The sequence below is a fragment of the Zea mays genome, chromosome 3, assembly GCF_902167145.1.
Source record: "Zea mays cultivar B73 chromosome 3, Zm-B73-REFERENCE-NAM-5.0, whole genome shotgun sequence".
Classification (NCBI taxonomy): domain Eukaryota; kingdom Viridiplantae; phylum Streptophyta; class Magnoliopsida; order Poales; family Poaceae; genus Zea; species Zea mays.
Window position 1 is genome coordinate 108,337,571 of NC_050098.1, and position 72,089 is coordinate 108,409,659.

Sequence of the window (72,089 nt, forward strand, 5' to 3'; positions counted from 1 at the left end):
AGACTAGCAAAAATGATTTTAATAAACTAAAATTTGCAAGGGATGCCTACACGGTTGGTAGACACCCCTCAATTAAGGATGGGCTTGGCTTCAAGAGGGAAGTCAAGAACTTGATAAGTCATAAGGCTCCCATCTCCATCAAGGAGAAAGGGAAGGCCCCTATGGCAAATAGTATTCAAAAGAACCATGCTTTCTTATACCATGATAGGAGATATTCTAGGAATGTTCATCATGATAGAAGTTGCAATGATATTGTTTCACATGCTTATGATTCAAATACAATGTTTGCTTCAAGTTCTTCTATGATGTATGATAGAAGTTTGGCTAGGAAAAATGTCATTCATCATGTGCCTAGGAGAAATGCTCATGTACCTAGGAAAACAAGTAATGAACCTTCTACAATTTATCATGCTTTAAATGCTTCCTTTGCTATTTGTAGAAAGGATAAGAAGGTGGTTGCTAGAAAATTAGGGGCAAAATGCAAGGGAGATAAAACTTGCATTTGGGTCCCTAAGGCTATTTGTACTAACCTTGTAGGACCCAACATGAGTTGGGTACATAAGACCCAAGCCTAAATTTTCCTTGCAGGTTTATGCATCCGGGGGCTCAAGCTGGATTATCCACAGGGGATGCACAAACCACATGACGGGGGAAAAGAGGATGTTCTCTTCCTACGTCAAGAACAAGGATCCCCAAGATTCAATCATATTCGGTGATGGGAACCAAGGCAAGGTGAAAGGATTAGGAAAAATTGCTGTTTCATCCGAGCACTCTATTTCTAATGTGTTCTTAGTTGAGTCGCTTGGATATAACTTGTTGTCTGTGAGTCAACTTTGTAATATGGGATATAACTGTTTATTCACAAATGTTGATGTGTCTGTATTTAGAAGAAGTGATGGTTCATTAGCTTTTAAGGGTGTACTAGACGGCAAACTTTATTTAGTTGATTTTGCAAAAGAGGAGGCCGGTCTAGATGCATGCTTAATTGCTAAGACTAGCATGGGCTGGCTGTGGCATCGCCGTTTAGCACATGTGGGGATGAAGAACCTTCACAAGCTTCTAAAGGGAGAACACGTGATAGGTCTAACTAATGTAACTTTCGAAAAAGATAGACCTTGTGCAGCTTGTCAAGCAGGTAAACAGGTGGGAAGCTCTCATCATGCCAAAAATGTGATGACAACATCAAGACCCCTGGAGTTACTTCATATGGACCTCTTCAGACCCGTCGCCTATCTAAGTATAGGAGGAAGTAAGTATGGTCTTGTTATAGTTGATGATTTTTCCCGCTTCACTTGGGTATTCTTTTTGCAGGATAAATCTGAAACCCAAGGGACCCTCAAGCGCTTCCTAAGGAGAGCTCAAAATGAGTTTGAGCTCAAGGTGAAGAAGATAAGGAGCGACAACGGGTCCGAATTCAAGAACCTTCAAGTGGAGGAGTATCTTGAGGAGGAAGGAATCAAGCACGAGTTCTCCGCTCCCTACACACCACAACAAAATGGTGTTGTAGAGAGGAAGAACAGGACACTACTAGACATGGCGAGGACGATGCTTGGTGAATTCAAGACGCCCGAACGGTTTTGGACGGAAGCCGTGAGCACGGCTTGCCACGCCATAAACCGGGTCTACCTTCATCGCCTCCTCAAGAAGACTTCATATGAGCTTCTAACCGGTAACAAACCCAATGTGTCTTACTTTCGTGTATTTGGGAGCAAATGTTACATTCTAGTGAAGAAAGGTAGGAATTCTAAGTTTGCTCCCAAAGATGTAGAAGGGTTTTTGTTAGGTTATGACTCAAATACAAAGGCGTATAGGGTCTTCAACAAATCATCGGGTTTTGTTGAAGTCTCTAGCGACGTTGTATTTGATGAGACTAATGGCTCTCCAAGAGAGCAAGTTGTTGATCTTGATGATGTATATGAAGAAGACGTTCCAACGGCCGCAATGCACACCATGGCGATTGGAGATGTGCGGCCACAGGAACAAACGGAGCAAGATCAACCTTCTTCCTCAACAATGGTGCATCCCCCAACTCAAGACGATGAACAGGTCCATCAAGAGGAGGCGTGTGATCAAGGGGGAGCACAAGATGATCTTGTAATGGAGGAAGAAGCACAACCGGCACCTCCAACCCAAGTTCGAGCGACGATTCAAAGGGATCATCCCGTCGACCAGATTTTGGGTGATATTAGCAAGGGAGTAACTACTCGCTCTAGATTGGTTAATTTTTGTGAGCATTACTCTTTTGTCTCTTCTATTGAGCCTTTCAGGGTAGAAGAGGTCTTGCTAGATCCGGACTGGGTATTGGCCATGCAGGAAGAGCTCAACAACTTCAAGAGAAATGAAGTTTGGACACTGGTGCCTCGTCCCAAGCAAAATGTTGTGGGAACCAAGTGGGTGTTCCGCAATAAACAAGATGAGCACGGGGTGGTGACAAGGAACAAGGCACGACTTGTGGCAAAAGGTTATGCCCAAGTCGCAGGTTTGGACTTTGAGGAGACTTTTGCTCCTGTGGCTAGGCTAGACTCAATTCGCATATTGTTAGCCTATGCTACTCACCATTCTTTCAGGTTGTTCCAAATGGATGTGAAGAGCGCTTTCCTCAACGGGCCAATCAAGGAGGAGGTGTACATGGAGCAACCCCCTAGCTTCGAGGATGAACGGTACCCCGACCACGTGTGTAAGCTCTCTAAGGCGCTCTATGGACTTGAGCAAGCTCCAAGAGCATGGTATGAATGCCTTAGAGACTTTTTAATTGCTAATGCTTTTAAGGTTGGGAAAGCCGATCCAACTCTGTTTACTAAGACTTGTGATGGTGTTCTTTTTGTGTGCCAAATTTATGTCGATGACATAATATTTGGTTCTACTAACCAAAAGTCTTGTGAAGAGTTTAGCAGGGTGATGACTCAAAAGTTTGAGATGTCGATGATGGGCGAGTTAAGCTATTTCCTTGGGTTCCAAGTAAAGCAACTCAAGGATGGCACCTTCATCTCCCAAACGAAGTACACGCAAGACTTGATCAAGCGGTTTGGGATGAAGGACGCCAAGCCCGCAAAGACTCCAATGGGAACCGACGGACACACCGACCTCAACAAAGGAGGTAAGTCCGTTGATCAAAAGGCATACCGGTCTATGATAGGATCTTTACTTTATTTATGTGCTAGTAGACCGGATATTATGCTTAGTGTATGCATGTGTGCTAGATTTCAATCCGATCCAAGGGAGTGTCACTTGGTGGCTGTGAAGCGAATTCTTAGATATTTAGTCGCTACGCCTTGCTTCGGGATCTGGTATCCAAAGGGGTCTACATTTGACTTAATTGGATATTCAGACTCCGACTATGCTGGATGTAAGGTCGATAGGAAGAGTACATCGAGGACGTGCCAATTCTTAGGAAGGTCCCTGGTGTCGTGGAGCTCTAAGAAACAAACTTCCGTTGCCCTATCCACCGCTGAAGCCGAGTATGTTGCCGCAGGACAGTGTTGCACGCAACTACTTTGGATGAGGCAAACCCTCCGGGACTTTGGCTACAATCTGAGCAAAGTTCCACTCCTATGTGATAATGAGAGTGTTATCCGCATGGCGGATAATCCTGTTGAACACAGCCACACAAAGCACATAGACATTCGGCATCACTTTTTGAGAAACCACCAGCAAAAGGGAGATATCGAAGTGTTTTATGTTAGCACCGAGAACCAGCTAGCCGATATCTTTACCAAGCCTCTAGATGAGTCGACCTTTTGCAAGCTGTGTAGTGAGCTAAATGGCTTAGATTCGCGGAACCTGGATTGATTTATAGCATACATGTGTTTTATGCCTTGATCATGTTCCTTAATGTATTTTGTTGTTTATTGATGATGCTCAAGTTGTGTAAGCACTCCCCGGACCTCACAAGTCCATTTGCAAGTGATGCACATATTTAGGGGGAGATGTGCTACAACTTGACCCTTTGAGACTAACTGTGTGCTTGAGTTTGCTTAATTTAGTCTCAAAGGAGGTTTGAAAGGGAAAAGGTGGACTTGGACCATGCAAGACTTCCACTGCACTCCGATGAAAGAGTAACTGATTCCAAGTTCATCTCTGTACTCTTATTGCCTTTTTTACTCTGAGTTGAAGATTTTGGTGAGGCAATGGGGTTAATAGGCCAAAATTGATCCCGTTTTGGTGCTTGATGCCAAAGGGGGAGAAAATAAGGCCAAAGCAAGAAATGGATCAGCTACCACTTGAGAATTTTGAAAAAGTAGAGTTAGAGTTTTTGGCTGTCAAAATACTCTTGTTTGTCTCTTATTGTCAAAAGTTGGTCTCTTGTGGGGAGAATATTTGATTATGGGAGATAGGGGGAGTTTTTGAAATCTTTGAATCAATTTGTCTTTGAACAACTCTCTTTATGCCTCAACAAGTGTGTTTGACTTAGAGATAGGGAATTGAGTTTGATTTGCAAAAACAAAACCAAGTGGTGGCAAAGGATGATCCAAATATGCCAAATTTGAGACAAAACAAATTTGTGTTTTCATTTGCATTGATGTTGCACTTCTTTTAGTTGCTTTATGTTGTGTTGGCATAAATCACCAAAAAGGGGGAGATTGAAAGGGAAATATGCCCTTGGGCTATTTTTAAGTATTTTGGTGATTAAGTGTCCAACACAAGTGCTTAAGTGATAAACTATGACAAATTGTGGATAAGATGCAAATCAATACAAAGGTATGATTCTAGACTTAGTACATTGGTTTTTGTACTAACATGTTTGTCTAAGTGCTAGAATCAGAGAAAATTCAATTGGAAAAGCTTGGCTCGAAGCAGCCTAAAGTCTGCTTAGTCTGGGTGCACCGGACAGTGTCCGGTGCGCCAGGCTGGCATCTGCGAACTAGCTGCTCTCGGGACTTCGACGTCGGTGTACGGCTATAATTCACCGGACTGTCCGGTGAGCCAACAGTCGGTCGGACCAACGGTCGGACGTGTAATCCGCGCGCGACGCGTGGTAGAGCCAACGGTCAGAAGGGGGCACCGAACTGTCATGTGTGCACCGAACAGTGTCCGGTGCGCCAACGGCTCTGAACCGCCAACGGTCGGCTTCGCCAAAGAAGGAAAGAAATTCACACCGGACAGTGTCCGGTGGTGCACCGGACTATCCGGTGCGCCAGGCGACAGAAGGCAAGAATTGCCTTCCTGGAATGCTCTCAACGGCTCCTAGCTGCCTTGGAGCTATAAAAGGGACCCCTAGGCGCATGGAGGAGTACACCAAGCATTCTTTGAGCATTGTTGATCACTCACACTTCATTCTTGCGCACTTGTTCGACATTCTTAGTGATTTGAGCTCCGTTCTAGTGAGAACCTCGAGATATTGTCTTGAGCTCAAGTATTGGTCTTGTGTGTGCGTATTTGTTGTGGATTTGAGTGTGTTGCTTCCCTCCCTTACTCTAGTGCTTCATTGTGATTCTTATTGTAAGCGCGAGAAACTCCAAGTTGTGGAGATTCCTCGCGAACGGGAAAGAGTAAAGTAAAGAAGAACACCGTGGTATTCAAGTTGATCATTGGATCACTTGAGAGGAGTTGAGTGCAACTCTCGTCCGTTGGGACGCCACAACGTGGAGTAGGCAAGTTTTGTACTTGGCCGAACCACGGGATAAATCCTCGTGTCTCTTGTGCTTGTCCTTATTGTGTCTGTTGTGCTTCACAAGAGCTCTCCTCTCTACTCACTTGATTTCATTGTTCTAACTCCTAATCAAGTTTGTGGTGTTAAGTTTTAAGTTTTATAGGATCACCTATTCACCCCCCCTCTAGGTGCTCTCAGTTTTTGAGTGATTTCTTTCATGGCTTGGAGTAAGAAATACAGTTTATTGCAAAAAAACATCTTCAGAATGAAGATATCGAATACCTTGTGTAACCAAGCGCTCAGCCTCAAGCCAATACTGTTGGAAGTGAATTAGATGGATCTGACCCTGATGATGCTGACGAAGACAGAGAAGAAGTCGACGATGATGATGAGGGGACCAAATATTAGCCTTCATCCTTGCACAGAACCAAGCGGAAGAGAGATGATCCCTCGCCAGACCCAACTACCAATCAAGAATTACAAGGATCCCCTTCGCTGTGTTGGTCGCTGACCGGGCCAGATCCAACCCCACGCATCTAGAGGCGAAACCGTAGAGGGAATAAGCGAGAGACAGGCATGGCGAGGCATACCTGGGACGGTCTGGACACGGACAGCTCGTGGTGGCCCCTGCGGAGGCCGCTAGCAAGACTGAGGAAGAGTAGGCAGATGTGAAGGAGGAGGCGTCACGGTGCGCGACGGAGGCGCTCATGTCCTGCGCGACGAGAACGGTGGTGGTGGTGATGGAGAACCACACCTGCCCCAGGCCCACATCAACGACCTCATGGACCGTGAGTCCAACAACCTCAATGCCTCCGACCCCAACTCCCTAGAGATCTCTAGTGTCGTGGCCATGGCACTCGTGGCACGCACATTAACCCGGTGGGAGGAGAGTCGTGGCTAAGCACACGGGTTACTGCCAGAGGGAGCGCGCTGGCGGATTGAGCGAGGCCACCAGCTTCCATGTGATGCCCTGCTCATCCGGTGGAGGCGGCTACGAGCGGAGAGGTTAGGGATTAGGGCAGGGTCAAGGGAGGCGACGAGGGAGAGGGGAGGAAGTCGGGTAGGTGCGTAGCGACTTGCGAGCGAGCGTTGCGTGGAGGGGAGACCTACGGAAAGTATATTTTGCATGATTTTGGCACATAAATAGAGATATAATAAATATTTTAATAAGTGCAAATAGTGACAACGAGATAAAATATTGCTGTTCAATTCCTTGCTTTACATGTTTTTTTGCGTAATTTAGCATACCAACTAATATGCTTTAGTTAAAAATAAAAAGCACAGTTGCAAAATTGCTTAAGTACCAAAATTAATCTACAGATACGGTTTGCAACATATGTAAACATTATAGACATTCTAGTTACTCTACGCATATGATTGCAACACATGGTAAATGTTGATATGATCGTATTTACCCTACGCATACGGTTTGCAACACATGTTAAACGTTGCCAGTATCATTGTAATTCAACGGATGTAGGTTGCAACGCATAACAAGCGTTGGACCTAATCACTTCCAACACATATAACTATACTGTTGGGGGCCTTCGTCCTCCGAAGGTCCTCAAAAACATGATTTGACAATGTTTTCCAAGTGAATTATATGTACAGGTATTTTCGGATTCAGAATTATGGATATGGAGCACGACCAGGACGAAGGCTGAGCCAAACGAAGGTCGGGGGTAGCCGAAGCTGTACGCAGGGAAGCTTCGGCGCGATGGCGCAAGGGGGAACCGACCTTAAGATGAAAAGACTTCGGGGTCCTCAATAGATTTCCATAAACCGTTAACAAATGTAATGGACATGGATGTAATTTTACGTGGGCTGCGTCCCGCGTCTATAAATAGATGAACAGTACTCCCGTACGGTTCACGCGGACTTGTCATTCTGCTTTTGGCGTCACGCTCGTACTTTCCACCTTCTCTCAGGATCGAAGGTACATTTGTAATTTGGGATCATTTCTGTTTTTCCATGTTAATAAAATAGAAATGATTCTTTGGTGATGCTTATATCATATTTCATGCTTTATGTGAGTCCTTCGTCATTATTTGTTATGTTTACGAAGGTATATTTCTCATGACCTTCGTCCGAGACTCATTATTTCCCAAAGGGATATAATGCTTCGAAGGACGAAGGACCCTAACACTTAACACTTTTTATGTTGCCTTGTTCTTAACTCTTAGAATTTGAGAACAAGTCCCCAACATTGGCGCCCACCTCCGGTGAACTCACTTCCACTTCGAGTCTTCGTGAACACCTTCGGAAGCTATAGACCTCCGCTATGGCGCCGAAGAAAGCTTCAGCGGCTGGGGCTGCAGCACTACAACCGCTGGACCACAACCAGGAGACCGTCTCTCTTCGGGAGGCCAGAAGCCAGAAGAGAAAAGCTGTTAGCCCGACGCTTGAGGAAGAAGAGCTGGACCAAGAAATCAGAGAGATGGAGATGCTACATCAACAAGTACAGAGGAAGAAGGAGAAGATGGCCCGCCTAGCTGAGTTGCAAAGGCAAATTGACGAAGCTTCTGAGGAAGTTCGCCATCTCACTCACGATGAGCAGAACAGAAGGCCTCATCAGAAAGACCTTCATCAGGAGGGCTTCGTCAACGAAGACGACTGGTATGATAATTTCCATCAGGGAAATTTTGTTTTTGATGATGCTTCTCCCCTATCTGCTGAGCTGCAGGCTACTCCTTGGCCTCCATCCTATAAGCCACCCCAGCTCCCCATGTTTGACGGCCACTCCGACCCGAAGCAATTCTTGATGAGCTACGAAGCAACAGTGTCTTCGTACGGGGGCAACGCTGCAGTCATGGCGAAGTCTTTCGTCATGGCCGTCAGGAATGTTGCTCAGACCTGGTATTCCTCCCTTCGGCCAGGAACAATCACTTCATGGCAGAAGCTGAAGGATATGTTACTGACCAGCTTTCAAGGATTTCAAACGAAGCCGGTTACAGCTCAAGCCCTCTTCCAGTGTATTCAGGATCACGAAGAATACCTTCAGGCTTATGTCCGAAGGTTCTTACGATTGAGGGCGCAGGCACCAACGGTGCCCAATGAAATCGTTGTCGAAGCCATGATCAAGGGGCTTCGTCCTGGACCTGCAGCTCAATACTTTGCTCGGAAGCCTCCTCAGACCTTGGAGAAATTGCTCCAAAAGATGGATGAGTACATTCGTGCCGACAATGACTTTCGCCAAAGAAGGGAGGAGGCCTTCAGATTTTCTGAGATGACCAGGGGCTTCGGAGGAAGATATTACCCGAGACATGTCCGTTCCATTCACAGCACTCAGAATGATGATAAGGGGAGTCAGCAAAACAGGCCGCAGTGCTCCTCACAGGCTTCGGGGCAACAACAAACTTCCTTTCGGCCACCAGCTCCAAGAGGCAGAGGCGCCAGGGGCTTCGGCGGAAGATTCGGAGATCAGCCAAGGAGACTGTTTTGCCTATTCTGTGGAGAGGGCAAGGGCCACACCACTAGGACGTGCCATGTTACAATACAGAAGCAAAAGGAACTAGCCGAAGCTGCATCTCAACAAGCTCAGTCGAAGCAGGTTTTGCATACTGCTTCATTTCATCCGCCTTATGTCCCACAATACATAGACAACCACCCTGCGGCTTCTGTAGCTTCGGCAAGTCAACCTCAAGCTTCCTGGCAGCAGCCTCCACCTCCGCCTCCATTGCAGCAAGGTCAACAGCCAGAAGGGAGTCAATACGCTCCACAGCAGAGGGACTTCAGAGAACAGTCCGAAGCTCGCACTGTCAACAGCACTGTGCCAGAGTCGAAGCACATTTATTGACATATCCTACCTTCGATAGCAGTCTTTTCTATTCAGTTTTATTTTATGTCAAGCAAAAAACATTGTTAGTTTCCATGTAATAATTTCGTTGTTTCCACGAGAAAAATTTATTTGATTCACAGGCCTAAGTTGCCGAAGCCTAAAATTTCTTCCGTTACCAAGAAGGATCTTCGGACTAAAAATCCTTCGGAGTAGCAAAAAGTCGTTCTAAGGAACGCAGAGTAAGTTTATAAAGTCACAAAAAGTCGTTCCAAAGGGAGCGCAGCGTAAGTTTTCTGCTCAGAAGTCGTTCCTAAAGGAATGCAGAGCCTACAGCGAAAAGTCAACGCTGATACCGTCTAAGTAAAAGACGAAGAAGCTCCTAAGGGAGGCTTACAGCGAAAAGTCAACGCTGATACCGTCTAAGTAAAAGACGAAGAAGCTCCTAAGGGAGGCTTACAGCGAAAAGTCAACGCTGATGCCGTCTAAGTAAAAGACGAAGAAGCTCCAAAGACGTTCCTAAGGGAATGCAGAGCATACGAATATATTTTATGTGTATCTTCGGAACAAATGTCACATGCATAACATAACATCATCACATCATTTTGCATAGCATAAGCATCATACATCATATCGCATTTGGTAAGAGAAGGGGGCACTCTAAACATTCGAAGGGATGCTTTGAAAAAGTAACATTGAAATTGTATAGCTTCGGAATACAGTTTCGGGGAATATTTTCACGAAGCATGGGCGAGCTTTATCAGATCAATATCAAAATTGCATAGCTTCGGAAAATAGCTTCGGAAAATGTTTTCACGAGGCATCGATGTCATTCATCAGAACAATTTTGACGAAGGCTATCTTCTTCACGACGCATGAAAAGAAGGGAAGGTGTTTTTTCGCCGAAGGCTCAAAAGTGGTATGTATTTAAAGTTTCATGCATCGTAAAGAATTCAATAATGAAAAGAGACTTGTATATTACATTCAAATTTACAAAGTATTGCATAGATTACACTTTAAATGTTTTTTCCAAATAGCACCTAATCTTCCCTCAATACTGCTTCGGCGGCTTTATTCAGAAGTTGGTCAACGACCTTGTCCATGATAGTTTCGGCCATCTGATTAATTTCTTCATCCCCTTTTGTGTGGGGAGATCGTCCAACAGCTTCTGAGCGTAGAGAACACTTCTTCAGTACTTTTGCAAATCGCGAGCAAAGTTTAAAATGAAAATTACAGCGCAACAAGAACGACTAGTTGGTACCTAACTGTCCTTCGGGCTCCCTACTCTTTTCGGCAGTCTCTGCCACTTTCCTAGCTTCGTGGATGCCTTTTTCGCTCCTTTCGATAATTTCTTGTGCCATTCCTCGGCCGCCGTCGTTCCAGATATCAGTAAAAAATTTGCCAGCAACCACGCTTGCTTCGGCCGAGGGGTCCTTGATATCTTCGGAGCATAAGGTAGCTTCGGACTGAGCTACAAGTTTTACGTGCCCGCAACCCTTCTTCTCTAACACAGAAGTAATTCCTCTAGCGCCTGAAAAAGCGCATATGTCGCCGCGGCTGTTTAGAATTTCTTCGAAGGCCTCTGCTTCGTGGCTAATCCATTCCAGCGGACCTTCGGGATTGCCTCGAGAAAAATTCTCTTCGCTGGAGAAGGCGCCGACGCTAGCAAAGCTGTTTTTAATTTTATTCACGCATTCTATAGATTTAACATAGCATTTCCTCTGCGATGTGCGAAGCTCCTTAACTCTTGATTCCAATTTGTTGACCATAAAATCACTAAGTTCACGATTCGTTTCCTCAAGCGCGCGCTCCTCTTTCGCTCTAGCCAGTTGTTTCCGAAGATCTTCAATCTCGCGTTTTTGAGCTTCGGATTGGGCCTTTGAAGCGGCCTCGTCTTTTTTCACTTTATCCACCAATGTAAGCAGAATTTTATCTTTTTCCAAAGCTTCATTTCTCAGCTTGATAACTTCGGAGCGTAAATGATTAAACGCAATTTCATAACTTTCATCTTCGGCGCTCTTCTGCGCTCTTAGCGCGTTGCTTAGGATCAGGCCCTATACGAAAAAGAATTCAAATAAGGAAAAAGGAATGATGTGCGTAAAAATAATGGGGGGGTTTTTTCAAGCGTTTAATTCCGGTACCTTCAAGCTGTTGTACGCAAGGCTGTCTGCGAGATCCTCTTTCGTCATGGCGCTTAGTCCAACTTCGAGCTTCGGGAAGCCTATGCCCCTGGCCATTTCTCGACAGACAGATAGTTCCTTATTATCCGGTAGGCAGTATAAAAAATCATCTTCATTTGTCCCATTGAGTATTACTGCCCCCTTCGGATATTTCAGCTCCTTTGCATAATGGTTGGCCTCATAAGCTTCTTCCTCAGATAGTTTTTTCCCCGAAGCATGTCGTATGATGTAATCATGCATGCCGGCAGGTGCTTCGGGGATGACGGTGCCCGTTTCTTCAACTAATACTGGTTCCGGAATTTTTACTGCTTCGGCTTCAAAAGGTTGTTCTTTGAAGGGCTCTGAAGGCCCAGCTTCAGCTTCAGCTTGTTGAGCCGAAGCTTCAGTAGAACCTTCAGCAACATCAACACTCTTATTTGAAATTGTACTTGAAGACTTAATCGTCTCCAAGACGTCTAGTACATTTACCATTCTTTTCCTTTTTGGGGTCACTAATGGCCCCTTTTGGTGTTTTGCTGTCCCAACGATTGCTGTAGGACTCAAAACTTCTAATGTTTTGGGGCCCTCAGTTGCTTCTCTTACTTCATCAATTTTTTCTGTGAGCGGCGCTTCGGTTTTCTCTTTTGTTTCTGACAACAAAATGTTTGATTGTTCTGATTCAATCTTTGGTGGCACTTCGGCCGTTTCTGCGATCTCTGGCAACAAGGCTGACTTGATTAGTTTTTCAGCTTCGGTGGCTGAAGAAGTTTTCCCGGTAAACTCCGGCACCGAAGCTGGTTCAATATGGCGTGGTCGATGTGTGAAGACCTTCAACCTTTTTCCTTTTGGTTCTGGCTCGCTAGGAGCGGTTTCAGCTTCTTCTTTTTCAGAGGTTATATTTTTCCTTTTTTGCCTTCGGATGGGATAACAATAATCAGGGTAGAAGAACCCGATTGCATCAAACACTCGGTTCAGTCTCTTCTTCTTTCGGCCTCCGAAGGCTGCTGATAGTGCAGTATTTTCAGCCTTCGAGTATGCCCCAAGTAATTCATCACTTAATGTTTCAATGCTTTTCAGCCAGTCATCATCAGGTTCAATAAATTTATCTGCATATTTGAATGTGTATTTTAATCTGACTAGTCCGCCTTCGTCGGACTCTTTGATGGTTTCTTTCGGCATTTCCCACTTTTCTGCAAGTGGCCATACCCTGAAGGCAATGTGCTCCTGGACCAAGTCCCTTGTCCCAATGAAGGAGCAGACTGCGCCGAAGGCTCTTTGGCATTCTTCGGCTGCCTCATCCATTTCAACCTTCGGCCTTCGAAGTCCGAAGCGTTGCCAAATTGGGTACATAATGATACTTTTGACATTATTTTGCGCTGTTAGATCATTTTTCACATAAAACCATTCAGACATCCAGGCTCCGGGCCACCTCTTCCGAAAGGTTGGCACAGGGTAGCTTGACCCGGAGCGGGCGCCGAAGCTGTAGCACCCAAAGTTGTTGTGGTATTGCTCCTTTCCCCAGGGCTTCGTCTCGTACAATAACTCGTGTATGTTGCAGAAGCTTTTAGCGTTTGGTTCCAAACCTTGGCTTCTCGCAGCCCAGACAAAAATCCCCATTCTTATAATAGCTTCGGGAGTGAGTTGATGAAGGTAGATTTGGAATGTTTTCAGTACCTCAACAACAAAATTGCTCAGGGGGAATCGAAGCCCAGCCTTGAGGAGGCTTCGGAAGATCACAACTTCATCTTCTTCAGGTGTGGGAGAAGTCTTTTCCCCGGCATCAGCTCTCACAATAGATATGTCTCGGAAGTATCGCCCCCTCATATTATCAATGTGACTCTGCTTGATGGTTGTTTTCCCAAAAACTGAGTGACTTGGTCGCCACGGTCGATCTTCGGCCTCTTCCCCATCACTTTCCACATCATAGCTGTCGCTATCATCAGTATCTTCGGACAAACCTTCGAGAATCTCCTTCGTGATTTTCTCTGTATTAGTCTCTGCCATCGCTATCAGGAACCCCAGATTCTTCTCCTCCTCGAGACTCAGCTTCGTCTCAGCAGGGATCTTCTTGTCTTCAGACATCTTCGGAAACACTAAAAATTTGTTCCCGAGGCCGAAGCTTCGAAGTCAAAAAGACCAGCAAATCTCAATGAACAAGAGCTAAAAATTTTTAGTGGGCCGAAGCAAAAGGCAAGCGTGTGTACCAAATGAATTCACGATGTGTTCTTATTTATACGCCTAGGGCGTTGAAAGTTAAAAGGCCCCGCTTGTCAGTGAATGTTGCTATTCTAGCAAAGGGAAGGTGTTTTTTCGGACCTTCGGCTCAAGGCCTTCGTCCATATCGCAATCTGAATTTATTATTTACAAATTAATATTGCGAGGGGCTACTGTTGGGGGCCTTCGTCCTCCGAAGGTCCTCAAAAACATGATTTGACAATGTTTTCCAAGTGAATTATATGTACAGGTATTTTCGGATTCAGAATTATGGATATGGAGCACGACCAGGACGAAGGCTGAGCCAAACGAAGGTCGGGGGTAGCCGAAGCTGTACGCAGGGAAGCTTCGGCGCGATGGCGCAAGGGGGAACCGACCTTAAGATGAAAAGACTTCGGGGTCCTCAATAGATTTCCATAAACCGTTAACAAATGTAATGGACATGGATGTAATTTTACGTGGGCTGCGTCCCGCGTCTATAAATAGATGAACAGTACTCCCGTACGGTTCACGCGGACTTGTCATTCTGCTTTTGGCGTCACGCTCGTACTTTCCACCTTCTCTCAGGATCGAAGGTACATTTGTAATTTGGGATCATTTCTGTTTTCCATGTTAATAAAATAGAAATGATTCTTTGGTGATGCTTATATCATATTTCATGCTTTATGTGAGTCCTTCGTCATTATTTGTTATGTTTACGAAGGTATATTTCTCATGACCTTCGTCCGAGACTCATTATTTCCCAAAGGGATATAATGCTTCGAAGGACGAAGGACCCTAACACTTAACACTTTTTATGTTGCCTTGTTCTTAACTCTTAGAATTTGAGAACAAGTCCCCAACATATACGTTGCCAGGTATATGTTGCTATAGGGGCGTTTGTTTTGTAACAATGTCCACCTTGTAAGCACCATCATCAACCACTATACAAAGAAACCGTAAATATAGATTAGGCCCACAATTACATAAAAGAGAAATAATTACATAAAATTGTGTGAACACAACCATCCTAAAATACAACAATTTTAGTGGCTCAATGATGATAGTCAAGTACAGAGAGTAGAACTAAACTACCTAGATGAGCAAGGTTGAAAAGTAAATGAGAAGGTACAAGTGAATTAACTAGATAAATTCAAGCTTATGTGAATTAAAGAGACTACTCCAATGATATGGATCTAGACATAAAGTTGAAGTTCTGGAGTCAGCTGTAGAGCTGAAGAGGATGCTGGCAGGATCCCCATCTAGCCGCACGGGCAGACAGTAGCTAATTCTGTCAGCTAGGACAGCATTAGCATTACATAGCATTTGTTTATTATACTAGATATCACATATACCTCTCGCAAGAGCACAATCCAATAATAGATAAGTTTATTGCACATATACTCTATCTACAGCTCATATATAGGTATATGTTCTAGTTGAAAGGAATAATGTTTCACGTCCAAGAGAAAAAGAAAATGCTCCATATCAAAACTCTATCCAAGAAAAAAAAAGTGCTCTACAAAGGGAAATTTTGTTCCAACACAAGATAATCATATTTATTGATTTGAAGAGACTAGAATGATTCAATTTTCCTTCATTTCAGTTGTCCCATAACAAGACAATCATGACCTTTGTATTCTTGAAGTTCATAAAAATTTCTCTGTTGATCTCACACTTCATCACAATGTAACTTTTATTTCTAACGGTATACTAGGGTTTGGTCCTAAAAATTTAGCTTTGTTAACTATTATAACATTTTCTTTTCCAAAATTCTTTTTTCTTCTACAATTCTTCTTTCCTTTTCTACAATTTAGCGATCAATGTTTTAATTAATTTTTAGTCACTAACATCTATAGGTTAATTAGGCTATAAGATTTGATAGCGACTCTTCTCTATAGCGACCCACTGTCGGTTCCCAACGATATCTATAGCGACCAAACATAAGTTGTTAAATTTTTAGACTTTTAGCGACCAACATACCATGGCTAAAAAAAGATTTAGCGACTAATCATCGGTCCACTACTTTTAGCAACCAATTGGTAACAAATAAAGGTAGCTAAAGATCAACCGTGTGTAGTGAAAACAATGCAAATGAAGATGAACACTACAGGAATCATGAACATTCCCGTCGGTCATTTTAATTCCCGTCGGCCTTTGCTCGGGCCGACGGGAATTAGATAACTCTCGTCGGCTCAAAGGCAGCCGACGAGATTTGGATAAGTACTTATTCCCGTCGGTTTAGTGCTTATTCCCGTCGGTTTCTGGCCGACGGGAATTAAGTGCTTTCCTGTAGTGGAATGTTGCAGTAGAGATGCAGCGTGGTGTATTGCCGCGTCACGTGAGGTTAAAGGTATGGAGAAACGTGAACGACTATAGCATGAAAATGTTGTCATCTTGGCTCGCCGCTCGTGTGCATGTGCATATGTATGTTAGTGTGCCAAGCCATTATAATTAGCAATATTTAATGGCGTTTGATTATTGATGTGAATGCTTATGCATGCTAGTTGTTGCATGCATATATGTGCACTGTGCACAAGCAAACAAACAAGCAGCAAGCTTGCATGTAGAGGTTGCTTGGCGTGCGGCAAGAGGCTGCAATCGCTGCTTGTTCCTTGCATGTACGTGGGAAGCAGAGCGCAGCACCAGGCGGCCCGTCGGCCAAAGCAGCCCATGGCGGCCCGGCTGGATGCTTCCGCTGGGAACAGCGCAGCAAACAGCGCAATCTCGGCCCGCGATGGGAGGCCACGCGCGGCTGCAATTCGAATCCGGGTCAAATATGAGAGGCAACAACTAATATACAGGTGTTATGTACAAACATGCAAATGAGTCTCTTAGTTCGTTAGATCATGATATAATTGTAGATATGATCCTGATTTCTTAGAGAGTTTTCTATAAATCTATACGAGCTGGTGGTGCAAGGGTTTTAGTGTTAAATGTGATACATGGTTGCATTAGAATCTAACGAACCAGAAATCTTGCTTGCACGCTTACACATAAGATCTGATTGCATATTAGTTGTTACCAATAAGAGAATGTTTGACCCATATAAATAAGAACTTTTCTATTTTACAGCAGACATTCACTACCGGACTGACATTCTTTGCTGAGTGTATCAAACACTCGGCAAAGACCTTTTTACACTTGGCAAAGACTTTGCCCAGTGTAACACTCGACAAATGATTTTTTGTCGAGTACTTTTTTCAGATACTCGGCGAAGACTTTACTGAGTGTCAAAAACACTCGGCAAATTAGAAACCACAAAGATATCCAAAAAACAGCAAAACATTTTAATTAGGGGAACAACCTTCCCAACCATTACCATTGCCCTATCATTTTTTAAATTCCCCTATAATTTTTTAAATTGAATTCAAGTGTTTTGTGATTACCCTATCATTTTTTAAATTCCCCTATCATTTTTAAATTGAATTCACGTGTTTTGTATCATTTGTGTCTATATTACGTTTTCCTTCCCCATGTATTATAATAAACCAAGAGTAAATTGATTATTTGTGGCACTAAATGAATTTAAATGAAAATGTTGTTAACTGTAAAGTTGCATAACTTTTCAAGATCTATAACTTTCATATTGGTAGTTTCATCATCCGAGACCGTTTACAAAATATGAATTTCAAATTTGAAAACTTCAAACATATTTTTCTATGACAAGATGATTTCAAATAAAAAATTGTCAATTATAAAGTTTCATAACATTTCAAGACCTACAATGTTTACAATTTTAAATTTCAAACAAAGGTTTGCATGACAATATGATTTAAAACCAAAATATTGTCAACTACAGAGTTTCATAACTTTTTAAGACCTACAAATTTTATTTTGGTGGTTTTTCCGTTTGAGGTCATTTTAGAAATCCGAATTTTAAATTTTTAAAATTCAGACGTAGTTTCCATTGACAAGACGACTTTAAATGAAAAGGTTGACAACTACAAAATTACATAAGTTCTTAAGAACTATAAAATTTATTTTGGTTGTTTGGTCATTTATTCATCCCACATGTTGGTTCTAATATTATTTACAAATCTTATACAACTCTCTTGTAGTTTCACAAACTACGAGAGAGATATAGTTTTTCTGAACAAATTTACTTTTATTTTGTCATATGAAGAAATAACCAAAATATAAATTTTACATCTTGATGAGTTATACAAATTTGTAGTTGAAAACATTTTCATTTGAATTAATTTGTTGTCTTAAAATACGATTTTAAATTGTCTTTGTCTAGTGTTGAACACTCTTTGCCGAGTGTCAAAAAATAAACACTTGGCAAAGAAGCTCTTTGCCATGTGCCAAAAATAAAACACTTGGCAAATAAGCTCTTTGCCGAGTGTAAAAAACACTAGCCAAAGAAACTCTTTAACAAGTGTCAAAAATGAAACACTCAGCAAAGAAACCCTTTGCCAAGTGGTTTTTTACTAAGTGTTTTTTGTTAGGCACTCGGCAAAGAACTTCTTTGCCAAGTGCCCAAAAAAACATTCGACAAATCATTTGGCACTCGGCAAAGAGCCGGATTCCGGTAGTGAATAACAGATGTGTTTAGGATCTATATTAGATCTACTGGAGAGATTAATCTAGGTTTTTGATAATTCAAGAGAGAAATTTTCTGGTGCTTTTGAGTATCATTTTTTACCCAAATCTTATGATTAAAGTGTTGATTATTGAAAGTGTTCTAGAGGGGGTGATGGGCCATACCTAAAAATTTTACGACAAAAACTAGAAACGAACTCAGTAAAACCAGTTCAGCTCGTGCTAAGACTTGTTCAACCGCAGTGCACAAGTGTTGGAACATGCTAACTCGTGGTCAGCCAAGCTCAAACAAGGGGAGAATAGAAAACAATTTGATGCCAATAAACACAGAGTATTAGGACAACAGTGTTTTTCTCTGTCCCCTGCAATGGTACAATAGGGGGGTATTTATAGGTAACCGAGGGTCGGCCTGGCCCTGCCAAAGACGATTACACCCTCAGTTACCTACGTTATCCCCGGAATATTCCCTCTTAGGGGGTTATGGCGGGTCATTACAGCGTAATCAGTTACAAACATGGGCTGACCCTCTACCAGCCTTGCCTACGTGGCGGCCTACGGTTGGGATCCTGTAGCTTGGGTCGACTATACACGGGCCCCCTATTACAATTGGTGGCAGGTTACAATACATAGTCTTCACGGTCCTGATTGTTCAGTCTCTAGAGTCCTTAGTGGTCTTCGCCCTGGCCTATCTGGGCGAAGGTAGCACCTGAGTCTTCGTCTGTGCGTTCTCCCCGTGCACTTTGTAATGTGGCTCAATCTTCAGGCCTTCGAGGTCTCCAATCTTGAATCCTCTGGCACGGGCCTCTCGAGCGAGGGGGCGTTACTCCTTCGCCCTAACATTTGCCCTCCGAGGGACCAGTTCGACTAAGTCAGCTGGTGCCAATGTCTATCGTAAGATGGCGAAAATACTGCCCTCGCTCGAAGTGGTCCCGCGGGGTTTTTTGAAATATGACCATTGACGAGACGTGTTACAGTGCGACTATTGAGTTCCCAAGGCGCTGATCTTGGCCTTTAAAAAGCCGGGCTCGGGCTAAAGCTTTTCACCTGTTCGAGAACGCGCTGCCAAAACCCTAGCTCTTTCATTTGCTCGCATGCATTCTCTGCTCTCGCTCTACCAGAGATCTGGCCCGCATCAAGCAGACTGCCCTCCGCCACCAACGGTACGTGACCATACTATCCTCTTCCTCGTCGTCCTCTGCTACGAGCGCGTCGCCGACCACGGCAGCGTCTAAGAAGACGCTTAGTGATTCTACAGTAGTGGATCTACAGCCGGTCATACGGTTGAATTCGGGACCTCGAGGATTTACTCGAGACATGTGCTAGAGATGCAGCGGCTGGGTTACTTTGGAAGCGGAGTTGGGTGAGCTCCAGGGGCTGAAGATGTCCCTGAGCCAGAGGGGGAGTTGATTGTGTTTGAGGCTTTTTTGTTGTTGGTCTTCATTTGCCAGCACATCGGTTCGTAGTTGAAGACCTACGGAGGTTTGGGGTTCAAATTCATCAATTGACACTGAATGCAATGGTGGCGCTGGCGAAGTATGTGTGGGTTGTGTCCTCTTATGGTGGGGAACCATTTGTTGAAGTCTTCATGAAAAATTACTGTTTGCACTGGCAAAAAAGGAAGATAGGTGGAATGATTGCTCAGTTTTGGTCCTGCACCTTTACACCGAGGACTTGAAATACCTCGGCTGAAGTTATCGAGATTGTTCTATGTGCAAAAAATAAGTGGGGTAACTGGTGGGAGTTCTGGTTTTATGTAGCGCCAGGCGACGTTGAAGGGTTGCCCAGTTTTCCCCCTGCTATCTTGTGCTCTCATTGTTATGTGGCATTTCCACAGTTTAAGGTGGCGAAGGGGGACAAAGACGAGGAGGCCTTCGCTATGCAGCCTGTCTGAGCAGTGGACGTGACTTGGTGGAAGAGTTCATTGCTTGTGGAGTGTGGCCTTTGTCGCATGGGTGGGCCTTGGGCGAGATTATACCTCGCAGATGCCAACCTTGAGAGATAAATTGGTGCGAAGCCCAACCTTCGTCGTGGATTTGCGTGGGTGGGATGCGGGCGCTTTCGTGCGGGAACTAGAGTCGGAGGCTGTTAAGATTGTCGGAAAATATGCGTCGAAGACTGAAATGTTAAGGAGTTGGGACATTCGCGGTTCCAACGTCAAGTTGAATTATGTCTTCAAATTGAATAAATTGCCTTATGGTCCCTACCTGGAGGGGGAGGCGTCGGCGATGATCGAGGCAAGCAAGTGAAACCCCAGGCCGACAAAGGCTCCTCAAAGGAGAAGGCTCCGGTTGCAACCGCTCGAAAGAGGAAATTAGGTATGGGGGATGTTGAGACTGGGTCGAGGGCCACTGGAGTTTTGTTGAGGAGTTAATGAAGACGTGCGTGGTTCCTGGGGAATTGATCTCTTCGCCCGAGCTCCGGGAAACTTCTTCGCGCATGATGAAGGTTACCGGGGGTCGATGGCCTAGGAATAACCCTATACCCCAGGTCGTTGGCAATGATTTTTTTACATCTCGATTGTCTCGTGATTTGAGAATTTTTCCTTACGGGAGAAATATTGGTGTTGTTGTGTCGGCAGTGATGGAGAAAGATTGCCAAGACGCTCAGCGAAAGAAGCGTAAGGCCCCCATCCGGCTAGTGGACCCACACCGAGAAGCGAAGCTAGCGTGCGCTAGCATGAAGGCTGCCACCCCAGCTGCAGCAATGCCTCCGCCCGCGGTGCTAGCTGCTGCCGCACGTGACTGAAACGGCGGTGTCGGGGACCGGCAGGGCCGCTCAGGAGTTGTCAGTAGATGACTACCTGGTGGGAACCGTTACATGTTTGATGCCTAGACTGGGCTGCCACCTGCTGGTGAGTTGTCTTGATTTCTCTTAGTCAGGTAGATCCATGTTTCTAACTGATGTCGGGAAAACGGCCGGCAAAAAGCGTCGTCTCCACGTCAACAGAGACAAGTTTTAATTTAGATATAATAAAGTAAATAATACAGGTATTGCAGGCTCATACTTCCATAATTCTTATATTTACATAAAAATTATGTTAATTACATCTCCGTAGAGAAAACCCCTGATTAAGAGTTCCAACATGAATACATAAAAGAAAAATAAAAATTACATCATATGGTTGACTATTACAAACTACAAAAGAAAACAAAAGTCTTCGCCTCATGTAGTCGTGAATAGTTGCATGCGTATGTTAGATACGACATGATTTCATTGTTTGACGAGATAACAAATATCTCTTTATTACTAGCTTGGTCAGCCCTGTGCCGAACCAGACATATATTTCAATTCACACACACTTTTGTGAGTTAAAGCCATGCCGTGTCGCTAAGTTCTAATAACTGAACGTATGACTATTGTTTATTTCTTTGGGTAGTAGGCACCCGAGTCATATAATACGACTTATACATGAATAACCAAGAAGATTATCTTGGTCAACATTTATTTCTTTAATGGATGACACATTATATTGTATATTTGGTTTACCTCGAGGATTAATTTTGATTATCATATCGGATTATATAGGATCACTAATGGAGATGTTTTGAGATGTATGTTTATGAATGCACTTGACATATGATGTGAGATTTATTTATTTCTGCCATGGCGTTCAGCTGATGGCCGCTTAGTGGTTATCGCACAATATAGTGCACGGATGGGATACTATTGGTATATGCACTGCATGAGTGGTTGTTTAACTCAATTTTACTCATGCGAAAAGGATATAATGTAGTGTGTGATCACAATATAGAATTTTGCATATGAGAGATTATTTTGTTTATTTTATTATATGATTTCATTTGACAAGTTTTGGGTGATTGCAACATGTGTTGATTTTGGCGCAACACTAAATTGACGCTTTTTGTTTATCTTATGCAGATGGTTTGATGATGGCACAACACATCTGCCGCATTTCATTTTAAGCTATATACATGGATAAATACATACATTTAATGCTTTGGTTTAAACAGTTACGATTTAACTCGATACATATAAGCGGGACTTTATCATGGTGCATATATTTATCGAGGCTAATTTATAAAATGTAGACATGCGGAATGCATATGTTTGTGTCGTGGGGTTTTTTTTACCATTAACTTGATTTGGACTATAGTTGTCTACACCCAAATGTCAAGAAAGCGTCACATGAGGCACTAGTTGACCATATAATATATAAAGACGCTAACCATTTATGCGCATCAGACTATATATGTGATTTCCTTTTTTTGGTTTCTTTACTGTAGATGATGATTTTTTTGTTATTTGAGAGTGTCTGGATTTATTTGACAGTACCTGGACTTACTCTGTTACAAGCACGACTAGCTTATGCCGAACTTCATTAAGATACATAAAGTTGATTAATTTGGTGGGAACAAAATCAATTGTATAGAGAATTTATTTATTGTGATTGGTCAGATATAGACATTTTTATGGGTATGGGGAATCGTTTATTTTGTAGCCAAATTTTGCACACATCGTGGAAGACACATGTATAGCAATGTATGTATTTTCTTTCTTTTCCTTTATTTAATTAATAGCCCTTGTAGCAGACCTTTATAGCAGGCTACAATGGCGTGTACGAGCGATCAACGCGATCTTCCTCAAGGGTATGCCCTTGAGGTTTCTTGAGCCAGCTTCTCTCTAAGGTATACCTTAGAGAGAGGTGCTTGACGGGGACAAGGGTATGCCCTTGAGGTTTCTTGAGCTAGCTTCTCTCTAAGGTATGCCTTAGAGAGAGGTGGTTGACGGGGACAAGGGTATGCCCTTGAGGTTTCTTGAGCCAGCTTCTCTCTAAGGTATGCCTTAGAGAGAGGTGCTTGACGGGGAATTTCCTGCCGATGGAGCGCGCAAATATATTTTTTGAACATTATTAACATAGAATTTCAATTTCCACGTACAACTTACCGCATATATTCACGATAATTTATACATATGTGTGGAGTATAATTATTTTTGGCATGATATCGACCTTAGCACTTGTTCCTGATTTCGTATAAACAATACGAGTCGAAGAACATAATTCTTCCACGATGGCAAAGAAGACAAGGAACGGTATATCAACATGGGGGCTTTTCTTACCTTGCAGTAGACCTTTCTGATAGACCACAACGGCGTATATGCCCGTGCAGTGTGATCTCTCTCAAGGGTATGCCCTTGAGATTGCGTATAACCCGACGATGCGACCTTCCTCAAGGGTATGCCCTTAAGGTTGTAGAACCAGTTTCTTTCTAAAGTATGCTTTAGACAGAGGTGTTTGATGAAGAATTTGTTGTCGACGACAGGTTGATGGAGCTCTTCCGGCGATGCAGCCTGGCGGCGTTTGGCGCAGCCGAGAGGCAGCCTGACGACTTTTTTTTCGTTGCGTCGGCGCAGTAGCCTGGCAGAAGCGATGCGAGCAGCAGTACTCTGGCAGCCTGACGACGCTGTCTCAATTTTTTTTCCTTCCCCGAACGCAGCAGTCCGGTCGTGTATTTATAAGCTGGAGGAGCATGCGCCTAGGCAGCAGTTGCACTGAAGTGTGCGTGAGTGGGAGAAGGCCACGGGAAGATACTGGCGTGCGTACGTGCGTGATCGTGGAGAAACTGGCTTCGTGGCTTGGGCGGGAGAGAGAAAACAAATGATGGGTTTTGATTGGTTTGGCGCGCAGGCGCGGAGACGTCTCCCGGATTTGGAGACAACGCACGATGGAATGTGCACTGAGATGGACGTTGACCACATGCACGCTCGTGCATTGATCCTATTCATTTATTATTTTTTTATTGTTCAATATTATTTATTTCATATATACTCCTTTTACTTTATTCATTTTTAGAAAACACCTGAGATGGTCGTGTGCACGTTCGTGCATCACTTCTATTTATTTATCTATCTTTTTTGTTATTTATTTGTTTATATATATAGTTTTGTTTTATTCATTTTTGATAACATGCAATATTTACCCATATATATGCTGGTAAAATTATGCTAAATATTTTTTATATTTGCTTTATTTACACTTATACCATCAATTCGTCATCTACACATATCATATTTTTCGCTAATAGTTTCAACAAATCTTCAATTAGTGCGCGCATATAAAACCACATTATATGATGACTGCTTATTGGTAATATATTTACACGGATATATATTTGAAGCCATACATATTTTAATATCTTGGTGTGCTAAACTTTTAGAGCACAAGGACATTACAAATCAATGGCTACTTTAAATATTCATTTATTTATTTATAGAACATTTGCTTATTTCGTATGCATCGAAATTTAAAGGCCACATTAATCGAAGTCATTTAGCCTGCATAACATATATTTTGATGAGGCCAAAATCCATGTCAACAGATTCCCCCTCGAGGTCCGGATGCGAAGAATAATTTATGTTAACGGATCCGGATCTCGAAACATTATTTTGCTAATTTATCATTTAATGGACTATATCTTATGCCATTATAATACTTATCCGACAAGGGCGTACATTGTGTCTTGTGACTATATAGATCATTTTTTTTTGTACATAGCTCATAGCCGAAGTTTGATCAATCATTTTTAAATAGGATTTTTTGTCTGCAGTCGTTATCCCTTGTTGAAGTTTTTTTTAAAAAAACTCCCTGAAACACAACAATTTGTTCGACGTTCTTTTTTTTCGAGCCATAGGAGTACACATATCCCTTTGCACACATGCATGTTGCTCAATAGTTATATTGGTCGCTTACAGTTTAGGCTCATGAAGCGTTAGAGCATATGGTGAATTTTTTTCTCGCTGATAGTCTAAGCTCGTGAACGATGTAGCATATGAAGGTTTTTGTGTTTTTTGGCACTTGCAGTTTAGGCTCGTGAACGATGGAGTATGTATGTTTTTTGTTACTTACAGTTTAGGCTCATGAAGCGTTGGAGCATATGATGGATTTATTTTTGTTTTTGACGCTTGCAGTTTAGACTCTTAAAGGATTGGAGCATATGATGATTTTTTTGGCGCTTGCAATTTAGGCTCTTAAAGCATTGGAGTATGATGGATTTATATTTGTTTTTGGCGCTTGCAGTTTAGGCTCTTAAAGCGTTGGAGCATATATGATGGATTTATTTTTTGTTATTTTTTATTTCCCGCTAACAGTTTAAGCTCATGAGTGATGGAGCATGTATGTTTTTTTATTGCTTACAGTTTAGGCTCATGAAGCGTCGGAGCATATGATGGATTTATTTTTATTATTTATTTCTCACTAACAGTTTAAGCTCATGAGCGATGGAGCATATAATAATAATAATATTTTTTAAGCATAGTAGCGTTTTAAGAATTTTCCATTTATTGGCGGAGGGCAATATTCGCCGTCGGCAGAAATAATTCGATATGCACCACTTGAATAAACATCCTTTACTACATACGGGCCTTCCCATTTAGGCTCAAATTTTCCTTTTATTCGATGAGTAATATTCATGGGGCGGATAACTGCCACTATACCACGGAACATTATTTGCAACTTATGGTCTGTCGGTAAAATCAGTTTTACCGACGAACTATAGGTCGGTAAAGACCTTTACCGACGGACCACGAACGTCGTTGCAAGCTGTGTCGGTAAAACTTTTACCGACCGACCGTTGTTTTACCGACTTATCTTCCGTCGCTAAAAGAGAAGTTTTACCGACGCTTCATCATTTGGTAATAATAGTATTACCGACTCTCTAAGAGTTGCAGCTGCCACGATTTACGGACGCTTCATCAGTTGGTAATAATAGTATTACCGACTCTCTAAGAGTCACTAATTGTGTAGATTACCGACCAACAATTCGTTGCCGCAGATATTACCAACCAACAATCCATTGCATTCATACAAATAGATTATTATAAGGACACTTAATGCTCATACACTTCACTAATCTTTCATGAGGTAACATATTGCACATGTTGCACACAAATTAATGGTCTTTCAATATCCATCGATCATATATTAACATCATTAGTAACATAATGTTTGCAATACATCGAACTAGTCCATAGGTTGCAATATCACATTACATAACTCAAAAGCTAGTCCACGGTATTACAATAACTCAATTCCTTCACGTTGTTGTACGCAACATACGCAACAAAAGCTCCAAAAGAAATGCAAGACCGAAGAACCATGTCCACGGTTGGTTGTAACATGATCTGATACTAACATTGTCCATTTCCTGAAAAAATATAACCATGTGTAAGAAACTTATGAATCAATTGCCGGGAACAAGAGGTACTGGTACATTGCAGTAACCAAAAAACTGAACTCCAAATGAAATAAAAAATGCAGCAACCATAGCCCATGATAAAATTTGAAAGTTCATAACTATAAAATGAAATTATAGCTTGCTGCACAGCACACACACCATAACTATAAACTGAAATTATAGCTTGCAGCATAGTAGCAGTACACAGCCATAGAGGATAGAGCATGATATAATACCAAAAGTGTAGCTCATAATTCAAAAAAAAAACATCCAGCAGGCAGCATCAATCATCCATAAACATTATAGCTTGTTGCACAGCACACACACACAGAACCATAAGTCCATAACTCCATAAGACCATAGCCATAAGAGTATAAAGACCATAAGCTTGCTATCTTGCTGCACACACACACTCAGCACTTCAGTTCAGTCTGCACTCAGCAATCAGACCTTCAGAAGTTCAGATCACCTGTCCTGTCCACACTCACACGCCATTCTGCATAACACACACACACTCACAGTCTCACACTGCATAACACACACACACACACACTCACACGCCAGATCACCTGTCTTATCCACCAGACAGCACACCAGATCACCAATTCACCAGCATTGCATAACACACAGTCACACTCACACAGTCACACACCAAATCCATTACTGTACTACTATTTTGAAAACGCCAAACCATATCTGCCTATATCCGTTTGGCGTTCAAATAAGCTTAGCAAATAAGTCAGCAAAGAAAAAACCATGGAGATATGGTTAGTAGTAGTAGAGTCAAAGATCCGGTTCTACACTATATCAGGAAAGAAAATGCCAAACAGATATGGTTAAAAACAGCAAATAAGTCACCAAGCTAGGGCCATTAAGAGTAGTAGTAGAGTCAAATACCTGAAATGTTAGGTGATGTGTTAGGTGTTGCTGATGCCTTGTTGATGACCTTCAGCTGTCAAAGTTAGGATCTGTCAGTAGGTACTCATTAATCAAAAAAGAAAGATATCAAAGTTTCGTTTATTACTTTCTTGTATGGCCATGCAAGCGACATCATGTGAGCAGTAGCCATAGTTTGCATATCATCGTAGGGACGAGCCAACACTGCATCTCTTTTCAGGACACAAGTCACAACAACTTCACAAAATTGCCTTCCAATGGGCAGATCTGCAACTATGGTACTCGGATTAGTTGAAACTATTATTCCTTTGGCCACAGGTTGATCCGATCTCAACAAAGCATATAATATGGCTTCTCTTCCAACCTGATACAAGCGATAAACACAAAATTAGAAGCATGATAAGGATAATACTGGTTAGAAGGATGAAAGTATTACCAAAGAATTATGTTTAGAATGAGAAGCATCATTAGTGCCTGGTGCAGTGCTTGGTGCAATTGTGTCCTCATCATTACAATCGTCATCTCCATATGCATTATCTTCATCACCATGTTCTAACCTTGAATTCTGTTACAAACATTTGGTGAATTATGAGTAAATCGGAAGATAAACATTACTTTGTGTAACAACAAAGAAAATTTATACCACATTTTGACGTGATGTGGAACCATGCTGTGACATGGGCCCTTCACTTGCCCTGTCTAGTTGTGCCCTTTCCTCAATTTCTGCCTGCAATTGAAGTATGCGTTTTTCTAGAGCAGCCTTGTCCTTTTCAGCTTTGGTACGAGCCAGAATCTCCATTTGTAGTCTTGTTGGTGCATAACCCTTCAACCCAGGGGTGCCAATATCTTGAGGAGTTGGGCCTAAACCCACAGCACGGATATATCCTTTTGGCTCTTTCTCTCCACAAACAAGAGCAAATACATCACCTTCCTGAATTGTTTTCTCCTTTAACTCTGGATATACTTGGACAACATCTTTAAGTTTATTCTATGAAATAAACACATGTTATTTATTCTGTCTAAATAGTATTACTAACACTTAGGAAAAAGACTTACGATAATTGGCTCTGCCTGAATTGAAGGAACACCATTTTTTCTTGTATGGGTTTTGATAAAGGTTTCATCTCTTCGTGGGGGGCGTCCTAGTTTCATAGCCTAGAAATGGTTAAGACAAAAGTCTGAGTAGTACTAGATAGATTGCTCATATCAAAAAATCGGAGTTCGATAATTAGTACTACTGGACATATTGCAAAAAAATCGGAGTTCGATAATTACCAAAAATATGAGTACAATAATTAGTAAGACAGATTAAACATACCAATTTATGCTCTGAACATGCAAAGCTCACACTACCAGATGTATGGAGCAATTGTACCTTTTGCCGGCTTACTTTTCCAGCTTTCGAACGAGCCTAGGACATAGCAGAAGTGTTTAAGAACTGAAAATATACATGTTGACAGCTACACTTTGCACATATAAAGATGTTTGTTACCTGAAATTCAGAAGTCAACCAATATTCATAGAGAAATTTCCAATCAGCGTCACTAACCCTTTTATCTGGACATTCTTCAATTTCATCTAGAGACAAATCAGGATCAAAATACAACTCCTTTATGGTTGACTTGAATTCTTTCCATTTTCTCCCAGCAGTACGCATAACCCAGTTTAAGGCAGCAGGATCAATATCAAAATATGACTTTATATCATCCCACAACTCATATTTCTTCTCAACATCAATAAGCCTCCAATCCTTGCAAGCAATTGATATTTTCTTTCTAACTTGACAGCCAATAACACTAGAAAGTTGCCTAGCATTTTCACCAATAGGTTGACCATAACCATTGAGTAAAATTTTTAGTTTTGGCATGTCAGGTGTCCTTGAGAATATGTCATCCTTCTTAGTTATGCCCCTTCCTTTCCTATTCTTTGTACCATTGTTTACATTACTGTTTTGATGACCTGAAGCAGTAATTGATTTAAGTCTATAGCCCATTATATATAAGTACTACTATTAAAGTAAAATGAAAACAATTACCTCCAGAGTTATTGAGCAAGTCTCCATCTAGATGCAAATCATCAAACACTCTTTCCTCCTCAATCTGAGCCCTATTTCGTTCAGGTCTTGGGCGCAAGTTTGGTCCTTCAATTCTTGCAGTATTTGTGTCATGAATTTTCTGCAAGCAAACGGTATTACTAAGAACTTGTTGTGCCATTATAGGGATGTTTAGAGCTGCCATTATAGGGATGTTTAGAGCTGCCAACTTCCTAGGCTGCCATTACTAAGATTCTTGCAACATACCTTTTGTTTTTTCCTAGGCTGAACTTGCTGTGCCATTATAGGGATGTTTAGAGCTGCCAACTTCCTTTTGTTTTTTTCAATATTTTCAATCCTTTGCTGTGCATAAGCATTGCATGAGATAGAATTATTGTTTCCTCTTGCGCTTGACATTTTGTTTCCTGAGAAATTGAGAATGAGATCAGTCACCATCTAAGTTTCGTCAAAATGATAAAATAAGCAAAATGATAAAATAAGCATAAAGGCAGTAATAACAAACTTACTTTCTAGACTTATTTCCCTGTTTTATTCCACTAACAATTACACCATCTATATCTGTTCTAGCACATGGAACTCGTCCAGCAACCACACTTACACACACATTTGGGTTTAGATCAGCCACTACCTCTGCAACATCATTAACATGACCTAGAATTTCATTTTCAGCATCTTGACTTCCATACAAATCTCGAGATTTTGGCTGAACAACAGCAACCCATTCAGTCTCAATAGGATCAGCAACATAGTAAACTTGAGCTGCTTGTGATGCTAATATGAAAGGTTCATCTGATATGTTTTGACCAGTATTGAATAAATGTTTGAAATTAACTGTGGTGATCCCAAATTGATCTGTTCTAACCCATTTGTTGTGCACACGATTATCAACCCAATCACACTTGAAAAGCATAACATTTCCGTTGTGGTGATAGTTCAATTCCAGAATTTCTTTTATGATACCATAGTAGATGATTTTATCTACTATTTGATTGTCATTATTTCCTCTTTCAAAACATGTTGTATCTGCAACTAGAGCTACACCACTACTTTGGACAGGCCTATTTTCATCATAGGACTGTGTATGGAAGGCAAACCCATTTACTGTGTAGCTGTTATACTGATGTGCAATCATCATTGGTCCCTTAGCTAAAATTTTGATCTCTTCTGGAGCTTCCTCACATATTTCTTCAACCTGAGATTATTAGTACTTTAATAGAGTAAAAGCTTTCTTCTATCATATTCTAAATGTACAGGTTTGCTTACTACTTACATGCAACCTAAACCAGTCATGAAATGTTTTATGCTGCATGCGGTTGATCTCACGTTTGTTTCTAACACCAATTGAGGAGAGATAAAGAGCATGTTTGCTGAAAAGGACATAGTTGGAAAGGACACATTAGCATATTTGAAAAAGGACATAATTATGTCCTTGAGGAGAGAAAACTTACTCTAAGTATGGTTCTATATTAGCATAGTTGAACAGGACATATCTATGTGCTTGCAGCCATGTCTTGTAATCAAGATTGACAATACACTTGCCTGCCAATCCTCGACCAATATTTTCAAAGAAAGGAGTTGTAACAACATTCTTTGTTTGGAGCCTAACATGATTTCTAACTCTATGGTTAAATTGAGCCTCATCTTGTAAATACCGAGAACAAAATGTGAGAGCCTCATCAAACATATAACCCTCCATAATTGATCCTTCCGGGTGACATTTTGTATGAACATGGCCCTTACATTTTTTAAGAAACCTATACATATATACAACAACACTCATCAAATAATTAAATATATAGGCAGTTGTTTTCTATGTTGCAATATTCATAAGAAAATTACCTCTCAACAGGCCACATGCTGCGAAAGTGAATTGGACCTGCCACCATCGCTTGGGCAGGAAGATGTACCATCAAATGTACATTAATAGTAAAAAATGATGGAGGGAAAATAGTCTCTAGAAGGCTCAAGATCTCAGCTATTTCAGACTGTAGCTTTTGCATGTCGCTTATTCGAATGATAGGGGAGTACAATTTCTTAAAGAAGTTGCTTAAACGAATCAAAACAGCACTGACTTCATTAGGGAGAACTCTCCTCACAGCAAGTGGCAGTAAGTCTTGTAGAAGAACGTGGCTACCATGGCTGTTAAGACCAATTATCTTTTTCTCGTTAACAAAAACATTACGTCGTATATCAGCTGCATAGCCATCGGGAAACTTGACCCCTTTTAATACTTGACAAAATAATTTCTTCTCAGCATGACTCATTGAGTAGGGTGCAGGAGGTAAATAAAATTGGTTATGTTCTAGTTCAACTGGATGAAGATCACTTCTAATTCCTAATTCTTGAAGATCCAAGCGAGCATTCAAATCATCCTTAGATTTTCCAGCAATGTCCAATAAAGTGTTAATTATGTTGTCACATACATTCTTCTCTATGTGCATGGCATCAAAATTATATCGGACCATCAAATCCTTCCAATATGGAAGGATGAACCAAATAGTTCTCCTTTTCAAAAAGACTAATGGTTCACCGTCCTTACGTTTCTGATATTTTGTGGGCTTACGAGATGGGTCCTTGCCATAAACTGTTTTTAGATCTTTGGTGCATTCCAAAATTTCCTCTCCTAAAAGAGGAACAGGTGTCGGACTTAGCTCTTCGCCACCAAATGAATCAACATCAAACCTAAATGGGTGTTCTGGATGCAAGAACCTGCGGTGTCCCATGTAACAAGACTTGCAACCATTTCCAAGTCTAAGGGAATAGAGCAAGGAGTGGCAGTCGGGACACGCTGCTTCACCAGATGTGACAAATCCGGATACACTACCTAGACCAGGGAAATCAGTGATGGTCCAAAGTATTGCAGCACGCAATTGAAAGTATTCACCCTTCGAAGCATCATAAGTTCTCACACCATTAACAAACAAATCAAGCAGGTCATAAACAAGTGGCTGAAAATATACATCCATATCACTTCCAGCAGAAGATCGGCCAGGAATCAGCACAGACAAGATAAAATTTGTATCCTTCATGCACATTGAAGGTGGAAAGTTGAATGGAATCAGAATGCCTGGCCAAATACTATAACTAAGTTTCATAGTCCTATAGGGATTGAAACCATCGGTAGCAAATGCTAGACGGATATTTCGGCTATCAGCAGCAAATTCGGGATGTTTTTTATCAAAATCCTTCCATAGGGGGGAATCTGCAGGATGCCTAAGCAAACCATCATTTATTCGGTGTTCATCATGCCACCTTGTGAGACTTGCAGTTTTGGAGGACACAAATAATCTTTGAAGTCTTTTCTTGATAGGAAAGTAACGAAGAACTTTCTTAGGAATTTTGTACTCACGCTTTCCGTCCAAACTCATCTTTTCTGATTTCCAGCGTGAAACATTACATTTCGGACATGAATTAGAGTTTTCATGCTCCTTCCAGTAAAGAATGCAATCGTTCTCGCATGCATGGATAGAAGTGTACCCAACTCCCACTGATTTCACTAATTTCTTAGCTTCATGAAAGTTTCTAGGAAGTGCTGAACCCTTAGGCAACGCATCAACAAGTAGATCAACCAACAAATTAAAACTTCTATCCGTCCATCCTCCAAGAAGTTTTATGTGAAGTAAACGAACTAGAAAGCGTAGCTTTGAGTACTTATTGCAACCTGGGTACAATTCTTGACTGTTGTCTGCTGCTAGCCTACGAATGGTAGCTACATCTTTATCAAATGGATCAAAAGACCCATCATCTTCCATATCTCCTCTATCATCTAAACCACATGCTAAATCCTTAATCAACTCAGATATGTCATCTTCTTCGTCATGCACCTCAATGAACTCAGGGACATCACCATTTTCATTGTTCAATACAGAGGAACTAGCTTCTCCATGTAAGGTCCATGTTCTATACCCTTTTAAAAATCCATCACAAATCAAGTGTTCTCGAACTTCAATAGCCTCCCGCCAAAATGAGTTGACACACTTCCTACAAGGGCATAAAATCTTGCTTCCTACCGCTGAATTTTTTAATGCAAAAGCTAGAAAACTATTCACCCCTTGTGTATAGGCCTTTGTCTCCCTACATGCAATTTCTATGTTAAATATCAAGATAACCACGTAGCACATTTTTTTAGTTATTGTGAAAAAAAGTTGTATTGTACCTAGCCACATTGTCGATCCACGATTTATCCATGTGTGTTATTACGGATATGATAGAGCTTCTAAGAACATATAACAAGCATAAAAACTTTGCTGCATACACTCAAAGATAATGAACAAACACACAATTGAACCGGAAACAAGGTAAATTAGTTGAACTTACCTTACACTAGAGCTCGACAATCTCCTAGTTGTTTTTGGATTTTCTGAACTACAACACCTTCCTTTCCTTGCTGCCCCTGCCGTACCAAAGATTTGTAGGATCTTGTGTTTATTATCAGCTATTCTTATGCTAACATATCAGCTACATAACAAGAAGAAGGAAAAAACAAGTTTGCAGTGAACTCACACGAATCTGTTTTGCTAGGCTTAATATTGCAAGAACCTTGAACCAACTTTTAATCCTGCATGCAAGAAAGAACAAAAATGTTGAATACATGCTAGAGAAAAAAATGTTGCAAGCTAGAGAAAAAAAATGCAGCCAGCATGAACTGAAGGTTATAAGCTAGAGAAAAAATGTAGTCACCAACACATACATTGATCCTGGTACCATCATGAACTGAAGGTTACAAGCTAGACTAGAGGGAAAAATACAGCCAGTAGTGCATCAGTAATCTTGCTCATGCTATCATCATTAAGCTTAAGGAAGAACATATGCAACTATCCTCATGATCCTTCAATCACTGCCTTACATTTCGTGTTGCATCAGTGGCAATCAAAACCAGTAGTGCGTGCTCAGTACTTTAACACTACCAACCAGTAGTGGCAAACATGAAACTAATAAGCATGACCTACTGGAACTTATACTCACTGCAAGAAATTACATTAGTGTTCAACGTCTGGTAGTCTGGTTCATTGCCTGTCCATGCTGGTTCAGTTCTAAGACCATGAAGGCTGAAGGCCAGGACAATGTCCATCTCTCTAGGCGATATATGAAATCCTCAGGTCAGGTGGAAGTGCAACGCACAGCCTTCTTGGCTTTGGCTCAGACTAAGCTTAGAACACGTACTGCCATAAAGATGAAGCTTGTTTCTTAAGGTAGCAGTTTTGCATTTTAAAACAGATTATGCCCATAAGGCATCAAGCAAAATGTTGAATTACAAAAAGAAGAAAACTATTTAAGAAGCCTAACATTTAAGTTGTGCAGACTCTTCCTATGTTAGTAGATCAGCAAGATAAAAAGATCAGAGTAATTGCTACATAACTACAGGAAGGGAATAAAGTTTGTTGTGGACTCACACAAATCTCTGTTTTGTTAGGCTTAATCCTGCAAGGACCTAGAACAACCTTTAAATCCTGCAGATAAGAAAGAACAAAAATGTTAAATCAATGCTCCAAGATAAACACAAATTTGAGAGAGGAAATCGCTAGGGAATAGCCATAGACGAGTTCAGTGATGCTCCAGCATGAATTCCCCCAAGGAAAATTTCTTCAATCACACTCAAATCCTACGAACAGAAATTCCCCCAAAGTTTACCAAAAAACAGGAAGGGAAATCACGATTCCACAGGCAAATGACACCAAAGGGGGCAGCGTGATGGAGGGGCGCGACACGATGGAGGTGGCGGCGGGATTATTGAGGCAGGCAGATCTATGGAGGGGGTGGCAGGATGGACGATGGCGGCGGGATTTTGTGGCGCGCAGGCGGCGCTATGGAGGGGACGCGCGGGCGGCGCTGTGGAGGGGGCGTGCGGGCGGCGCTATGGAGGGGACGCGCGGGCGGCGCTCGGCGCTGTGGAGGGGGCGTGCGGGCGGCGCTATGGAGGGGACGCGCGGGCGGCGCTGTGGAGGGGGCGTGCGGGCGGCGCGGTGGGAGTTAGGAGAAGGGGGCGGGCGGCTGGATTTTGGAGGGGGCCGTCGCGGCGATTTGGTTGGGAGGAACGCGCGTAATAATTTGGCGGCACGCGGTTGGGTTGCGCCAATATATTTACCGACCGAACGAGCGATGTCTTTACCATTTTTACCGACGGATCTCCCAACGCTAAATATAAGAGATTTACCGACCGTCCCGCCGTTGCAAAAACTGGTATTACCAACCAACCATGTGTCGGCTGTTTTTACCGACCAACCTTTGGTAGCTAACAAAGGTCGGTAAAAATCCTCCGTGGTATAGTGTGCTAACACCAGGTCCCCCTGTTTAAATGATCTTCTTTTTAATCGCTTATCAAAAGCTCGAGACATCCTAGCTTGGTATGCCTCCAAGTTTTGCAATGCATGAAGCCGCTTTTCCTCCAAGTTGTCTAATTCTTTTAAGCGCAATTTTGTCGCTTCCTTTTCTGTGAGTTTTTCTTGAATGGCAACTCGTAAAGAAGCGATTTGTACTTCTAATGGTAGGACAGCTTCTCCCCCATATACAAGGGAGTAGGGGGTCATCCCTGTTGCCGTTCGCGTCGTCACTCTATACGCCCACAACGACTCTAGTAGCTTTTCATGCCAGTGCCTCTTATTATGTGAGACCATCTTTTTAAGCAATTTGCATAACACTTTATTAAATGCTTCCGCTTGACCATTAGCAGACGGGTTATATCCAGTAGAGAAACTATGCTTGATTTTAAATTTGGCACACATCCTCTCGATTTGTTTACTCCTAAAATTTGACCCATTATCAGATATCATTCTATTTGGCACATGTTGGGGACTTGTTCTCAAATGCTATGAGTTAAGAACAAGGCAACACAGAAAATGTTAAACGATAAAGTCCTTCGTCCTTTGAAGCGTTATTTCCCTTAGGATATAACGATCTCCGGACGAAGGTCATGAAGGACGAACCTTCATCATCACAATGTACATTAATGAAAGACGGAGCATATGAAACATAAAAGATAGCACGAATAATCATATAACATCATTCATTTAACTTTATTATCTTATCATAGAGAAATAGAAACAATATTGAATTATAAATGTACCTTCAGCTTGGAAGGAGATGAAAATACAAGTGTGACGCAAAAAGCGAATGCCAAGTCAGCGTGAACAGTACGGGGGTACTGTTCACCTATTTATAGGCACGGGGTACAACCCATACAAAATTACATACATGCCCTTTACATTTAGTGATAATTCTATAGCATTCTATCGAGGTCCAAATGGCCTTTTCATCTTTAAGTCGGTTCCCTTTTCTGCGAACATGCCGAAGCTTTCCTGCTTCACAGCTTCGGCACTGTGTCAACCTTCGTATCTTTTGAGCTTCTCCCTTTCTGATACAAGTCCGAAGATACCTGTTCACACATTATACTCCAGAAACATTGTTAAATCATGTTTTTGAGGACCTTCGGAAGCCGAAGGCCCCCAACAGTAGCCCCTCGCAATATTAATTTGTTAATAAATTTAGATTGCGACATGGACGAAGGCTTTAAGCCGAAGGTCCGAAAAAACACCTTCCCTTTGCTAGAATAGCAACATTCACTGACAGGCGGGACCTTTCAATTTTTACCGCATCAAGCATATAAATAAGAGCATACCGCGAGCTCATTTGGTACGCTTTCTTGCCACTTTCTCTCGCTCGCTCGATTTTTAGCTTTTGCGCGCTAAGATTCCCTGTGTCTTTAGTTTTAAAGCTTCGGCATTGAAAATAGTTTTTTAGTGTTTCCGAAGATGTCTAGAGACAAGAAAGCTGTTACTGAGGCGAAACTGTCTCTTGATGAGGAAAAAAACCTGGGGTTTCTTATAGCGATGTCAAAGACAAACACGGAAAAAATCACCAAGGAAATTCTGGAAGGCTTGTCTGAAGATACTGGTGACAGTGACAGTTTTGATGTAGATAGTGGCGGTGAAGACTCCGAAGATCGCCCCTGGCGACCAAGTCATGCGGTTTTCGGCAAATCAGCTATCAAAGAAAACCATCTTGCCAATTTGAGGGGAAGGTATTTCCGGGATTTGTCCATTGTGAGGGCTGACGAAGGGGAAAAGACTTGTCCACACCCTGAAGAAAATGAAGTTGTGGTGTACCGAAGCTTTTTGAAAGCTGGATTGCGATTCCCCTTGAGCAGCTTCGTCGTGGAGGTGTTGAAAATCTTCGAAGTCTATCTTCATCAACTTACTCCAGAGGCGATTATAAGGCTAAATATCTTCGTGTGGGCCACGAGAAGTCAAGGTCTGAAGCCTGACGCAAGAAGCTTCTGCAATATACATGAATTATTATATGAAACAAAGCCTTGGGGCAAAGAACAATACCACAATAACTTTGGCTGCTACAGTTTCGTCTCTCGGTCCGGGGCAAGCTGTCCCGTACCAACCTTTCGGAAGAGATGGCCCGGGGATTGGATGACAGAATGGTTTTATGTGAAGAATGACCTATCAGCACGAGAAGACATCAAAGGTATAATCATGCGTCCTATTTGGCAAAGCTTCGGCCTTCGGAGGCCGAAGGTGGAAATGAATGAAGCTGCCGAAGAATGCCAGAGGGCCTTCGGCGTCATCTGCTCTTTTATTGGAACAAGAGATTTAGTACAAGAACATATTGTCTTCCGGGTGTGGCCGCTTGCGGAGAAATGGGAAATGCCTCAAGAAACTATAAAAGAGACCGACGAAGGCGGTCTTGTGAGACTGAAGTACACCTTCAAGTTTGGAGATAAATTTACTGAGCCAGATGACGACTGGCTAAAGAGTATTGAAAATTTAAGTGACGAATTGCTTGGTGCTTATTCGAAGGCCGAAGATACGGCGATGTCAGCAGCCTTCGGAGGCCGAAAAAAGAAGAGGCTGAATCGGGTATTTGATGCAATTGGGTTTGTTTACCCTGACTATTGCTACCCCGTCCGAAGACAGAAAAGGAAGAACATAACTTCTGCAAAAGAAGCTGCAACTGCTCCTAGCGAGCCAGAGCCTGAAAGAAAGAAAATAAAAGTCCTCACTCACCGGCCGCGTTATATCGAACCAGCTTCGGTGCCGGAGTTTACCGAGAAATCTTCTTCGGTTACCGAAGCTGAAAAGCCAACTAGACCAGTCATGCCACCTGCAGCTGCAGGGATAACCGAAACGGCGAAAAAGATAGAACTAGAAGAACCGAAGGTTTCGCTGCCAGAAACCAAAGAAATGGCCGAAGCGCTATCCACAGAAAAAATTGCAGAAGTGGAAAAACCAACTGAAGAAAAAGTACCAGAAATTGTGAGTCCTGCAGCAAATGTTGAGACAACAAAAAATCAAAAAGCGCCAGCAGTGACTCCAAAAAGAAGAAGAATGGCGAATGTGCTAGATGTACTAGAAACAATTAAGACTTCAAGCACACCTCCGAAGAAGGCTGTTGTTACTCCTGAAACAACAGCTGAAATTTCCGGTTCTACAGCTCCAGGGCAAGAAATTGAAGCCGAAGCTGGGCCCTCAGAGCCCGCAAAGGCAAAAACCTTGGAAAGTGAGGCAGAAAAAATAACAAAGCCAACCTTTGTTGAAGAAACTGGTGTTGTTACCCCCGAAGCATCCTCCAAAATTCGTGATTATATTTTTCGTCATGCTTCGGGGAAAAAATTATCAGAAAAAGAAGAACAAGAGGCCCAACACTATGCCCAAAAGTTGAAATATCCAAAGGGGGCGTTGATATTTAATGGCAGTGGAGAAGAAGATTTCTTGTATTGTCTCCCCGACAGCAAAGAAATTTCTGTCTGTCGGGAGATGAGCAGAAGCTTCGGATTCCCAACTTTAGAAGACGGACTTTCGGTGCTGTCAAAAAACGATCTGGCTGACAGTCTAGCTTACAACAGTTTAAAGGTGGGACAAATGGAATTCTTGTATTTTTTGTCGCGTTCAAAATTTTTCGTTTGTTTAAAACTATTGACACAGACATGCTCCTGTTTGCAGGGCCTGATGCTCAGCAATGCCCTCAGGGCACAGAAAGATGCTGAAGACGAAGGTTGTACTATAGCCCTGAGCAACCTTCGTTCCGAAGTAATTGAACTGAGGAACGAAGGTCTCGAAAAAGACAAAATATTATACTCATTAATAGATAAAATAAAGGAGGACGAAGCTGCTTTTAAAAGTCAAGCTGAAGCTCAGAAACGCGAAATTGAAGACCTTCGGAAACAACTGGCCAGAGCCAAAGAAGAACGTATACTTGAAGAAACAAAGCGTGAACTCAGCGATCAATGGGCAGATCACCTAGAAGTGACTGTTGAAGAGCTTCGTTCATCCAAAAAGAGATGCTACAATAAATCTATAGATTGCGTTAAAAAATTAAAGGCTAGCTTCGCCAAGGTCGGCGCATTCTCAAGTGAAGAAAACTTTTCGAGAGGCAATCCCGAAGGTGTCATTGAATGGATTGACCATGAAGCTGAAGCCTTCGAAGAAATTTTAAATAGCCGAGGAGATATATGTGCCTTCTCTGGCGCCAGAGGGATTGCCACCATCTTAGAAAAGAAGGGCTGCGAACATGTAAAGATTTTAGCACAGTCCGAAGCTGCCTTGTCCTTTGAAGATACAGAAGATCCTTCGGCCGAAGCAAGCATAATTGGTGGAAAGTTTTTTACTGATATCTGGGATAACGGTGGCCGAGAAATGGCAAGAGAAATTATTCAGAGAAGTGAAAAGGGCATCCATGATGCTAGAGAAGTGGCTAAGGCTGCTGAAAAGAGCACAGAGCCCGAAGGTCAACTAGGTATTAACTAGTAGTTTGTATTGTGTTGTAATTTTTAATTTTAAGCCTCATTTTCCATTTGTAATAGCAGCATAGCTGTGTCCTGTTCTTCAGATACTGCTGAAGCGTCTCCAGGCCCTCAGCCGAAAGGAGACGATGAGATTAAACAGATGGCCGAAGCAATCATGGACGAAGTCGTCAACCGACTCCTGAATGAAGCTGCAGAAGTAGTATTAAGAGAAGACTAGGTGTTTTTAGGAAAAACATTTGAATTGTGATTTATGTAATATTTTGTACATTTGAATGTAATATTCAAGTCTCTTTTCATTATTCAATTCTTTACGATGCATGAAACTTTACATACGTACCGATTTTGAGCCTTCGGCGAAAAAAACACCTTCCCTTCTTTTCATGCTTCGTGAAGAAAGAAAAATTTTTATGTACAACAATGTCCATAGTGCTTTGATGAAGAATACCCAAACTTCGTGAAAACATTCTCCGAAGCTATTCTCTGAAGATGAAGATTGTGTCTCCCACGATTACGATTTTCACTCTTTCAAAGCATACTTCCGAAGATCAATATTGTGTCCCCTTCTTATGCCATATGCAACATGATGTATGATGCTTATGCTATGCAAAATGATGTGATGATGTTATGTTATGTAGATGACATTTGTTCCGAAAGATACACGCGTTCCTGTGACAAAACATACAAAATTTTTCATTATAAGCCTCCCTTAGGAGCTTCTTCGCCTTTTACTTCAGCGGAATCAGCGTTGACTTTTCGCTGTAAGCTCTGCATTCCCTTAGGAACGACTTTGGAGCTTCTTCACCTTTTACTTAGGCGGTATAAGCTCTGCATTCCCTTAGGAACGTCTTTGGAGCTTCTTCGCCTTTTACTTAGGCGGTATCAGCGTTGACTTTTCGCTGTATGCTCTGCATTCCCTTAGGAACGTCTTTGGAGCAAAAAACTTACACTGCGCTCCCTTTGGAACGACTTTTTGTAACTTCAACAACTTACTCTGCGTTCCTTAGAACGACTTTTTGTTACTTTGTTACTTCGAAGGATTTTTAATAATTCGAAGGTCCTCCGCAAACTTTCAAACTTCAGCAACTTAAGCCTTCGGAGAAAATAGATTTTCCTTATAACCAACCACAAAACTATTACATGAAAATCGAAATGTTCTTTATTATACAGAAAATAGAACTTAAAATGGAAAAGGCTGCTATCAAGGTAGGATACTTGTCAATAGATGTGCTTTGACTCCGGCACGGTGCTATTGACTGTACGAGCTTCGGACTGCTCTCTGAAGTCCCTTTGGTGTGGAGCATATTGGCTCCCTTCTGGCTGCTGGCCCTGTTGTAACGGAGGTGGAGGCGGAGGCTGTTGCCAGGAGGCTTGAGGCTGACTCGCCGAAGCAGCGGAGACTGCAGGATGGTTGCCCACATATTCTGGGATGTAGGGCGAATGATACGAAGCTGTATGCATGACCTGCTTCGGCTGGGCTTGTTGTGCTGCTGCTTCAGCTATTTCCTTTTGCTTCTGTATAGTAACATGGCACATCCTGGTAGTATGGCCTTTGTTCTCACCGCAGAATAAGCAAAAGATTCTTCTCGGTTGATCGCCAAATCTTCCTCCGAAGCCCCTGGCGCCTCTGCCTCTTGGAGCTGGTGGCCGGAAAGAGCTTTGCTGTTGTCCAGAAGCCTGTGAGGAGCATTGTGGCCTTTGCTGTTGGCTTCCTCTGTCATCATTTTGTGTAGAATTGTGAATTGATCTCACATGCCTCGGGTAAAACCTCCCTCCGAAGCCCCTGGTCATTTCAGAAAACCTGAAAGCCTCCTCCCTTCTTTGGCGAAAATCATTGTCGGCCCGAATGTATTCATCCATTTTCTGGAGAAGCTTCTCCAAAGTTTGAGGAGGCTTCCTGGCGAAGTACTGAGCTGACGGACCTGGCCGAAGCCCCTTGATCATGGCCTCAATGACAATTTCATTGGGCACCGTTGGTGCCTGTGCCCTCAAACGCAAGAACCTTCGGACATATGCCTGAAGGTATTCTTCGTGGTCCTGAGTGCACTGGAACAGAGCCTGAGCAGTGACCGGCTTCGTCTGAAATCCTTGAAAGCTGGTTAACAACAAATCCTTCAGCTTCTGCCATGAAGTGATCGTTCCTGGTCGAAGGGAGGAATACCAGGTTTGAGCAACACTTCTGACAGCCATAACGAAAGATTTGGCCATGACTGAAGCATTGCCACCATACGAAGACACTGTTGCTTCGTAGCTCATCAAAAACTGCTTCGGATCTGAATGGCCATCAAATATGGAGAGCTGAGGCGGCTTGTAGGACGGAGGCCAAGGTGTAGCCTGTAACTCAGCGGACAGGGGAGAAGCATCATCAAAAACAAAATTCCCATGATGGAAATTGTCATACCAGTCATCTTCGTTGTGAAAGCCCTCCTGACGAAGGTCTTGATGCTGAGGCCTTCGGTGTTGCTCATCCTGAGCAAGATGACGAACTTCTTCAGAGGCTTCATCTATCTGCCTCTGCAGTTCAGCTAGCCTGGCCATCTTCTCCTTCCTGCGTTGAACCTGCTGCTGAAGGATTTCCAGATTTTGAATTTCCTGATCTAGATCATCCTCCGGAGGTGTTGGACTGGTAGCCTTCCTCTTCTGGCTTCGTGCCTCTCTAAGAGAAAGGACGTCTTGATTGGGGTCCAGCGGCTGCAGCGTGCCAGCCCCTGGTGCTGAAGCCTTTTTCGGCGGCATGACGAAGGTGATGCTTGCCGAAGGTGTCGAAAAGCTCAAGAAATGGAAGTGAGTTCACCGGAGGTGGGCGCCAATGTTGGGGACTTGTTCTCAAATGCTATGAGTTAAGAACAAGGCAACACAGAAAATGTTAAACGATAAAGTCCTTCATCCTTTGAAGCGTTATTTCCCTTAGGATATAACGATCTCCGGACGAAGGTCATGAAGGACGAACCTTCATCATCACAATGTACATTAATGAAAGACGGAGCATATGAAACATAAAAGATAGCACGAATAATCATATAACATCATTCATTTAACTTTATTATCTTATCATAGAGAAATAGAAACAATATTGAATTATAAATGTACCTTCAGCTTGGAAGGAGATGAAAATACAAGTGTGACGCAAAAAGCGAATGCCAAGTCAGCGTGAACAGTACGGGGGTACTGTTCACCTATTTATAGGCACGGGGTACAACCCATACAAAATTACATACATGCCCTTTACATTTAGTGATAATTCTATAGCATTCTATCGAGGTCCAAATGGCCTTTTCATCTTTAAGTCGGTTCCCTTTTCTGCGAACATGCCGAAGCTTTCCTGCTTCACAGCTTCGGCACTGTGTCAACCTTCGTATCTTTTGAGCTTCTCCCTTTCTGATACAAGTCCGAAGATACCTGTTCACACATTATACTCCAGAAACATTGTTAAATCATGTTTTTGAGGACCTTCGAAAGCCGAAGGCCCCCAACAGCACACCAAATCGATATATGAGATTAGTTCTTATGAAATTTTCTACATTTTCAGCTTTTACCTCTTTTAATGCCACAGCTTCTGCCCATTTGGAGAAATAGTCAGTAGCGGCTAAAATAAATCTATGTCCTTTGGATGATGGTGGGTGAATCGGTCCAACTACATCCATCCCCCACATTTCAAATGGCCAGGACATGTTAGTGGGATGTAATGGTTCATGTGGTTGGTGTATAAAGTTGCCATGTATTTGACACTCATGGCATTTTTTCGCGAATTTCATGCAATCATCGAACATGGTAGGCCAATAATAGCCTAAATGTTTAAGTTGATAATGTAGTTTAGGTCCGGATTGATGCGCTCCGCACACTCCAGCATGGACTTCTTTTAAGGCCTCTATCACTTCATCTCCAGCAAGGCAACGAAGTAGCATGCCATCACTTGAACGCCGATAAAGCGTATCATTTATGCAGGTGTAGTTAATTGATCTTTTCCTAAGCCTAGACCTCTCATTTGAATTGAGGGGCAAGTATCCATGGAGTAAATATTCGAGGAATGGCGTTCGCCAATCCCCCATCTCAATCTCACAAGTTTCTATATTTGTTGCAAAGATGGATGATATGTCTTCTTCCTCTTCCAATATAGGAAGGACTCTACGTTCCTCCACATGTACATCCATTGTGTCATGTGGATTTAGTGACATGCTAGCAGCTAGACTGGCTAGTGCATCTGCCTTTTCATTTTTATTCTGTACAACATGCTGAACTTTTAAATCGGCAAACATGGATATAAGCGTTTTTGCTTTTCTAAAATATGGTATAAGACCTTGTTTTTTTAATAGTATATACTCCCAATAATTGATTAACTATTAATTGAGAATCTCCGTAGACATGGAGTGTGCTTATACCCATACTAAGGGCTATTTCGAGGCCAATGATGAGAGCCTCATATTCGGCGGCATTATTCGAAACCGCTGAGGTTAATGTGAAGGAGTATGGAATGATTCCATCATCAGGCGTCACAAAGACGACCCCAGCACCTGCACCAGATTTTCGACTTGCGCCATCGAAATACATCTGCCATATATGATCAGGTATCTCAATGGCAAAAACCTCTTCATCAGGCAAATCATCGTCAATGGGAAAATCATCAGGGATAGGGTGTGCAGCTAAGAAATTGGCCAATCCTTGTCCTTTAATGGCCTTCTGAGGCACAAACACAATGTCAAATTGTGAGAGTAACATCGCCCACTTAGCTAACCTACCCGATAATGTCATTTTGCTTAAAACATATCTGAGCGGGTCTGCTCTCGAAACAAGTTGTACCGTATGTTCTAACATATAATGGCGAAGCTTTTGTGCAGCAAATACAAGTGCTAAACATATTTTTTCTATGTCAGGATAATTACACTCTGCCCCCAGTAGGGTGCGACTGAGATAGTACAGGGACACTTCCTTCCCTGTGTCATTGTTTTGTGCTAAAAGGGCACCTAATGAGGTAGGCATGGCCGCTGTGTATAAGATCAATGGTTGCCCTTTGATTGGGGCACACAGGACAGGAGGATTTGTTAAATATTGTTTAATATCCTCGAACGCATTTTGACATGCTTGGTCCCATTGAAATGGGACCCCTTTTTTCATCAGGCGGGAAAAAGGTTTGCATCTCCCGGATAAATTTGAGATAAATCTCCTAATATAAGCCAAGTGACCTTGGAGGCTTTTTAATTCATGCAAATTTCTAGGTTGTGGCATATTTACGATTGCCTTTATTTTGGCTGGGTCAATCTCAATGCCACGCTTTGTGACTATGAAGCCAAGGAATTTGCCCGACGCAACTCCAAAAGCGCACTTCATGGGGTTCATTTTCAACTTATGTTGCCTAAGTCGTTTAAATACTATTGCTAAATTTTCTAAATGCTCTTGCTCATGCTTGGATTTTACGACTATATCGTCTATATAGCACTCAACGATATCATATAATAAACCTTCGAGTACGATAGTCATGGCTCTTTGATATGTAGCGCCCACATTTTTCAATCCAAATGGCATCACCTTATAACAGTATATGCCTTTGGGTGTTCGAAATGCCGTCAACTCCTCATCCTCTGGGGCCATTTTTATTTGGTTATATCCTGAGAAACCATCCATGAAAGAAAATATTTCATACCCCATGGTGGCATCTATGAGGATCTCAGAAATTGGAATCGGAAAATCGTCTTTTGGGCACGCTTTATTCAAATCTCTAAAATCTACACATATACGAATTTGGCCATTTTTCTTTTGCACAGGCACAATGCTAGAAACCCACTTAGGGTATTTTACTTCCCTAATGAAATCTGCAGCTATGAGTTTATCAACTTCAGCTTCAATTTTTGGAAGGAGCTCCGGTCGATATCTTCTTTGCCCTTGCTTGATAGGACAAACGTCCTTATTTACAGCCAGTTTATGCACCGCAACCATTGGGTCCAAACCTGGCATTTCTTCATAGGACCAAGCAAACACATCCCTGTTAGCAGAAAGAAATTTATGATACTCTTTCTTACTCTTTATAGACAAATGTTCGCTAATAAAGATTGGTCGAGGGTCATCAGGTGTACCAATATTAATTTCCTCCAACTCATCAACAGTTGACTGGTTTCCATCTTCCATTTGGGGAGATGCTGTTATAGCGTCAATTGGCTCGATAGAGGTCATATGAACCTCATAACCTAGCCCATATTTTGTTTCCTTTAATGCTTGATCTTCATGTAATGCATCAAGCTGAGCTTGGGACATCATCTTTTCAAATGGCGCAAGCTGCCCTCGTCCATCACATAGTGAAGGGCCAATAGATGTATCATAGTCCATCTGTTGCATCATATAAAGCACTTTATTATCATATAAGGCGATAGGTAAAGTTTCATCATCTCTATCCAATAACGTGACTTGTGCAGCTACCTTATTTTTATCATGTTTCTCAATTTTCGCTTGATTTATTCTATATTGTACCAAAGGAGGTAGAGGTGTCGGGAATGTGGTACCTTTATAATTGTGTGCTTTATTTATAACACGAAATATTGGATCTCCCTTTTTTCTTTGGTCGCTTGGTATGTATTGATATCTCTTTTGATTTACTGAAGACTTCCCAGTGTCCCTATCAGGCAAGTCTTGAACTGACGATGATATTGTTTTTGGTTTTGAGATCTTATCAACTGGCTCAAAATAGAATTTGGCATCAGCATAGAAAGTCTCTTCCACTGTGAATGGCTTTTTGTCCGCAAAAATTCGCACTATGTCCCCCGAGGTATCTTTGTATTTAATACATTGATGGAGAGTAGATGGAACAACCTTATTTTCATGCAACCATGGACGACCAATCAATGCATTGTACGAGGTAGCCGCATCAATCACATGGAAATTCACATATGTCACAAGCTTTTCTAACTTTAGCACAAGGGAAATTGTTCCCAATGCTTCCTGGCCAGACTGGTTAAAACCATGAATAATTACGTTAGACTGGCTTAGATCACCAGCGGAGTACCCTATTCTTTTAAGAGTACGCAGAGGTAACAAATTAATAGCTGAACCACCATCAATCATGATACGGTTAATGACTAAGTCATCAATCTCACCAAGCATGAGAAGAGGTCTATTATGTTTCTTGTTCCCCAATAACAAATCTTTATCAGCAAAAGTCATGTTTTGAGTTTGAGCTAATTCTGCTTCCACTTGGGAAACTTCGGCTCTATAATCTTCTGGAAAGGATAGTGGAGTAACAAATGCTTTACGCAAATCGGGAGAAAGACACAAGGCATCATACACAGAAAGCATAGCTGGTATTTTCTTCAAGTGTGCAACTACATCATACTTGACCGACACATTTGATACATGGCCAGTCACACTTCTCGGAGTTACATTCTCATTTTGGGGATTTTGTGGCTGAGACGAACTAGGCAGTTGGCGGCCTGATCTAAGCTGTATTTCATCAACTTCTGGCACTTCTTCCTCGGGGAAGTAAAGTGGTTCATCATCATCCTCAAATACTCCGATGGCGAAAGTGTCATACTCCTCCATTGGGTTGTGCTCGTGCTTCTCTACATTTAAGGAGATGCACGGGCCTTCACCCTTTTCCATCACTCGTCGTAGAGCAAGTCGCCTTGAGAATTGCTGTCGACGCTTTCTTGATCTTTGTGACGTGGAGGTTCCACCTCTTGGGGTGTGGATCCACCGGCGGAGAGCTTGCTTTCATGCTTGGACTCAACTTGCTGTTTTGGATATCCTGGCATAGTCACATTCACATTCTCAGGGTTTGATATCATCATAAATTGATCATACATGTATTGATCATAGTTTGGTGACATATTTAAAGTTGTATGACTCACCAAATCATTTTGAAAAGTGGCGACATTTGATGTAGCCACCTTCTTTCCTTTCTTCATACTTTTGAGGAGGTCAGCATTTATGGTGCCTTCATCTATCAATTTCTGTATGATGTTTTTCACCACAAAGCAATCTTTAAGGGTATGACCCAAGATACGATGATAGTGGCAAAAATTCGGTTCCTTGAACTTAGAGGCCTCTTCTGGCCTTTTGGGCTTAGGGAGTTCTATGAGGCCTAACTCTCTTAAGCCTATGAAAAGATCATCTACTTATTCCACAGGGAAGGAATATGTTTGATTTTGTCGCTCACTCAAAGTTGGCCTTCTAGGAGCTGATGCATCACCTCTGTGTTGATTTCTTTCAATGACGCCCCCAGTTTGCAATTTTTGAGGGACTACTGTAGCCTCCATGGCCTGCATCTGTTTTGGTTTACTGGGAACTTTATCTCGTGGTCCATTTCTTTCCATCACAGGCTTATTGTATGGTCTTGCCTGCCTAGAGATATGTTGCATGTAGTTCTCTATATCTGTTGCCTTTGATGCTAACTCTTCGAAGGTGATTGGACGCACCCCTTGCAAATATATGGCCATGTCAGGGCTCAAGTTGTTCATGCACATTCGTACCGCTTCTGGTTCAGTAATGGGCTGAGGACAATGAAGGCTTAAGTTCCTCCATCTATTGATAAAATCAGCTGCCCTTTCATTGGCCCTTTGTAGAGTCTGGGTCAACTCAGTGATCCCTACTGTCCTTTGTGTGCTATAGAAACGCTCAAGGAAAGCATCATGCATTTGTTCCCATGTTCTAATGGAGCCCGGTGCCAACTTACTATACCATGTGAAAGCAGGTCCTGACAATGTTTGTACGAATTGTCGGAGGAGGAGAGCGCCATTATGGGAGGTGTCTTGGCAGGCAGCTAAAAAATGAGCCACATGTTCATGTGGAGATCCAGTTCCATTGAACTTACTGAACTGTGGTTGGCGATAGTTGTTTGGGAAGGGTACCATGTCAACTTCTGGTGGATATGGTTTCACATATCCTGGACGCATGGAATAATGTGTTTGCATGTATTGTGCTCTCACACCCTCAGAAATCATTCTTTGTATCGCCTCAAGAGTGAGTGCAGGTTCAGAACGTTGTTCGTTACGGCTGGTAGAGGCATCCCTTTCATTATTATGGCTGTGGTTAGCCACTTGTTCACGAAGAGCAGCCAATTCATCTTCCTTTTGTTGAAGAGTAGCCATAAGTTGGGCCATTTGTTGCTCGACTGAGTGGCCATCATTTGCTGTAAGGACTTGCTCCACACGGCTTGGCCCATCCTCATTATTTAGCGGGGAACACAAGTCGTCGTTGCTTATAGCATTTGAATCATCTGAACGACAGCCTGACAAACTCCGAGTTATCGGGCGATGACCAGAAGGAATTTGCTTGCGAGGCTTCTTTCTTTTGAAATGAGCTGAAGCAGAGGAAGACTGACTAGCATCGCTATACTTTTCAGTAATCCCTACCGGCATGGCAGAAAGGACTTCGAATGAATTAGAAGAGGTTCTCTTTTGAGTTGAGAAGGGAGCGCGTGATGATGTTGACCTTCTTGACCGTCCAACCAACCTTTCATGAATAGGGCGAGCATGGTTGGATGTCAAGTTACTAGTACATCCCACCCTACTAGCCAGAGAGTCAGCTGGAAGTGCCAACTCTCTTCGTTTGTTGGCAGCACGACTAGCGCGCACATTAACAGCTTGTTTGACATACTTCTTGCGTTGTGGGTTTCTCTTTACCCACTCTTGATACTCTGGCCATTGTGCAAATGCTTCAGCACGCCGCATGATCTCACCATTAATATCATCTCTAGACATTGATACCCCCGGGAGTAACTTATTCAAATCTTGACATATGGTTCTTTCCAAGGAAGCCTGCATGGCTCGTCTTGCCGCATCTTGAATTCTACGACAACTTTCTTGGTGTTGAGTTAAAATCATATCCACAATGAATGAACGATGTGCATTTGTCAACGCAGCACTGTCGACCACAATGAGGTTAGCTCGCGCACGACGATTATTTCGACGGTGGCGGCGATGCCTTTTCGGTGACATGGAACCTTGGACAAAAGGTTTTGAAACCATAATTTCTGATGATATGGGATCAGAAAGGGTTGCAGTTGGGTCGACATGACCTTTCCTGATGTCATCATTGGTGAGACCAATTCCTTGCCACCTAAGCACACGTCCATGTTCAACCAAACCGGGATTATAGACCGGAGATGGGATGAACTCAGGAGCCTCAAATCGTAGCTGAGTTCTAGTATGTGACTCATTTTTAGAGGATGATGTATTATATTCCATCACCACTTCTTTCCCTTTGTCCATGGATGGTTGAAGAACCTCCTTTTCCACCATGGCGGCCTTTCCCTTATTACAGGGCTGTGGATGTTGATGTTGATCTACCAATACCACCTCTTCATTTGAACTAATTGGATTTGTTATTGTCACTGTTTTTGTTGGTGGTGCCCCAAGTATGCTTGGAGCAAGTTTGAATGACCGCACCCCTAGCATATTGGGAGGTGTCAAAGTAGGAGTTGTCTCTTTTGGAGTTGATGTAGAGGAAGCCCTTGGCTGTACAAACTTGGTTGGAGGCACCTTCTTGATGCAGACAGGCCACTCCCCAAGGGTAGTCTGACGAAACCTTGCTTCTGTCTTGTGGCCGACAGATTTATTGACCTTCGGCTTGGAGAAACCAGGAGGACCTGAGCTGGAGGACGCAACCTTGTGCACCTTGTTAGGGTGTTCTTGGGAGACTGACACTCTTGACCTCGCAGCCATCCTCCTTGCCCTTCGCTTTGCAGCTTTAGACACAACTGGAATGAAACCATCATGAGGTTTGGAGTTGACCTCCTGCTCAAGCCCAATCATGGCTGGTGATGCAGCTGTGGTACGCAGGGAGCCAGCACTATCTCTAGCATGGAGAGGTCCCAGTGGCACATCCATCCAAAGCGAACCGATGCGGAGCGTGATGAAGTCTTGAACGCGTCCAGCCATACCTTCATTTAGAAGACCATATATAAGTTTCATTTTGACATATATGTGGGGAATATTTTTATCCACATATTTGAAAAATAATAGCATATCGAAGCTATTTTATGTGATCATATTGGAACTTGAAGATGAGGGGAAAAGTAGGTCCCACTGGGCGTGCCAGAATCTGATGTCGGGAAAACGGCCGGCAAAAAGCGTCGTCTCCACGTCAACAGAGACAAGTTTTAATTTAGATATAATAAAGTAAATAATACAGGTATTGCAGGCTCATACTTCCATAATTCTTATATTTACATAAAAATTATGTTAATTACATCTCCGTAGAGAAAACCCCTGATTAAGAGTTCCAACATGAATACATAAAAGAAAAATAAAAATTACATCATATGGTTGACTATTACAAACTACAAAAGAAAACAAAAGTCTTCGCCTCATGTAGTCGTGAATAGTTGCATGCGTATGTTAGATACGACATGATTTCATTGTTTGACGAGATAACAAATATCTCTTTATTACTAGCTTGGTCAGCCCTGTGCCGAACCAGACATATATTTCAATTCACACACACTTTTGTGAGTTAAAGCCATGCCGTGTCGCTAAGTTCTAATAACTGAACGTATGACTATTGTTTATTTCTTTGGGTAGTAGGCACCCGAGTCATATAATACGACTTATACATGAATAACCAAGAAGATTATCTTGGTCAACATTTATTTCTTTAATGGATGACACATTATATTGTATATTTGGTTTACCTCGAGGATTAATTTTGATTATCATATCGGATTATATAGGATCACTAATGGAGATGTTTTGAGATGTATGTTTATGAATGCACTTGACATATGGTGTGAGATTTATTTATTTCTGCCATGGCGTTCAGCTGATGGCCGCTTAGTGGTTATCGCACAATATAGTGCACGGATGGGATACTATTGGTATATGCACTGCATGAGTGGTTGTTTAACTCAATTTTACTCATGCGAAAAGGATATAATGTAGTGTGTGATCACAATATAGAATTTTGCATATGAGAGATTATTTTGTTTATTTTATTATATGATTTCATTTGACAAGTTTTGGGTGATTGCAACATGTGTTGATTTTGGCGCAACACTAAATTGACGCTTTTTGTTTATCTTATGCAGATGGTTTGATGATGGCACAACACATCTGCCGCATTTCATTTTAAGCTATATACATGGATAAATACATACATTTAATGCTTTGGTTTAAACAGTTACGATTTAACTCGATACATATAAGCGGGACTTTATCATGGTGCATATATTTATCGAGGCTAATTTATAAAATGTAGACATGCGGAATGCATATGTTTGTGTCGTGGGGTTTTTTTTACCATTAACTTGATTTGGACTATAGTTGTCTACACCCAAATGTCAAGAAAGCGTCACATGAGGCACTAGTTGACCATATAATATATAAAGACGCTAACCATTTATGCGCATCAGACTATATATGTGATTTCCTTTTTTTGGTTTCTTTACTGTAGATGATGATTTTTTTTGTTATTTGAGAGTGTCTGGATTTATTTGACAGTACCTGGACTTACTCTGTTACAAGCACGACTAGCTTATGCCGAACTTCATTAAGATACATAAAGTTGATTAATTTGGTGGGAACAAAATCAATTGTATAGAGAATTTATTTATTGTGATTGGTCAGATATAGACATTTTTATGGGTATGGGGAATCGTTTATTTTGTAGCCAAATTTTGCACACATCGTGGAAGACACATGTATAGCAACATATGTATTTTCTTTCTTTTCCTTTATTTAATTAATAGCCCTTGTAGCAGACCTTTATAGCAGGCTACAATGGCGTGTACGAGCGATCAACGCGATCTTCCTCAAGGGTATGCCCTTGAGGTTTCTTGAGCCAGCTTCTCTCTAAGGTATACCTTAGAGAGAGGTGCTTGACGGGGACAAGGGTATGCCCTTGAGGTTTCTTGAGCTAGCTTCTCTAAGGTATGCCTTAGAGAGAGGTGGTTGACGGGGACAAGGGTATGCCCTTGAGGTTTCTTGAGCCAGCTTCTCTCTAAGGTATGCCTTAGAGAGAGGTGCTTGACGGGGAATTTCCTGCCGATGGAGCGCGCAAATATATTTTTTGAACATTATTAACATAGAATTTCAATTTCCACGTACAACTTACCGCATATATTCACGATAATTTATACATATGTGTGGAGTATAATTATTTTTGGCATGATATCGACCTTAGCACTTGTTCCTGATTTCGTATAAACAACACGAGTCGAAGAACATAATTCTTCCACGATGGCAAAGAAGACAAGGAACGGTATATCAACATGGGGGCTTTTCTTACCTTGCAGTAGACCTTTCTGATAGACCACAACGGCGTATATGCCCGTGCAGTGTGATCTCTCTCAAGGGTATGCCCTTGAGATTGCGTATAACCCGACGATGCGACCTTCCTCAAGGGTATGCCCTTAAGGTTGTAGAACCAGTTTCTTTCTAAAGTATGCTTTAGACAGAGGTGTTTGATGAAGAATTTGTTGTCGACGACAGGTTGATGGAGCTCTTCCGGCGATGCAGCCTGGCGGCGTTTGGCGCAGCCGAGAGGCAGCCTGACGACTTTTTTTTTCGTTGCGTCGGCGCAGTAGCCTGGCGGAAGCGATGCGAGCAGTAGTACTCTGGCAGCCTGACGACGCTGTCTCAATTTTTTTTCCTTCCCCGAACGCAGCAGTCCGGTCGTGTATTTATAAGCTGGAGGAGCATGCGCCTAGGCAGCAGTTGCACTGAAGTGTGCGTGAGTGGGAGAAGGCCACGGGAAGATACTGGCGTGCGTACGTGCGTGATCGTGGAGAAACTGGCTTCGTGGCTTGGGCGGGAGAGAGAAAACAAATGATGGGTTTTGATTGGTTTGGCGCGCAGGCGCGGAGACGTCTCCCGGATTTGGAGACAACGCACGATGGAATGTGCACTGAGATGGACGTTGGCCACATGCACGCTCGTGCATTGATCCTATTCATTTATTATTTTTGTATTGTTCAATATTATTTATTTCATATATACTCCTTTTACTTTATTCATTTTTAGAAAACACCTGAGATGGTCGTGTGCACGTTCGTGCATCACTTCTATTTATTTATCTATCTTTTTTGTTATTTATTTGTTTATATATATAGTTTTGTTTTATTCATTTTTGATAACATGCAATATTTACCCATATATATGCTGGTAAAATTATGCTAAATATTTTTTATATTTGCTTTATTTACACTTATACCATCAATTCGTCATCTACACATATCATATTTTTCGCTAATAGTTTCAACAAATCTTCAATTAGTGCGCGCATATAAAATCACATTATATGATGACTGCTTATTGGTAATATATTTACACGGATATATATTTGAAGCCATACATATTTTAATATCTTGGTGTGCTAAACTTTTAGAGCACAAGGACATTACAAATCAATGGCTACTTTAAATATTCATTTATTTATTTATAGAACATTTGCTTATTTCGTATGCATCGAAATTTAAAGGCCACATTAATCGAAGTCATTTAGCCTGCATAACATATATTTTGATGAGGCCAAAATCCGTGTCAACACTAACTTAGTTGTGATGTAGGGGCAGAGGCCTAGCAGTTGGTGGTGGTACCATCGACAGTGGTTGCCGGCCTGATGGGTGCGGCGAAGGGCGACGCGGGGACCTCGAAGGACCCGTGGTCGAAATTTTGCGCCGTCGTTGGAGGCGGAGGCGAACTTGCCTCGGTCGTCGTCGCTGCTGGCGTGGCTGCGTCTGCTGTGCAGAAGCTTAGATTTGTTAGTGTATGTAATTATTATCCATATATATATGGTAATTTTGTTCTGTTGTACTGAGTTTGGTGTTTGATGTCAGGTGACTGCCTTCGCGGAGCAAGTTGCCTCAGGGGCGCTGACCTCGCAGTTTGTTTCTGAGAGGAGACGGCTCGAGGGAAGGATTGAGCGCCTTCGAACGCAGCACACGGAGGCAGTGAGGGATAAGTTGATGGCTCAAAACAAGAGCTGAAACCTCCTCGAGAAGCTAATAGCTCTGGAGAAAGAAAAGGAGGACCTCGGCCGCCAGCTTACCGATGAGAAGGAGGACGCGAAAAAAGCTCGCCCGGAGGCTTAGGCTGCCCACAAGCGCACCACCGACCTGGAGCTAGAGCTAAAGAATATGCGTGGCCACCGTGAAAGGACGGAGTCTTCCACCCGTGCTAGGGTTGAATGGGCGCACACGCTTTTCGTGGATGCGTACCGGACCTTGGCACGCAGACCGCCCCTTTTGACGAGTTAGGGGAGGAGGTGGGGGTCCGCTTTCTGGGGTGGTTGCAAGATGATGGACTCGCTCCCATCTATCGTGATGGGTCTCAAGTCCTACGCGTCTCTCGTTACTTGCGAGGGGCTGCGAATGCTTTGTCTCATGAGGGATGCAGACATTTTGAAGTTTTCGACCGAGCGAACGAGGACTTCAATTGTGGACTCTTCCAAATTGAAGATGACGTGCTGAAGCACTTCGCTGGGGCACTTTATGATAGGATGTGGGGTCCCCACGGCCGCAACATCGTTCAGGAAAGGGCGGACCAAGCGCTGGCGTAGGTATGTTGTTGGTTTGGCGAGGGGTGTTGTGTGTGTTCGTTGTTTGAAAATGTTGTTGTGTTGTCTTCACTGGTGATGAACAAAGAAGATGTGGAGGACCTCACTGGCCTTGAAAGCTCGGTGACCCAGAGAGATGCTTCGGTGGAGGCGAGAGCCGAAGAGCAAACGATGCTTCTAGGAGGTGTTGTTGAGGGTTGCGCGACAACAGATGTCACACTCGGGTTTTAGGGGTCCAAAACCCGGGCACGAAATAATCACCAGGTGTGCTGGGATCAAGTCTCACTCATATGATGAATAGAGGTACATAAACGAATGTCACATCTTTACTATATAATAGGAGTTATGTACAAAATAAATAAATAATTACATCATAAGGAGACAACGATCCAGCAACCCAAAGTTGACTGGGAGACGACAGCCTAGACCTGTCACGAACTTGTCACAGCATCCTCCATACGCCTCATCCTGCGGTACCTGTTCTTGACCTGTGGGGGGGGGTGTGAGACAGCAAGAGTGAGCTCACATATGTTCATCGCTCAACAAGTTGTGGGGAATAATGTGTATGAACTCGCCAAAGGTGGGAGCTCATGTGAAGTGTAAGGCTTACCAAAGAGGATGGTTAGAGCTGAGTACTGCTTTTAAAGTTGGTCAAAATTTTATTAGCAATTACTAAGTATAAGTAAATTTCAACCTAATTAAGTAGTAGAACAAAAGTAATAACAACACCTACAATGCAATGCATATGACAAATTGAATTTAGTTCCATAAATTAATTGAGTGTCCGAGCTGCTCATGACCGTGAGCATGGCTAGTATACTAGTTTTACACTCTGCAGAGGTTGCACATGTTTACCCACAAGTCATGTTACCCATCTGCCAAGGGGTCATGGATCCCATACACCTCTACCAAGGAAGCGAGGCAGGGTAACACTATGAGGCCTTTACAAAGTTTCACTAGCTTCAGAAAACCCGCTACAGTTTCTAGGAAGCTCCAATGCAGGGATCCCTCGCCTGACCGCCATCACAACAAAATCAACCCAAGGACCTCCCTACACTGACCACTCCCCTACTGCCCTTGCCCCTTTCGGGTAAGGTAGTCTTCCACTAGCTTTCCTAGTTAGTCAGCCAAGGGCGTCCCATACCACCCTTGTGGTAGCACTGTTTTCCCAGGTGGTTCTCCATGTTCCAATTAACATAATGATCTTATCATGAACAGTAAATAACAAACTAATAATAAAAGTGTGATGGTGAATAATGTATATCTCTATACCCAAAACCACATAAAGCAATAGCAGGTACTACCCAAAAATTCAGTGGTAAACAAGGTATAAAGATAGTAAAACTAGGGTAACCTATTGGGTCCCATCAAAATTAACCTATGCAGATCATTATGAGTAATAAGAACGTGATTGGGTAAAAAGAAGTGATCAATGGCACAACTTGCGTAGGACTTGAGATTCCAGGTACCAGGATGATCTTCTGGTGACTCGTAATCTCGCGCTAGTCATAGCAATACAAACAAACAATGTATATGCTAAATTAACATCACATCAAACATAAGTACAAACTGAATAATAATGATCTACACGAAGGTACGAGATCGTGGGTTTGAGAATCACTAAAATCAGAGTTATGGTTAAAGAATTAGGATTTATGGCAGATCTACGTGGTTTAAATATTAAATTATATTATAAACTGGTTAGTGTATATCATATGAGAGACTATTCTATAAATAGTTAACTCAACCTTAATTTTAATTATAACTTAACTAGAGATCATATTTTTAATCAAACTATAATTATGGATTGGTTAACTTCGATTAGAGGAGTTAATCTATTAAACATAGGCTAGACAAATTTCTAATAATAAAAGTATAAGGTGTGATAAATGTTAGTGTCATACTATACATATATGATATTATTATGAATCTAACGCAATTCGAACGGATCAATTCGGAGTTACGGTTCTAAAGATACGATTTTCCGAAGTTATTAAGTGCTTGGCACGGGATAAATTAGGTAAACAATTTTAATCTATGTTTCATGATAAAATAAGGTTACTAGATGATAAAAAATATTAAAATGAACTTAATGCAATTGGAATGGATCAATTCCGAGTAAAAACGAAGGAGATATGGTTTTTCTACAATTCTAAATTTATTTTCGTAGCAAAAACAATTTCCAGAAATACTTTATAACTATCAGGGCTATTTTGTAAATTTCTAGGGACCTAACCGTAATAGTTTTCAACCAGCGAGGGATGTCGGTTTGGTTTATAAAGAACTCAGGGTTTCTTTTGCATATTCGTCCTACTGAAGGGGTATCTCGCCACATGAGCCCTTCGATCCGACACCGACGGCCCAGATTAAAAGATCCATCGCATGAACCGGTACGAGCTGTACACCGTCAGATTAAATAACTATGGTCCAGATTTTTATTATGGCACAAACCAGTTTCCACCATCCGATCACCCAGCAACGGCCAGATCTTTATGAGACGAAGGGGTATCCACGATAAAATCCAAGCCGTCCATCACGGAATCAATGGTCACAAGACCTTCTTCCCCAGGGCGGTGGCCAGGACGCTTGAGTCCGAGCCCCATTCGGCCATTCCCCTCGCCAGAAAGCGACGACGCGCCGGCCACCCCGCGGCGGAGGGCCTCCCGGCGACATGCTAATGCTAGGACTAGGCCACTCCCCACCCAACACCTAGGTGCTAAAGCTTGAAGGAGCAACGACGAACTCGATGGAAATAGATTTACCCGAAATCATGGTGGCAATGAAGCACTCCACGGTCCTATGTGGTTTCACGGCGACACGAAAACTCAGCAAGCAATTCCCGGAATCCCAGTCCTCGACCGCGCTCGTAGCTGCATCGGACACGTTTTGTGAACTCCATAGATCACTCATGTCCACCTTGCGTACTCCAAAAGATGGTGTAGGATGAGATCAACAGCGGCGGCCTTCATCGCCCTGTTTCACGGTGGGGGGTTGGCTTTGGGGCGCTCAGTTTTGAGGGAGGATAGAGGGGAGGAGCGGCCCCCATTTTATACTCCGAGGAGCACGACCTGAGCAATCGAAGTCCGAGCTCCAAATCTCGCCATGGTGGTTCGTCGGGTGGAGCAGGGTGCGATTCTGTTGTGAGCTCGATGGGGAATGCTGACGGCGTGGGTCCCAGAGGTCAGTGGACGACTTCCAGTGCGCGCTGAAGAGGTAGCCGACGGAGCAGGCTCCACATGGAAGTGCCACAAAAGAAAAAGAAAAGGAAAGAGCGTAGAGTGGGCTACACGGAGGTGTTGGTGGGCCGAGACAAAGGGGTTTCGGCCCAGATAAGGTTTGATATTTTCTTTTCCTCCCCTTTTTTTCTATTTTCATTCTCTCTTGTCTACTTAAATTCAAATTCAGGTTTCATTTAGATTCAAATTCACATCAAAGTTTGAGTTTAACTTTAAATGCACAGACAAGACTCCAAGCATGAGTGCAGGGTTTATTTTTTTATATTAATTGCATTATTCATTTAAGCAAATACTTGTAAGTGTATATTTTATACACACCAAATATATGTTTTAATGAAATAATTTCTATTGCATAATTTTATTAAGAGTTGGTTTAACCTAACCATTTTAGATAATATCTCTAAACATTTTTTAAAAAATAACTTAATATATATAAGATCATTAAATCTTTTATTATTATCTATATTTATTTTAGGAGATGTGACTTCAAAAATTTAAAAATTATTCTAACTCAACATCTTGGGAAAATTTTACATAATTCTCAAAATGAGATTTTGAGGTGTTACAGCAGATACTTCGGTGCAGGTTGAGATAATGTAATAGGGGGTAGACTGATAGTGTTAGTTTTTGTATGATACTGAAGATCGGTTGCTGCGCAGGTTCCGGCGTCCGGGCCTGTGCAAGTAAACCCTGATGATGTTATGAGTGATGATGTTTTGATGGATGCAAATGCGATGTCTCTTAGTGGTAATGTGTCGGGGGAATCAGATTTTGGGTTGTGGTCTTCGGAGGGTGGAAAATTGGGGAGCCCTTTTTCGTGGACGGATGATGAATCCTCGGAAGATGATTTAGACTATTTTGCAGCGTTGGATTTAGCTGCAGCGGAGTCTCCGTTGAGGACCGTCCCCCGCGAAGCGTCGGTGACTTTGATCGGTGCGCTCCCAGGTGACTTGTGAGGGCGAAAAAGATGGGGGTGTTGAAACAAAGCGTCTGTGAGTCTTCGCAAGGTGTTAGAAGACATCGTCGAATGGGCATGGAGAGGTCCCATCTTTAGATCGGACCACGGCTGGATCAAGGTGCCCATCGCGAGTTACTGGCGTCGACGTCTAGGTCATGCATCGGGGAAGGGGACCTACGGGACCTTTTTGAAGGGGAAGAGTTGAGGTTGATGCTATTTAATTTCTGAGAAGCTGGTCTTATCCCGAAGGAAGAGCTGATGTAATAATGAGTGTTGCCATCGCCGTTCTTTGGTGAAGATGAGTGAAAATGCTGCCCTCCCCCCCTTCGCTGAAGAACTACGATGGGCACATTTGTGATGGGTGAATATCCCGTGTGTAGTGTACACCGTGTAGTTGTAACATTTGTTGTGCGCTAAATTGCGCTTGGTGGCGCCTTTGTGCCCTTTATATTAATATATCGATGTTATTTTGTGATGACTTCGTGTTTTTTGTTGTGCCTATTGTGAGTTTGTTGTACCCTTAGGCGATTTTTGTGTGGATAGACGTGTGCGTGCCGTAGACAACTTCGCACCCGGTAGGTGTTGTTACGTTCGTGTTGCGTTGATCCGGCTGCACCCTTGAGCGGCTTTTGCTCGGACAATGTGTGTCTTGTAAACGACTTTGCACCATTTAGGTGGTGTTACGCACTTGTTGTGCCTATCCGGCTGCACCCTTAGGCGACTTTTGCTCGGATAATGTGCATCTTGTAGACGACTTCACACCATTTGGGTGGTGTTACACATTGTCATGCCTATCCGGTTGCACCCTTAGGTGACTTTTGCTCGAATAAAAATGTGTCTTGCAGGAGACTTCACACCCTGTGGGTGGTGTCCCGCACCTATGGTGCTTATCCAGCTGCACCCTTAGGCGACTTTTGCCTGGATTTGTCGCACACAATGGCTGCTGAGGCTTGCCGTTGTGGTGATTGTTTTGGCGTCGAATACCGAAGACCAGTTCTGCGATCTTTTTCAACATCCGCATCTATAATGCCGTCTTGAATTTTTTGTTTTTGGGGGAATTTTTGCGGCACTTTATTATATGGCTCCACCTCGTTAAAAACCTCACCCCCTGTGAGGAAAAGAGTGCGGGCCTGATAGAGATAGTGTCTGCGAAAATTACAAAGGTGCGAAGGCCTTGGGACTAGACGAAGAATTTTCGTAAGTTATCCACATTCCATGAGTGCTCTAGGTCTTCACTGGATCGTGAAGCGAGCCTGTAGGCGTTAGTGGATGTTTTTGTCTTGACGATGAAGGGCCCTTCCCATTTGGGTTTGAGCTTTCCCAGGACTCTGTTCTGGTGGTTCTTGTGAGGACTAGGTCTCCTTCCTCGAATTCTTAGGGGATGACAGTGTTGTTGTGCCATGCATTCATCTGCGCTTGGTATTTGTTTAGTGCCTCCAGGGCAAGAACACGATCTCCGTCGATAACTTCCTTGTAGGTTGACTCGTCGACATCACGAGTGGCTGTGGAGCTCGCTCGTGGAGATCCGTGCTTCAGCTCTTGCGGCGTCATTACTTCGGATTCGTACATCAAGAGGAAAGGTGTAAATCCGATCGCTCTAGATTCTATTGTGTTCAATGCCCATATGACTTCGGGAAGCTGGTCTGCCCATTCGCCTTTCTTGTCGTCGAGTAGCCTTTTCATGATGGCACTGAAAATCTTGTTGTTGGCATGTTCAACTACTCTGTTGGATTGCGGATGGTAGACAGAAGCGAACACTTCCTTCGTGCCGATAGAGTTGCAGAATTCCCGGAAGTCTTGGTTGTCGAACTATTTTCCGTTGTCGACTGTTAGCTCTGATGGGACTCTGAACCGACACACGATGTTCTGCCAGAAGAACTTTGCGCTGTTTTGGAGGTTATTATTGATACGGCTCTAGCCTCGATGTACTTGGTGAAGTATTCAACAACAACAAAGGTGAATTTTAGGTTGCCTTGTGCTATGGGTAGTGGTCTGACGATGTCTAGTCCCCAACGTTGTAGTGGCTAGGTATGTTCAATAAGCTTTGTGAGTTGCGAAGTGGCGCCTATTCAAGGCGAGAATTTCTGGCATGCTTCGCACGAACGGGTTACCTGGTTGGCCGTGCACACAATTGTCATCCAATAGAAACCTTGATGTATGACTTTAGCAGCAAAGGCCCTTGGTCCCGAATGTGATCCACATATATCCCTGTGGACTTCGTGGAGAAGTTCTATGCCTTCAGCTTCAGTAATGCATTTCAACATGGGTTGACTTATCCCCTTTTTGTAGAGATGTCTGTTGACTATAACAAAGTCTCTGCTTCTGTGTTTTAATCTTTTAGCTTCGCTGTGGTCAGAGGGGTGGTAGTGACCCTGAAGATATAGGGTAATTTGTGCCCGCTAGTCTTCAACCATTATTAGATTGACTATCTGATGCCCATCGGCGTCTTGTGTTATTTGCAGACCCTCAGGGTTTCTTACAGCTCGTGTGCCGACTATGTGATAAAATACATTGGATGGCAAGGGTTCGCCCTTCGCCGCTGCTTTAGCTAGTGTGTCGGCCTCTTCGTTCTTGTTCCGCTCAATATGTTGCAAATTGAAACCTTTGAATTGTTTTTCTAAGCTTCAAATAGCGGAGAGATACTGCATTAATACGAGCTCTTTGGTAGAGTAATCGTTTTCAATCTGGCCGACGACGACCTTGGAATCAGTTTTGATAATGCACGTGGTCACTCCAAGGGCTCATAGTTTGCGAAGTCCTAAGATGACTGCTTTGTACTCAGGGATGTTGTTTGTGCACTTATCTAACTCGAGTGCAAAGCTGAGGCGTGCGACGTATCTGTATTTGAGTCCGGCGGGTGACGTAATGATTGTTGCAGCGCCGGCGCCTGCGTGACACCATGCCTCATCACAGTGGATGGTCCAGACGGTTTTTGCGTGACATTGTAGTGGTTCTGAAGGCCCTGTGGAGTCTAAGATGAAATCGGCCAAAACCTGTGATTTGATTGTTGTTCTGGGCTCAAAGGTGATGTTGTAACCGGAGAGTTTCGCCGCCCATTTTGCTATTCTAGTGGACGCCTCCGGATTCCTGAGCAACTCCCAGAGACCCCTATCAGAAGTGACTCGTACTTTGTGTCCCTCGAAGTAGCGTTTCAGCTTGCGAGAAGCCATGATGACCACGTATGCTATTTTTTCTTGCTCTGTCATGTTGCACTTTGAGCTTGTGAGGACTTCGGAGATAAAATATATTGGGCATTGGTGAGTTTTGTCGTTTCTGGTCTTTTCTTGGACTTATGTTGCGCTGACTGCGCTGGGCGAAGTCGTGATGTATAGTAGTAGGGGTAGCTCTGGGTCTGGACTTGTTAATGTTGCCAGGTCGGACAGATATTGCTTCAGAGACTCGAAGGCGACGGCTTGTTCTGAGCCCCAAGCGAAGTCTTTGGCATCGCGTAATGTTTTGAGAAATGGAAGGCTTCACTCGGCGGATCACGAGATAAATCTGTTCAGTGCAGCCAGCCTGCCTGTCAGCCGTTGGATGTCCTTAGTGGATTGTGGCGGTGCCATGTCCGTGATAGCTTGAATTTTGTTCGGATTGGCTTCAATTCCTCTATGCGATACGAAGTCGGGCACCAAATTTTGTTCGGATTGGCTTCAATCAATTCCTCTATGTAACCGAGGATTTTGCCTTGGTGTACACCAAAGATGCATTTTTCTGGGTTCAGCCGGAGTCGGGCTTCACGCATGTTTGCGAATGTCTTTGTGATGTCTGATAGGTGATTTGCTTTGTTTTTACTCGCAACAACTATATCGTCGACATATGTGAAGACGTTGCGGCCCATCTGGTCCTCAAGAATCTTTTTGGTGAGACGGGAGAATGTTGAGCCGGCGTTTTTGAGTCCTTCGGGCATCCGCACGAAGTAGTACGTGCCGAAGGGTGTAATGAAACTTGTGCTAGCCTTGACTTCCTCTTTCATGAAGATCTGATGGTATCCTGAGAAGAAATGTAGGAGAGACATGACTTCACAGCCAGCTGCGAAATCGACTATCTTGTCAATTCGTGGTAGAGGAAAGTTGTCCTTGGGGCATGCTTTATTGAGGCTAGTGAAATCAATGCACATTTGCCATTTCTCGTTTTTCTTCTGAACCATCACAACGTTGGCGAGCCAGGTGGGGTAAGCTATTGGCTCGATGAACTTTTCTTCCAATAAACGGTGCACCTCGGCCTTCGCTGCTTCTATTTTTTCATCGGACATTTTCCTTAACCATTGCTTCCTTAGGCGCACCAAGGGTCGATGCCTAGGCTGTGCTCAATGATGGTGCAGCTGACCCCCACTAGGTCTAGAGCTGACTAGGCGAAGACGTCCTTGTTGCGGTTGAGACAGGAGGGAAGCCTTGCTTCTTTGTTTGGTGAAAGGTCTTCGTTGATCAAGATGGTTTGCTTGGGGGTTGTGGGGTCAAGGGGGCGTCTTGGTTCCTTCATTGCTCTGCAATTGGGCATTTACTTTTTTGTTTTTAGCTGGGCGAGGACTGTTGTTGTCTTCACTCTCTGTGTTAGACAGTGAATGTTGCGCTGTCCTGGGACGAAGTCTCTTTCTATATTATGTGCTGCTTGCTGGTCTCCATACACTGTGATCACGCCTTGAGGGCCTGGTATCTTCATGCAAAGATAGAGTCCGTGTATTGCTGCCTCAAACTTATTGATGGAACCGTGCCCCATTATGGCGTTGTAGGGGTAGACCATGTCGACGATGTCGAAGGTGACTTGTTCGCTTCACACATTGGGCGCCGCGCCGAACGACAATGGCAGTTCTATTTTGCCGATGGGAATGGTGCCTTTGGCTCCAAAACTGTATAGAGGATTGTCTGCGAGCTTGAGTAGGTTGTGGCTGATGCCCATGTGATCAAAGGCGTGCAGGAAAATGATGTCGGCCTGGCTACCATTGTCAACTAGTTATGTAGATCCCAACCTACCACACGAGAGTTGATCACCATGGCATCTGCATGTGGCGCGCTACGTAGGTCGACATCTCTTGCGTCGAAGGTAATTGGTACATGGGACCATTTTGTCTGGACCACTGGGCCAGTGAGGGCTACGTGGTTAACACTAAGGTAGTGATCCTTTTTCTGCCGTTTGGTGTCGAAGTCTGCAGTTGACCCTCCAGTAATCATGTGGATGACCCCGTGGAAAGGCTGCTCGGTGAAGTCCTCTTGTTTGGGTGCTGGTGGTGGACGATTTTGATGATGTGGTGGTGGAGGGAGGACTTGGATCACTTGGTGTTGGTGGTACATATGATTAGGATGGTGAAGGGTTGGTTCATTGTGGAATTATTGTTGGTGGTACTGTTGGGGATGGTAAGTATGCGCGACAACTCGTTGATTGTCGGCTGGCTGATTCCTAGCCATCCTATCTTTGGTGGCCTTGGTTTCAGGGCAATCCCTGGTGGGGTGTGCGCAATCTTCGCCATGAAAGAGGCAGTAGAACCTTCGCAGCTGTGGAGCTCGACCTCTGCATCTTCTTCTGGTGTTGGCGTCGTGGCTCTATTGTGTGGGATACTCCTAGCGACGAGATGTGTCTCCGGTGGGGTGTTGGTTGCTATGGTGTTGACTTGATGCTGGTTGCGGTTTGGCCTGCCAGATTCGGACTGCGCTGGCCTGATCCATGTTTTGCTGGACTTCGGAGTGTCCTTGGGTTTCAGCTGAGACTCTATCTTGCGCTGATGTAGCTCTTCGGACCTAGCGTACTTTTCAAACAACTGATACAACTCTTGCAAGTTCTTGGGTGGGTCTCTTATGCAGTGGTTGTATAAGACACCGGCGCGGATACCGCTGATTGCATATTCGAAGGCTATGTGGTCATCAATAGATGGCAATTGTGACTTGAGCGTGAGGAACTTTTTATAGTACTCTCGAAGGGTTTCTTTATCTTGTTGTCTGTAGAGTGATAATTTAGCCAAGGCATATGTGTCTGGCCTATACCCTTGGAAATTCAATATGAACTTATCGCGAAGACTTTTCCATGACTCAATTGATAGTGGCGGCAGTCTGGTGTACCATGTTAGGGCTGGGCCCTCGAGTGCGATGATGAAAGATTTGGCCATGGTGGCATCGTCCCCTCCGGAGGATGCAATAGCAACCTGGTAGCTCATGATGTACTGGGCTGGGTCTGTGCTTCCGTTGTACTTGGGGTAAGTTCCAGCTCTGAAATTGCTAGGCCAAGGTGAAGCCTGAAGCTGTGATGTAAGTGGGCTTAGCTCGTCGAGGTAATTAACCCCCTGGAAAGTGGCTAGAGTGATGAGAGGGCCTCGCTGCATGTGGTATGGGCCTTTGCCTTGCATATCTGTGATTTGTTGCTCTAGCTCTCGAGCCTTTTGTTCCTCATCTAGTATCATTTGCCTGACTTTGGTTTGCATGTTGATGCACTGGCGCTTGGCTGCGAGTGTTTCTTTCTGCTTTTGTAGGTGATTGTTCTTGATGCGTAGAGCTCGCAACTTGAGTTGGTCTTCGGCTGAAATGCCTATAATATCACCGTCTTCGATGGTGTCTTCGCCTTCTAGGTGGATGAAGCCTGGCGGGGGTGCTTGAGGTACCCCCTCGGAACTACAGGTGCGCACGGTGCCCTCTGGCGTGGGCAGGTTGTCCTGGCGTTGCTATGATATCCTGGCCCCTGGGATGGTGATTTCCTAGCCCAAGGCTTAATAGAATTAATAGAGTATCCATACCAACTAGGTGCATCTTCTTTTTCGGAAGCCTCGTGTTGGTCTATGGGAACAATATATGATCCTAGAGAGCTGCTAGGAGTAAGTACCACTGGTCCAGGGATTGGACGGGGTGTTACAATTGGTATCAGAGCCGACCCTCGAGGTTTCACGGGCGTGAGTGGGCTAGGGGGTTTGGGTATATGGCACATGGCGCATGTGGGCCCGGAGTGGTCACATGGCATGGCATATGACGACACTAGACACATAGACGTGGCTAAGAGGGGAGGTTCCTGGGTTGGGGTTGACCGACGAGGACGTCGGTCTTCTAAGGGGGGGTGGGTTGTGATATCCTGGCCCCTAGGATGGTAATTTCCTGGCTCAAGGCTTAATAGAATTAATAGAGTATCCATACCAACAAGGTGCATCTTTTTTTCGGATGCCTATCTCAAAAGAACCTCCAAGTTAAGCGTGCTTAGCTTGGAGCAATTTGGGATGGGTGACCGATCGGGAAGTTTTTTCGGGCGCGCATGAGTGAGGACAAAGTGCGCACAAAATACCCGTGTTGGTCTGTGGGAACGATATATGATCCTAGCAAGCTGCCAGGAGTAAGTACCGCCGGTCCATGGATTGGACGGGTTGTTACAATTGCCTTTTGCTGTTGACTTCTTCATCGTCGAAGGCCTTCTGAGGGATGTCGTCTGCAATGGGAGCCTTGCCTTCCTTTATCAGCCAGAAGGGACGCCTTCGCTACATCGTCGATGGAAGCGGTGGCCTTCGAATTTGCTCTCTTGCTGGTCATCTTGGGAATGTTTATCGTAACACGAACAGTGGGCGCCAAATGTTGTTACTTGCTAACTCTTGGCCAGCCAAGCTCAAACAGGGGGAGAATAGGAAACAATTTGATGCCAATAAACACAGAGTATCAGGGCAACAATGTTTTCTCCGTCCCCCGCAATGGTACAGTACGGGGGTATTTGTAGGTAACCGAGGGTCGGCCCAGCCATGCCAAAGACGATTACACCCTTAGTTACCTACGTTATCCCTGGAAAATTCCCCCTTGAGGGGTTATGGCGGCTCATTACAACATAATCAATTACAAACATGGGCTGACCCACTACTAGCCTTGCCTACGTGGCGGCCTACGGTCGAGATCCTGTAGCATGGGCCGACTATACACGGTCCCCCTATTACAATTGGTGGCAGGTTATAATGCATGGTCTTTGCAGTCCTGATTGTTCAGTCTTTGGAGTCCTTGGTGGTCTTTGCCCTAGACTGTCCGGGCGAAGGTAGCACCTGAGTCTTTGCTTGCACGTTCTCCTGTGCACTTTGTAATGTGGCTCAATCCTCAGGCCTTCGAGGTCTCCAATCTTGAATCCTCTGGCACAGGCCTCTCGAGCGAGGGGGCGTTACACCTTCGTCCCAACAACGAGTTCAACTAATGAATGAGATATAAAACTAAATTGGTCTCCAAAATAACCAAACAAACTTTACGTGTGTGATGTCCTTGATGTTCCTTAGGGTCCAGAGTAGTAGATTTGGGAGGGGCACTTCTCAAAACATGAACACCAACAAGATATGAGCAAATCTTTCAAAGTATAATGTGAGAATGAAGAACAAGAACAATCACAATAATCAAGAGCACAAGAAACACAAGATTTATCATAAGGTTCAGTCACACCACCAAGGTGCCCTACTTCGTCATTGAGCCACCCACAAAGAGTCGGGTCTATTTCAACCCTAATCCTCCCATCACCGACCACAAAGATCCAAGTGAGGTCACTTACTAGAGCTTACTCAAAAGAGCGGGTAATACAAACTTTTTGTGGTCTTCCACAAGCTTTGGAGACTCACAAGCGACGACTAGCCATCCAGGAGCTTGGAGCTCCAAGAGTAATGAATCTACAAAGATATTGTTGTTCACCGAAGCTCGAATCAAGAAGAATAAGATGATTTGGAGATGAAGCACAAAGACCTGCAACTCTCAATCCCACTCAAAGATTTCTCTCCAAAGATTTGTAATGGGAGAGGCAAGAGATGTGTGAGAGAGAGTGGGGAGTGTTTCTCAGGATAGAAATGAAATTCAATGTATGTTGTTGTGTGGAGAGAGGTAGTAGTATGTATATATAGGTGGGGCTCCAAATCTAGCTATTTTGGACTTTCTGCACAAAAACTGGTTGAACCGGGGGTCAAAACCGGTTCAACCGCCTATGCTACAGTCTATAAGTCTGATTGATAGACAGATGGAAGAATGGCTAGTCAGCCCTGAAACCGATTGAACTACCCTAAAAAAATGGTTGAACTGGTTTTGAGCAGAGCCAATCTAGGTTCAACAGACTTTTTCAACAGGAAGCTCAACTGGCCAAAACCGGTTGAACTAGTGTGGGACCCTGATTGAAATTGTTTTGAGTAGAGCCAATCCAGGTTCAATTGAATAGTTCAATTATAAGCTCAACTGGCCAAAACTAGTTGAGAACTGGTGTGAGACCCCTGTTGAATTGGTTTTTGACAAGAGGCAAAATAGGTAACTAACAGCTCAACTAGAAGCTCAACTGGCCAAAACCGGTTGAGTTGGCAGCTCAACTGGATTTTCCAGACAACATTATGGTTGGGTTGAACTACTACTTCACCAAAGGATTAACAATGGTAAAATAGAAGTTTTGAATCAAGGAATTGGAGCATTTAGTACAACTACTAATACTCATTTGTGGATCCCTCTTGGTAGTACGACGATTCCTAAACTCAAGAACTCAAATAAAAATCAAACTTATTCTCCAATAGACACTTGGAACTCCAAACTTCAAATCTAAGTAATCATCTTACCTCATTGAGTTCCAATTTGCTGCAATGGTCACCAAGAACATGTCCAAACACTGGAATGACCCAAACTCTAATTCTTTCTAGTTTTTTCACTTTATGGTCATTTCTCTCAAAGTCTACACAATTGTGAGCCCTTTCCAGGTTCTTTCTTTGATACCTCTTCTTTGGACTTGTGACCATGCTTCTCCACTTGTATTGAGCTAGAAACCCAGAGTCTTATGATTTCAATCATCTCATCATATATGAGTTAAATCGATGACTTCAAATCACGTCTTCTAATGTTGTGATCTTCATCACTGTATGACTCTTCAAAATCTGATTAGTCCATCGACATCTTGCAAGTACTCGCTTCTTCACCTTAGCCATGGTACCTCAGTCCATAAGCCATCTGCTTGTCTTTCACCTTTGCTTAGTCCTCGAAGCCCTTTCCTTGCATGTCTTCACCCTAATAGACTGTCTCCAAGTCACATTACATTGAGCATCCATTCAAAATTCATTTCTTCAATATTGTGAACCTTGCTTGAATGTCATATCCTATTCATTTTGGCTTGACACTTCCTATGATTCACTTAAATCTCCATCTTCATATTCCTAGCTTGATCATATGAATGCATAGTCATTTTCCAAATCCTTGTCCATAGAAGCAAACCAACATAGAGACCATATTATATCCATTGTACATTGTCTCCATTAATATCTAATTATCTGATAGATGATCTTTTGTTTTTTGATCTTCATGGAATATCCCATCTCCATATATCCAAATGACCTTACTTATGGGATATCATCATCATTGCTTAATGTTGATCCTCTATACTTTTCTATCATGAGCAATCCATGTATATGAGACATTTTTCATATCAAACCTTGTCTCTTGGCTATTTCCAATCATGATTGCTTTTTATAATTTCATGTTTAACACTTACCAAAAGGATTAGTCCTTTAAGTGTGTTGTTATCTAAATCACCAAAACCCACAAAAGAGCCAGATATACTTTCAAGCTCCCCCTTTTTGGTGATTGATGACAACACTCTTAAAGCTTACAGGAAGTTGATAAATAACATTTTGAATCTTATGATATAATTTGCTCCCCCTAAATATGTGTATTTAAGAGAATACCAATTTTGGCCTCAAATACAAAAAGCACATATCTAGGTCAAAGTGTGGAGACGACTTATATGATACCATTCGTGGGGTGCAATGTGTAATGAAGTAAACGTGATGCTCATGACATATTATGCACTCATCAATTTTACACATTTTATGTTTTACTTATGATTCCCCCTTTTTGTTAATTATTTCTTCCTTTTTTTCAAAATTCTTCTTACACTTAGTTAATGCACAATTTATTCTCCTTTGTCATTAATCTCCAAAAAGGTTACAAAGCATATAAAGGGAAGAAATTATTATTAAGCAAGATTTGAATACACTATCATAAAAAAGGGTCCTTACATGGCATAAAGGTAATGGAGATGTGACATGAAGTGATTTACCTTTGAGTTTTACCGTTTCAAGGGAGTTCCAGACTTGTGTTGGATTTAGAATTTATTTGCATGCTCTTGTTGGCATAGTTACAATACAGGTCCAAGATATCAAATGAAGATTGTCATACTAATTAGAAGATGAATCTTGATACCTAGAGTATAGATGTCACCTAGCATTTTCTTATCATAACAAGAGGCAACATGAAAATTGCATAATTATGGGTAGTACAACTAGTGATCATGTATGAAAAATACCAATTGATACAATTCGATAGATAAGTTGATCATTATACTGAGAGTACTTATTTGCAATTTAAAGTACCATTGGCATAAAAGGACTATCAATTGAAGATAATCATGCAACATAAGGAACATGTGCACTATTTAATCAATTAAGTTCTAAACAAGAGAATTTATAAGTTATGCTACTTTAGACATTTGCAATCCAAAAGAATATGATACACATTTACCAAAAAATTTGAATCATGCTGGAGTAGCATATGCAAGGAAAACTCATTCTCTTATGAAATGATATGTGTAAAAGAAACATTTATTGGAGCAAAAAATATCTGATACCAATCAAATTTGCAGTGGAAGCGATTGTCTTTGCCTGAAGATTCCTTTTTAATTTGTGACTTTGTTCTACGCCACATGGTCTCCATTGTGATCATGAATTTCCAACTTAGTGCTTTGACAGGCTTGGCATTTCAAAGAGAAACTTATCCTCTTCAAAAGATCAAGAGAAACTCATTCTCTTGATAGGTTTAAGAGAAACTCATTCTATTGATAGGTTTAAGAGAAACTAATTCTCTTCGAAGAACTACACAGATTCACTAGTAGCAAATGTTAGTCTTTAAGGACACAAGATAGAGAATGAGCTCCCCCTAAATGTATGCATCAAGTACTCGAATTACTTGTAACTTATACTTGATTCAATTAAGATTCTTAGAGGGGTTCACCATATATCTTTGTTAGGGCATAATAAATTTGCAACAATTGAAATTTTGCCAAAGAACACATATTGTTCCTCAATAGAAATAATTAATGTGGTGGCATGTGGTGAATACTTGACCATTTTTATAGAACCACTCATCCTCATTTGACGTTCTCCTTTCTCCAAGGTGTGAGTCTACACAACATGAATTTGAAAGAAATAATTAGTCTCACTAGATATAGGCTAAATCCCCCCTTCAATTTGTGCATGCAAGAGTGCACAAAGTACACTCATGCACATCAACAATACGAGGTTAAAGGAGAAGTTTGCACTATATC

The 72,089-nt window shown here is 42.7% G+C and overlaps 2 protein-coding genes across 2 annotated transcripts; both read right to left on the reverse strand.

Annotated features, from left to right (window-relative positions):
- Positions 1-26,173: 26,173 nt before the first annotated feature.
- Positions 26,174-29,802, reverse strand: LOC103650297 (uncharacterized). The gene is made up of 10 exons (XM_020551108.2): positions 29,651-29,802; positions 29,387-29,525; positions 28,844-29,310; positions 28,670-28,762; positions 28,408-28,506; positions 27,995-28,339; positions 27,788-27,916; positions 27,479-27,715; positions 27,352-27,406; positions 26,174-26,424 (listed from the first exon to the last, which is right to left on the reverse strand). Exons 1-10 carry the CDS (start codon positions 29,798-29,800, stop codon positions 26,408-26,410), a joined length of 1,731 nt encoding a protein of 576 aa, XP_020406697.1. The 5' UTR covers positions 29,801-29,802; the 3' UTR covers positions 26,174-26,407.
- A 1,429-nt stretch (positions 29,803-31,231) lies between these two features.
- LOC109945263 (uncharacterized) lies at positions 31,232-35,190 on the reverse strand. Its single transcript, XM_020551109.2, has 3 exons — positions 34,798-35,190; positions 33,908-33,962; positions 31,232-33,797 (listed from the first exon to the last, which is right to left on the reverse strand). The coding sequence occupies exon 3, from the start codon at positions 33,568-33,570 to the stop codon at positions 31,240-31,242; it is 2,331 nt and encodes a 776-aa protein (XP_020406698.1). The 5' UTR covers positions 33,571-33,797; positions 33,908-33,962; positions 34,798-35,190; the 3' UTR covers positions 31,232-31,239.
- Positions 35,191-72,089: the final 36,899 nt, after the last annotated feature.

What these genes read in the sequence shown, in the direction of transcription:
- LOC103650297 (XM_020551108.2), bottom strand. Translation starts at nt 29,800, where the DNA reads ATGTCAAGCGCAAGAGGAAACAATAATTCTATCTCATGCAATGCTTAT. An exon ending in AGCCTAGGAAAAAACAAAAG is followed by an intron (nt 29,526 to 29,650) that starts GTATGTTGCAAG and finishes GTTTGCTTGCAG; the next exon opens with AAAATTCATGACACAAATAC. An exon ending in TTCAGGCAGAGCCAATTATC is followed by an intron (nt 28,340 to 28,407) that starts GTAAGTCTTTTT and finishes TTTATTTCATAG; the next exon opens with AATAAACTTAAAGATGTTGT.
- LOC109945263 (XM_020551109.2), bottom strand. Translation starts at nt 33,570, where the DNA reads ATGTGGCTAGGTACAATACAACTTTTTTTCACAATAACTAAAAAAATG.